Source organism: Lepidothrix coronata, unplaced genomic scaffold (assembly GCF_001604755.1).
Source record: "Lepidothrix coronata isolate B3197 unplaced genomic scaffold, Lepidothrix_coronata-1.0 Scaffold11, whole genome shotgun sequence".
NCBI classification, from domain to species: domain Eukaryota; kingdom Metazoa; phylum Chordata; class Aves; order Passeriformes; family Pipridae; genus Lepidothrix; species Lepidothrix coronata.
Window position 1 is genome coordinate 5,272,958 of NW_016690191.1, and position 72,089 is coordinate 5,345,046.

At 43.1% G+C, this 72,089-nt stretch overlaps 1 protein-coding gene and 1 non-coding gene across 2 annotated transcripts in view; one reads left to right on the plus strand and one right to left on the minus strand.

Annotated features, from left to right (window-relative positions):
- KIAA1024 (KIAA1024 ortholog) overlaps positions 1-12,095 on the plus strand; it is an 18,539-nt gene extending 6,444 nt beyond the window's left edge. The window contains exons 2-4 of the mRNA XM_017805279.1: positions 354-2,709; positions 4,127-4,381; positions 8,220-12,095. Of these exons, the coding sequence (XP_017660768.1) occupies positions 400-2,709; positions 4,127-4,381; positions 8,220-8,417 (2,763 nt within the window). The 5' untranslated portion in view covers positions 354-399 and the 3' untranslated portion in view covers positions 8,418-12,095. The remainder of the gene's footprint in view (positions 1-353; positions 2,710-4,126; positions 4,382-8,219) is intronic.
- A 30,212-nt stretch (positions 12,096-42,307) lies between these two features.
- Positions 42,308-42,380, minus strand: TRNAV-AAC. Its single transcript has one exon. It is a non-coding gene; the product is annotated as a tRNA-Val (tRNA).
- Positions 42,381-72,089: the final 29,709 nt, after the last annotated feature.

Here is a 72,089-nt window from a genome sequence, read left to right on the forward strand (position 1 = left end):
GTGCTTTGAACCTCTCACACATTGGTAAGAAATTCTGTGAAAGCCCCGTAGCAAGCAGGTTGGGATTGTCTATCTGCCCATAGTTCAGCCCCTCCAAAACTTCTGCTGTTTATTCACTTAGTTGCTTTAGTAAATATGGACATAAATGAGCCTCCTTGGATAAAACCCTGACTCCATTTGAGTATTGATTTCATTGATGCAAGGATTACAGCCTGGAGTTTGGAACAAGAGGATGGGTTATAAAAGCAAGCCCTGGACTGCATGGCTAGGGAGCCAGGCCCCATCTGGGGCTGAGTTACAAGGTCCTGGGTATTATCTGTGGGTGACTTACAATCTTTTTTGTGTTGCTGTAGAAGTGGAACGCAGTTTCCAGGCTAAACAACAAAATACGCGTAAGCCATGGAGTCCAACCAGGAATCCTCACTCTTCCTGGTGAAGATACTGGAGGAGCTGGACACAAAGCAGAATACTGTTTCTTACCAGGATCTCTGCAAGTCCCTGTGTGCAAGGTTTGATTTATCCCAGTTGGCCAAGCTCAGAAGCGTGCTGTTTTACACTGCTTGCCTGGATCCTAATTTCCCAGCGACTTTGTTCAAAGACAAAATGAGATGCACTGTAAACAATCAGCAATCAAAGAAAATCATGGTTGCAGCAGATATAGTAACAATATTCAACCTCATACAAATGAACGGGGGAGTGGCCAAGGAGAAGCTTCCAGTTGCAAGGCATAAAGTGAAGAAGAAAGAGTCCTTTGAGTCCTGTAGGTCTGACACAGAAATCTGCAATATGGCAGACTGCGTGCCCGACTGCATGCCCAACTGCGAGCTGAACGACCAGGAGTTCAGCCAGGGCTTTCCAGTCAGAAGGTCTTCAAAATGCAGAAAGATGGACTGCAAAGACTGCCAGCAGTTTGTCCCCTCATCAGAACCCAACTTTTTGCTTGGCGTTAGTAAGGACATGAAGGGCCGGGCTGCCTCTCTGGACAGGCTGCAGGCACTGGCGTCCTACTCCATCGCCACTTCCCCACCATGTGAGATGCAGAGTACATATTTCCCCATGAACATTGAAAATGAATCTATTTCAGACCAGGATTCCTTGCCTATAAGTGCAGGCATAAAGGAAACTTTCATTTCAAATGATGAGCCTTTCATGATGCAGTCGTGTGTCCAGAAAAGAAATATATTCAAAGAAGATTTTCATAATCTGATTACAATATCTCCCAACTTAATACCATCCAACAAAACGCCAGAAGATGGACACAGAGAGCCTCAAAACAGGAAAGAAAGCTCTAAGCAGACTTTCTTTAACCACAGCTTTGAAATGCCATACAGCAGCCAGTACCTGAATCCAGTTTATTCTCCTATGCCAGACAAAAGGCGAGTGAAGCATGAAAGTTTAGATGATCTTCAAGCTTCAACATATTTTGGCCCAACTACTGTTCTTGGACCCCAGGACACCAAAAAGTGGACTGGAAAGCCAACCAAGCAGACTGCCTGGCCAGCTAAAAGCTGGAGTTTAAATACTGAGGAGGTCCCTGACTTTGAACGATCATTTTTTAATAGGAAACAGTCTGAAGAGAAACCACGATACCAGGCTTCCAGCAACCCATCTCCAAACTTTCCTTCAGTTGACAGACATCAGTCCTACCTAAATGCGAAGGATCAGCAACCAATTATGCAGGCAAACTACGCTGTGAAACCCAATGGGCACAAACCCAAGGAGATTCCGTCCATTCTAGATGTGGAGAAACATGAGCCAGTCAAAAAGTTTAAGGATAAAAGCATTAATTGTACTTCTGTCCAGATCTTAAGCATTGACAGGACCATGAGTGTTGGGACACAAACGGAGCAGCAAGTTCTGGACCACAAGAAATGCAAGGATCTGTGTGCAGCTGGCCAAGCCAAGTACAGCGAACGGCACTCTCTTAAGCAGTCGGATGATGACTCTGAAATTGTGAGTGATGACATCAGTGACATTTTCCGGTTTTTGGATGACATGAGTATCAGCGGCTCCACGGGAGTGATGCAGTCTTCATGCTACAACAGCACTGGTTCCTTGTCTCAGGTGCATAAATCAGACTGTGAGAGCTCACCTGAGCACAATTTGACTAAGATCTCCAATGGGAGTGCCTGTAACAAATTGGATAAAGTGGTCCGGGCAGACATCAGTAACACAGATGATGAACTGAAAACGAGTGTCTGCAAATTGGTCTTGAGGATTGGCGAAATAGAGAAGAAACTGGAATCTCTCTCAGGTGTCCGAGAAGAAATCTCTCAAGTCCTGGGAAAATTAAGCAAGCTGGATCAAAAAATCCAGCAGCCAGAGAAGGTCAGTGTACAAATAGATCTCAATTCTTTGACAAGTGATGCCGCATCAGATGAGAGTAACTCCCCGCAGATATTTCAGTGCCACAATACTCCTCATGGAGGCAAACTGGAGAACAATCCAGAATGGTGCTGTTCAGATGCCAGTGGAAGTAATAGTGAGAGTCTTCGAGTAAAAGCCTTAAAAAAAAGTTTGTTTACTAGGAGGTCATCGAGATCCTTAACAGAAGAAAACAGTGCAACCGAATCCAAAATAGCAAGTATTTCCAACTCTCCCCGAGACTGGAGAGCTATTACTTACACCAACAAAGTTGGCATTACAGAGGAGGAAATGAAAGAGAGAGATGGAGGAGAAAATAAGGATTGGCACAGGAAACCTAAAGAGGTAATTTCAACTTTAACTCACATAATAAGCACTTAAAAAAAAATCTAGTTATGAATGTGTTCCATAGTCATCACAAGCCTAGGGGTGTGACAATACTTTGCCCTGCCATGTTATGTCTGTCTTTATTGTTACCATAACTGAGTGATTTTACACCTATATGTACTTGTTGGCAGCTGCAAAATGATCAAGTTGCTCCTTAAAAGCTTTGTTTTTTTGGAAAGGGAAGGGGGTAATGTGGGTGACATGTGTGGAGGATGATGGTATTCTTCATCATCAGTGGCAATATAAGAGGCCTGATAATTATCTTGGTGAAAAGGGTGTGGGGAAAATTGATGTTCTCTAGTGGTTGTTTTAGAAGGGATATTTTGAAATTGAATTGTGACGGCTTTTGTCAGAGGAGTATGTACATATTTAAAAGCCAACAAAATGGATTCGTGAATTCAAATCCCTCAAGAAAAGAATGCTTGTATGTGTGCTGTGAGATGCTCATTGTAGTTATGTTCTCTCTGTCTGACTTTGATGGCCATTTAAATGAATCTTAAGCCTTCCCTTGTGGAACTGCAGCATAGCTGTGGTTTTGGTTTTGTTGGTCAGAAAAACTCTGCCCATCCTCCCCACAGCTCCCCACTGCCCCTGTGCTTGTTCCTGTTTCATGAACAGTGAGGAGGGTTGGGGGTCCTGCAGCACCCTTGTCATCTGGGACCACACGATGGGAATACTGTACCTCCTTATGATGGAAAATGAGGGCAGAGAAGGGTTGAGGGTTGAGAAGGGAGAGGAAGAGGTTTGATGGAAATAAGTGCAGTGAGGTGAACAAGAAACCATAAACCATGGGCTCTTACTAGACTGCAGAAGGGGAAGGTTACCCTTAGTAAGCCCAAACCCTGGGTTTTCTGTACATTGCGCTTCTCAAGATGTCATTTGGTTTCGAAAGTCCCTTCCTCACTCCTGCAGTGGACTGTGGCTGACACTGGATGGTACCACGGATGGTGCAGTGTCAAGGGTGTGCTATCTAGGGCCCTCCCTAAGACTGCTTCATGTTAAGATTTGATCTGGAAACAGAAACCTGGAAGCCTGCATGTGTCTCACAGCCTTTGCAGATCAGCTTGGCTTCTCTGGATGTCAGGGCCATTTTCAGAATAGTTTTATGATCTGTAAACCGTATAAACCCTAAATTTCCTCTTCTGCATCAGCATTGTGTTCATATTATACCGAATGTGGAATTATGTCTGTAAAATACCACTTGGTCTGGTTGTGAGAAGAAGGTGGGCAAATGGATTAAGGCCATCCAAAACCTTTATCCTAGCTGGTAATTTTTTTATCATGTGGTGATTCTGAAAGGAATATCTCTGTCCTTTGTGTTTAACTCCCTCATAGTCCTATTTTTTCTCTCAAATTCTTTTGAACCCTATTGCAGGCAGACAGGCAATACGAAATCCCACAGCCACATAGACTCTCTAAACAACCAAAAGATGCTTTCTTGATTGAGCAAGTCTTTAGTCCTCATCCCTACCCTGCATCACTCAAGTCACACATGAAAAGCAACCCCCTGTACACAGACATGAGGCTGACGGAGCTGGCTGAAGTGAAACGCGCCCAGCCGTCATGGACCATAGAGGAATACACGAGGAATTCGGGGGATAAAGGCAAGATTGCAGCGTTGGATCTACAAGTGAGTCCCATTTGTTTGATTTGAATAGCTTGATTGCAAATGGATGTTGCCACAATATGCATCTAAGAAGGGATTTGGATAGCTCAGGAAGGAGCTGTGCAGTGTTGAGCCTCTAATCGTGCTGATCCCTATCCATCCTGGCCAGGGACAATGAAGAATGTGGGTGTTTCATTGCAGAATGGTGATCCTTGACAGGTTGATGCTCCCAGCTAAGTCTGCAGTGGAGAGATGTCTGCTAAGCCACTGTGGTTTTAGTAGGTCTAAAGAAGAGTTGGGGTATAAAGGACCGCGGAGGTGATTTGGCCCCTAACTGCAGCAAGGCAGAGTGGTGCAGAAACTGGAATCACTGCTTTTTCTTCTTTGTTCTGTCTGAATTATTCACAGAAAATTGAGGTGTTAGGGTTTTTTTCATTTTACTAGGAATATGAGATATAAAATGCTTGTAGAAGATGTTCAGTACTATGACTAGTTTTGAAACCCGTCACCATTGCAGCTTTGAAGTGGCTGTTGGAAACCAGCCAGTCAACTAAAGCATTGTTTGCATTTTGGTTCAGCTTGTAAGTGTGCAGAATCTTGTGCAACAAGCACAGCAGAGCAACTTACTGGGAGACAAACTCAAATTTTGGATTCAAAATTTCCCAAACTGTTTTGTATTTGAAATCATGAACCTGATATAAAATGAGCACCCACATTGGATACCCTGTCTAGCCTAATAAACACAAGACCTCTTCTAGGAAGGAAGGTATCTGAGCACAGGTTTAAAGAGGAAGCCTGAGGAATGACATCCAAATGTGTAAAGACCAAATAAATGTTGCATTATTTCGTCTTGAAACCCAAAATGCGTCACATAATGAAATCCACTCTGATGCACAGATCACTGTGTATCATTTTGACAGTAGAATGTAGAACCAGTGGGAATCTGGTGCTGACCTCAGACATTCTGGTCTCCTTGCACGTGTGTGCGTGTCCCAGAGCAGAGCAGGCTGCCCCAGTTAGCTACAGGCTTGGCAGCAGTTGGGGTGCACTGACCTACAGCTCAGGGTGTGTCAGCCCTGCAGTCGTTCTGTGTCCAGCAGTCTGTGGGGTGCAGCCACCCTCAGGGAGGGAGCCTGCTTGTCTCCACAGCTTGTCTGCCAGCGAAAGTGGCATGCAGGAGCCTTAGACTTGCTGCTTCATGCCAGCTCTCAATGGCTCAATGCTGAGGTACCTAACCCAGCTCCAAACCCATCAGACTAAGCCCTAGGAAAGCATCAGGATACTGTGAGAAAGACTTGGATAGACCAAGTCTCAGGACCCACGCCATGCCTCAGGACCTCTAGTTGGCTGGTTTGGAGTTAAAACCATTACCCACACAGTGCTGTAGTGCAACTCCTATGAGTGTTTGTGCAGAAATTTCTGCCCAAAAAATTCACCTTCTCGCTCAGCTCATGCAAACTTCCCTGTCCTCACCAGCCCCTGCTCCTTGCTGTGGTTAAAGTGCCCTTGGAGAGAAACCAAGCATCACAGGGACCAGGCTGCATCTTGCCTTAGCTGCCTGCTGCTTTTTGGGTCTTAAAAGCTTTAGAGGGCTTATTAAATTCCTAACCCTGGTATTGCACGCTGCTTGCTAGAGTAGGGGTAGGCTGGCAGAAGTTCCTCTGCAGCAGACAGTCACAAAGCATCCCTTACCTGCTGCATGAGGCAGTAAGGGAGGTGATATCTGGGAGCAAAGCTCCCTTGGGAGAAGTGTTTTCCATCTGCTCCTCGTAGGGCTGTTTCGTTCTGTGTGAGCAGCCCTGCGTGACTATGAGCAAACCAGAGAAAGCTGCTTATTGCCATCATTTATCTTTAGGATAAAGGTGATAGAACTTTACTGGTTTGATTCTCTCCCTCCAAAGAGACTGTCAGAATTGCATCTACCCCGCAAAGCCCATGTCTAGACTTTGTAATAGAGCTTACTGGCAAACTTAAAAAATAGACACAGACTGATGAGTGGGTTTTTTTCCCAGTGATTAAGTTTATTAGAACTGAAAGTAAATACATTATGCCTTAATGAACATTCCTACGTCTGGCAATGAAATGGGAAAGGAAGCTGATTAACAGTAATGGGCCTTTTTAATAATGCATCTTCCTTCTGAAGCAGTTAAAAGGTCAATGCCAAGGCAGAGGGGTCCAAAACTGCAATTTCCTTGAAGCATAGTATGGCTATTTTTGGGATTTTTCTACCTTTGTTTACTTAAAATTTCTCCTGGAGCTTGACAGTCTGCTGGGTTTTTCTCCTAAAAAAGAAACTGCAAAACTAGTCAGGCCAAAGCTTGTCCCAGGTGTGGGCTCTGTGTGAGATTCATTGCTTTGCTCTGTGTATGATGATCCACTGGGATGAAACAGTGTCAGGCTGTTTTCTGATGCCTTCAGAGATGAGATTGCTGATTTTTTTCAGAAGGCTGGAACAGGTCATTCAGACCCCAAATGGTGCAATCCCAGGTGTGGCTGATGGTCTCTGTTTCAGCATACTAACACTGTCATAGCGGCCTCCATTAAACGATAATAAAACCATTGCTCAGTTTTCGTTGTTTATTTCTGGGGTAGCTACAAAATCACTTCTTGTGGTAGTTCTGTACATAAAGCAAACACTGCTATCAGGCAAAGCAAAGTTTCAGCCAGTAGCTCATGGCCACAAAAATCTGAATTAGTCAATTAAAGGCTTACTCAAATCCCTCTCAAGTCAGCTGGAGTTTCTTTGCAGGGTCCAAAAAGCTTTGGATGAGGACTGTTACATGCACAGAAATGGTGTGTGTTAGGATATTCTCACTGTAACATTTTTATGTAGAATCTTTTTCATTTTTAAAAAAGAAATAGCCTTTTGGAACCCTAGACACAGGAGACAGCTTTGAGGAAATGCTGTCATTTTTCAGAATGTTCTTTTTGTTTTATTTCTTTCTTCTGGTAAGTGCAATATAATACCTAGTGTTTGAGTTTCCCCAATTTTCCCCCCATTTTCCTCTAACACAAAGGTTGGAGGGAAAAAACAAGCAAGGTGAAAATGCAAAGCTTGAAGAGCTCATAAATACTTAGGAATAAAAAACTAAAATAAATAAATAAATCATTCAGATGGAGATACTGATAAGTGCAGGCTGCCTTTCATTTTTGTGACCATTTGAGATTCCCTTCACTTTTTTTCTGTTTTTTTTGTCAGCTGCATGGAATGGGAGGGCAAAGTCTTTGTGGAAACTCCCTTGGAATCCCACTCTGTGAGGTGCTCAGCACCCACTGCCTGTGGTTGAAGGGCTGGAATGAAGGGCTGGTATCCCCAGGCATTGCCATTCCAGAGGGGGTTCTGCAAATTGCCCCTCCAGCAGGACTGGGTGCTGGATGGGGCTGGGCAGTCACACCCTGCAAGCAAGTCATGGTAGCAAAATTAGGATTATCTTTACAAAACATAGTGCATGAGGAACATATGTTAAGAACCCTTCCCATCAGCTGAGCTTTAATAATTTACAAATTATTAACAGTAACAGGCCGGTGCTTGCTGACATCTCTGGTGTCTAGCAGATTAAAGAGATTTTATTTAAATGCCATCTGAGATGACGAAGTTTCCAGCAAATCAGAGGTATGTGAGGGATTTTGCAGCAGAATCTTACTGTTGCAGGAGTTTATTTTTTGCAGTATTTTGTTACCACTTTTGTCAGCTTTGTGGAATTGGGACCAGGAGTTGAAGGGATGTGAGAAGTGGCAATAACCCACTTTATCCTGGCAGCAGATCCAGATGCAGTTGGGAGGCCTTCAGGAACATCTGCTTTGTTTATTTTATTAATGACAGATCCCAGACAATTAACAACTGTTTCCTTTTAATTTTTAGACTCAAGAATCTTTAAACCCAAACAACTTAGAATACTGGATGGAAGACATTTATACTCCTGGCTATGATTCCTTATTAAAACGGAAAGAAGCCGAGTTCAGAAGAGCAAAGGTTTGCAAGATCGCTGCCCTGATCACAGCAGCAGCTTGTACTGTTATTCTGGTCATCGTAGTTCCCATTTGCACAATGAAATCCTGAACCTGTGGACAGACCCGTGACTCCCAGCCACGTGTATCTCAGATAGCTCACGCTGTGTTTCAACTGGCTGATGGCAAAACTGTAAGGAATTTGCTAAGGAACAATGTTGTGAGGATATACTGATGGAGAGTGCTGTAAATGAAGGCAAACTACAAAACAGATAGAGAAACATTTTTGGAAAAGTCTTATTTTAAATAACAGACTGTGTGGTGAAGTTAATGGGAACTTGGTTCAATTTTTATGCATTTTTTAAAGTGCAATATTTTTTTTTCCTAAAGAAATGATATTATGTTTTACAGAATCAGAGACTGATGAGAATCCAGGCAAAAGAAGAAGGTTATCTGAGCTATGTTGCATTTAATGGAGGTGTGGGTACATGGAGGTAGCACTGTATAGAAGGGAATGTTCTATATGCATTACATCAGGGAGCTAGGAAAGTCTTAAAGCTCTCTACAATGTAGAAAACTCTGAATGTATTGTATTTATTTTATAGTATTTATGTATTTCATGGTCATTTGATTGAAAGCAGACTGTGTAGCTGTGAACAGAGTTCATTCCTATGTTCAGATTAAAAAGGGCTCTTTGTATTTGGTCTTGCCCTAAGACCCACTCTATCATCACTGAGTACTTAGATAAGTGCAATGTGCTGCAGACCAAAAAGATTATGTTTTAAAGCAATCACAAGAGGTTTCAGTTGCTTCTGTTGAAAAACATTTGCATAGAGCTGGCAAGCTTGCCTTGCCAAAAGGGTATTCTTTACCTCTGCAGACAGTGAAATTGTCTCAATTTCACTCCTGCCAGCAAGCAAAGCTGGCAAATCAAAGCAACACTCTGTTAAAGTTCTTGGAAATGTAATCTGAACAGTTATAATTTTTTTCTCAAAGTCTTTGTGCCTTTTTTTAGACTGTAGATTAAATAGTACTGTTTTATTTTTTACTATTTTAAGCCCATAACATAATTCACAGCATAATGGGTACTAATGGAGGTTCTTTTCCCACAAGCCTTCTATACAGTTCCGAGTGCTCCTCAAGCAGCAGGGCTGGTGGTTACTGAGCACTTATATTAAGGGCACAATTTTTCAGCATTAGTAGAAACTTGCTGTTGATGCAATGCATTTGGCATGGGGAGATCTTTTGCTTCCCTCTTGCTGATGTATTTAAGAATAATGGTTGACTCTACTGGACAGCAAGAAGTCTGTATCCCATTGGAAATGTCCATTTGATACTTTATCCCAAATGCAAATAGCAGGTTTGATGGAATTCTCAGGCTAGGACAGAAATTGCCTGTCATGGTTAGTGAAAGCAAATACCCAGACAGTATTACTCTTCTGTCAAGTATAGATGGGAGGGGAAAAAAAAAAGTATTTTCAGGAAATAATGTGATCTTGCTGGTCCTCTAAGGGAAAGGAAATTCTTTTAGTGAATGCTCTTTTTATGTAGGATAATTTGGTTTCTTCAGAAGCAGCCTCCCTACACGATGACACAGCAGGTAGGAGAGCTTCGGATGCTCCTTTCTCTGGCTCTCTGGGATGTGCTGCACTCACTGTTTGTTTCTGGCTGGTTTAAAAAAAGTATTGAGGAAAGGGTGTGTGGGAGGCGAAGGCTTTGTTGTGACTTTAGATGTGTGTCAGTTCTTTCCTGCAGCTGGAGAACTGTTTATGCGCTGCTCGCGTGCTGTTTTATTTCGGGATAGGTGATCCCTGGGACTGTTGATCTGTCAGAAAAGTAAGTGTAAGCACAGGGTCAGGTGTCCCATCAGCAAATAGAGAACAAGAGTAAGCCCCCAGACAACATCTGTGCCTGCCTGGCCTGAATCCTGACCCAAATTCTGTAGCTTTTGGCCCATTCTTATTACCAAGATAATTTCTCTTTTCTCCCAGATGCTGCAGGATAGAGTCACAGCAGGGAGGGAGCAATTCACACTGTCTATTTTAGGCTGCCTTTGGTTATGGTATGATTCAGAATACCTGAGTACAGGAGCTCAGGATCCATATGTAGTAAATATAGACAGGTAGAGAAACCCCTGGGGACAATTCAGAGCTGCCAGCAAGATATCTAATATTAGACATGTGAAAATGCTCTGGGGGACACTGCAGTTTACCTTATGCACAATTTAGGTTGATTGTATATATTAAAAAAACCTGTTCCTGGTTCCAGGTAATGTCATAAAGCCCTTTGACACCCCTCCTTGGCCAGTGACAGGAGCACGGGGTGCTGTTGGAAGGAGCAGCGTGGCCCCGGGGCGGATGGCAGTGTCAGTCCCCCTTCTGCCCACATGGGTGGTGAAAGCCCCTGGGAGGGGCAGGATGAGAAGGGATGGATGCTGGGCAGATCCCCTGCCTTCACCAACCCCTCTTGCACTAGGCACAAGTGGTCTGACCCTGCTGCCCCCAGCCCCAAATCAGCAGCACTTTCTCCAGGGCATCTCAGCAATCTGATTTTAGAAAATATCTGACTATCTAAGGGGAGATATGAGAAAGATGCAGAAGATGTTGCTGATCACAGGTTTTGTCTATGCAGGGATTTTTAATTTGTCTGTGCAACTCATCCAGCTGGCACCAGATGAGTGTTTGCATTAGAGATGCCCAGAATCCTGGGAAGGGTTTTGCAGGTTATGGAGCCATGGGTGACATGAAGCTGGCCCAACCCAAGCACTCAGCATCCCAAGCATCCATGCTGCTCCTAATTTACTGAGGTACTTTGCCCATCTTTACTTTGCACAAGCAGCCAGTGGCACCCACCTCCATTGGGGCAATGGTTTCCTTACACACCAGACCATGGTTTGTCATGGATTCCCTCTTGGGGTTTGATTCGGCTCCTGCAGCCTCTGGGAACATTTCCATGGTACCAGGAGCCTGAGGGAAGCTGGGGGAGCGCAGTTCCCTGCCTCCCTGCTCTGCTAATACCTCTGTGAGCTGTTCTCCTCCACTCCCTGGCTGCCTCTGCAGGCAGCTGCTTGGCACCGTGGGATGTGCATCCCTAGCCATTCCCAGTGGGGTTTGATCTGGCACAGAGCCCTTCTTAAAATAGGCATGGAGATGGAGTGATGGGATGCTGCTACTGGAGGAAAGCAGCTGGGGAAGGAGGGACCCTGTGGTTCTGAACAGAGTGTACAAACTGGGTGAAATCCTGACATATTAACCTGCAAGAATATTGTGATCAATCTTGTGAACCAGTTACCAACTAGAATACACTGTATACTATATGATAGACTTTTGTATAAAAAAAATTAAAGCTATAGGTACATTGTAATCCTTGGTGTGATTGAAAAAAGTGTCCTAGATTGTATTACTTAATTAAAATAATGATGAGCATATTGAACTGTTTTTCGTATTTATGCCTTATAAACTTGATATATTACACATGATAAAATGAAACTGCAAGAACTATAAGAAAAGATACTCCATTTTGGGGGCAAATCCCATTTGCTTTTTCTAAAAAAAGAGTCCTGCTTGAAATGAGCTTAATAAATCATGTGTGCAGAAGAGCAAGAGGAGGATATGTCCCCAAATGACTTTTTAGGATTTGTTTTTTTTAATGGGGCTTTGGTTAATGTACTATGTAATAATTTTATTTTATAATGTTACTGTACAATGTTGCCTTTTGGTTCATTTAAATATAACACCAAATAAACTTGAAAATTACAGCATCCTAAGTTTTAATGAAACAGTTATAATAATTTATTACTCCATTGCTTTTCCTCTTGTTTTTTTTTTCCAGGGACATCAAGATAGCCATGGGATGCAAGTGTCTCAGTGTTAGATAACTAAGCAGGCTATCTAGTTCTTGGCAGAATTGCTAATGGATTTCTCACTTGTGAAATAATAAGATGGCAGAAGATAATGAAAAACAAGTTTGTTGGGTTTCTTTTAAAAGCTCCTTTGCATCACATTGTCTGGGCTTCTGAGAGATTAGCTCCTGACACTAATCATAATACGTAATTTTATAGGTTATTTCACGACTGAGGTTTGCCATATCAACTGTTTTAACAAGGTCATGACTAATATTTTGGTATCTTTTTCACTTACATGTTTGTGCAACCACTGTCTCTTTTAAGTCAGTACCATGTGTAAGTATTTATAGTCACCTATGAACAGGCAACCAGTTTACTTAGGATGTCTGTATGAATTTAATTTGTTGCTTTTGACTTGTTAATTGCAAAATCTGGTTGTCTTAAAATACCAAGTGTTGAAACACAGGTAGAGCTGAGCCTACCACCAAAGGTAATCCAACATCAGAGGTTGCAGAGGGCAGCCGTGCAAGAGGACATATATAAACAATGAGCAATGACATGAAAACATAATAATGTGAGATCTTGATTTCCTCCTCTCTGCTGCATAAACACCTTCAATGTGTTGCTTTAGCAGTTTTGGTCAGGATGGGGAGTGCTGAGTGCTCTCTGCAGGGCCAGAACACCAGCTCCAACCTCAGGTGCTCACATGGTGTGAGTCAGGCTGCAAACCATCACAGGTCCCCTTGGGAGGGACTGTGAGTCACAATTTAGGATTGGTTTAAGTTTTGGAGATGGTAGCCTGGGTTTGCATTAATTTCAGGTTTTTCTCTTGTACCCATCAAATGCAGAAGCTTACAGGTAGAAGTGCTCTTTCGATTTTTACGTTACAGCATGAATCCAGGAACAGGAACATTCATAAAAATGCTAAGTGGGATCAGGCTCATGCCAAAAAATGCTAAGCACTCTGGCACAGCATTCCTCAGTCATGAAGCTGCCTATATCAGATATATAGATCTCATCTGGGTCATCACTGTGCTAGAAGCTGGAGCAGCTGCCAGGTTTCTGTCTGCTGAATAAGTCACTGAGTCTCAAGGTAGAAGAAAGCTCCTACACTCCATGCTGTATTGGTGACCCAAGACCCAGCCTCATGAGCTCTGCTGCTTTGAATGTATCTCTCACAGCTATCAATTGTACTGCTTGAATAAATTCTTTATTTCAGATCTAGATCTGGTGAATGACTCTGCGTGTTGCACAAATGAGTCACAAGCCAAATACTGGATTTTGGGGCTCTATACTGCCCTTTAAGGTGCTCCTGTGTCTCCATCCCATTGAATCTGCACATGGAAGAAGAGAAAGGAGGCAGTACCCTGAGCATAGCAGAGTGCTCCTGTTGAAAGGAAAGGTCAGTTGTGTTTGTGTGCACTTTGGAATAAGGCAAGCACTTGTAGAAGTAATTATGAAGATGAGGTACTTCCTTTAATTTTATTTTTTCTTTGCTGTCTTTTCAGGAAAGAGCACTGTATCCTGTGAAGTGCTGCTCTGTTAGTTCTACAACAAACATGGCTACTTTGGATGTCTTCTGAGACCATGGACCACTCAGTATGTTACATAAATCTGTGATGTTCACTTAGACACTGGAGCAAAATGTTCAAACAAGGCAGAAGTGGGCTGTCAGCAGCCAAACTCCTCCCATCAGTAAGTTTCCTTTGGTTTTATTTACGTTCTTCAATATAGTACCCACCATGTGTAGGAGAGCCATGAAGCTCTTCCAAAAGCAACAGTAGATCTAAACCTTCCCAATAGCAGTAAACTGAGATTTTCAAGGAAGACCAGGTCATGGTCCTGGATGAGCCCAGCACAAGAAAGCAACTGTGGTTGGCTTGTGTGTGGCACACAAAGCACTGCTGGTCCTGTTGGATGTGAGGAGATGTGAAAAGCTCTCTTCTGGACCAGGGAAGTTTTCTACAAGCCTTAATACAGTATAAGGTAGAGGAAATGGTGGGTGTCTGGAGACATAGTTTCTGCTGAGGCTGGAGGCTTTTGAAGTTAAGAGCTTTGTGGCAGCAATTTCCCATCCCCAATGCTGCTTCTCCCTGCCCTCCTGCACCCTGGGTCTGTGGATTTTGGGATATTCCTCTGAGGCACTAAGCAGCTCTCTAGACATACAGTGCAGACTCATATTTTGCCTTTTCTCGAAGTTAACCAGGTTTCCTTAGTAAAAAGAGGGAATTTTCTGCCAGACATTGATGCTTTGGCCTCAGCTAAAAAAAAAAAGCCCCTGGGGTCTGAGTTCTCCTTGTCCCACTGGAAAGGCTGACAGCACTTAAGGAAATGTGACCTGGCCTTTCCTTTCATCACCCCCAAAGCATCCTGAGACCACCCTGGATATGGCAGGGTTATGAAGACAAGCCCCATTTGCTTTCACATTGGGCTTTGTAGAAGTCACACTTGCCTGCCAATCTCTACAATCGGGGGATTGAAAACTGGTTTCATTTATTAAGGATGAAAATAAATGGGTGAACTCCTCGGGTGGGAACATGCAGTTCTGTTTGCTGGTACTTTAAGAAAAATGTCAAATCCTGCTATTCATGACAAAATTGCTCTCTTTTCCCTGCTTATTTTGAGCTTGTATACAGTGTGCTGTGTTGTCCCCTAGCACGTAGTGAGGCTCCAGCCTGTGTCCACAACAGCAGGTGTCCCCCTGGAAGGGTTGGGGGGGGGAGGGAATTATGTACGATGAAAAGAGTGACTAGAGAAATGCCAGCTATTCTCTCTGTCTCTGGAAATAATGGGGAATATGGTCCCTGTTGAAAAGCTTTGCTGTAAATTCTGCTTTAGTGACAAACGAATCTCTGCTTGTGTTGAAAAATCCTCCTGATCTGCCGTCCTGCCAGGCTGCCACGCTTCCAGCAATAACACAGATCTGCGTTGTGCTGTGTGTTTTTCCTCATGTGACGGCGAGGGAAGAGGAGAGAACCAAGGAGGCTGAGTCATTTATCTTCTTTCCTTGTCTCGGTAATGAAATATTGCTGTTGAACTTTACCCTGCTTTTCCTGTTACTAATTTTATTTTATTTTTTGGTCTTTTTTTTTTTTTTGCAATGGTTACCATTTAACAGGCTCATAAAGTTGCAGTAGTAAAATTTATTACTGCATAGCAAATGTGTGCATATGCATTAATACTGTTCAAGGCCAGTATCTTGTGGCTGCAAAATTAATATTAAGGTGTAGTTTCTAGTTTGGCTAATGGCTGTTCAACAAAGCAGGGCTCATGCTTTGCTCACCTTATCGCTCTTAATCCCTTGAAACAGACCTCCATGGAAGAATTTGCCAGGTAAACATTAAAAAAAGGGTACATGTACAACACAAAAATATGTATTTTTATATATATTTTGTTTATGCAATTAGAGCCTTCAGAATTTTGTCCCTGTGAATTGGTTCAGCTGGGTTTCAGCATAGCACATAGTTCCAAGGTTCAAAAGCAAATATCTCTGAATGCAGTGGATTAAAAATGTGCCTCTTGACTGTGACACTGCTCTGAAGAGGCTGAACTGGATGTTGGTGTTGCCCCCTGAGTTACACCCTGCGTTGTTTTGGAGTCAGTGAACAATAACTGTTCAGTAAACAATAAATTAATTGACATTATCTACCTTTAGACTTTCATTTTCTTACTATGCAAAAAAAATCACTTTCTGTGAGAAGGATAGATTAGTTTTTGTAGCCTTTTTACCAACTTAAAGAGAATTGCTGATCTGGTATTCCAGGTTGAAGACCTAATAACATAATGGCATAAGACAACTGATGATGAGGACTTGCTCAGGTGCTGGTTGAAGAGAAGAGGTTAGAGGAATATTTTTAGGGTGCTGAGACAGGAATTGAGATGGTATCTGTCAGCACTTGTTTTCTTCTTCAAAGCTTTGTCTGACAGCCAGAAGAAAGCTCAGTGCTTGTGATCCTGATGTTTGGGATCTGGTAGTGCAATACCATATCCATATGGTAGTGTTAGGGGTAAAACCCAATCCCTTGGGGCTCAAAAGGAAAGTATGAAGTGTTGAGCAGCTGAGATGTACCTGAGATGTGCCTGCCTAGAGCTGAGCTCTAGGGCAAGCAAATGTCTGGTCAGCTCCAAGTCACACTGGTGAGCCCACTGGTCCCACAAAGTGGGCTCCCACTACAGCAGACCCTGGGCTCATGTCCAGCAGTCACTTGGCAAAGTGATCAGTGACAGCAGCCTCAAAGATCTGATGGAAGATAAAAATATCCATTTGTGGATGGGAGCATCTGCACTGTCTTCTGTCTTAGCCTTTAGAAGCAAGAGCCTTTTGGGGGAGGCTATGACACTTTTTTCTCTCTGCTGGAAGAGGTGAGCTGACAAAAGTAAGCCATCCCTGGGCTGGAAAAAGCAGTGCAGTGGGAAAGATAATCTCATGTGAAAGCTCTCAAGGCAGTGCCGTATGTCTTCCATGTTTTGGGACTAGTCACTTGATCTCTGCAGGCTTTAGTTTTGTGCCAGTTATTCACTGCATCTCTCTTCAGGTGTTTTCTTGGAACAGAGCTTGTCCCTTGCTGTGGGGTCATGAGATGCCCAGGAAAAGAGGGGTCAGACATAGGCTCAGAAATCTTACAAGCATCATCTTGTTGCTCATGATGGCATTACCAGTATCATAAATAGTTATAGGCAGATCAGTCATCACATTTGTAACTGGTGGTAATCAGTGATACAACACCAGGGAGATGTTTGGCTCAGCTTGTCAAAAGTGTTTCGATATTGTGAGAATTATGAATGTCACTGGGAAAGCTTTTTGGGGAAGATAACAGGAGAGAGAAAAGCAGGGGAAGCACGATGCCCTGCTTAGAGCATGGGGAGTGTGGGGAAAGTGGGATTAGTGCTGCAGAAGATGGGCAGACAGCGAGCATCTGCTCTGGACCACCAGGATCAGAGCACAGCAGGACTGAGAAATTCTTGGACTAGTTATCAAGGAATTGGGAAACTCCAGGATACTGTACTCATGGGGGATTTTTACTACCCAGACATCTGCTGGGTAACAAATGCAGCTAATCACAGTGATAATGTACAACCCTAATTCACTATAAATTCTCTCCCATATGTTTAGAATTGTACTTACAGTAGGAAAGGACGGATAGTTATTCATGAATCAAGGTGAACTGAGTTGCTGGTGCAGAGTCAGCCAGATATTGTGAAAAATAATGTATGTCAGACTTTAACAGAATCCTTCTGAAAGCATGGCTGTATTTCAGGTATTTTAAGAAAGAAAACCAAGTTCTCGTAATTACTGATTGCTTTTAAATGTGCCAATTGAACTACTCCTTTCTTCATAACCTTTTTTGACCTTGAAGCACGAGTTCACAAGTGGGGTTGATGAAGAATTATCCTCCAGATGAAATACAAATTCAATTCTGCTCATAAGGAGGTGAAAAAGGGTTAAGAAAAAAGTAAGAAAGGAACCATGATAATGGTTGCTTAGCTCAGTGGTAGCACATGAAAGAATGGTGTTTTATTGATATACTTCTATGGCCTTTCTTCTGTTGCAGGCAATAATTTTGCCCTCTAACTCACCATGGACCCAGAAGAGCACTGTGAGCTCAAATATATCTAATATTGAGGGGGAAAGGAGGTGGCTTGGCCACCGGAGTTCAGGGCTGAGCACAGTTAGTTACTGATGAATTATAGTGCCTTTTCCTCCTGTTAGCAATCCCTGCTCCCTGGCTGTGCTTGCCCCCGTGCTGCCTCACCGGCGGGTTTATTTTGGTAAGGAAGCCGTGTGCTGAGCTCTGGCTTTGGCCACGCAGGGCTTGGGGATTTGCATAATGGCATTACTGCTTATTCCTCAATTACAGTCTTTGAATATGCAAATCTGTTGATGCTGGTTACTGTAATCCCCCTGCTCTGGCTGGTCCCCAGCTCGGGAGGTCTTTGAGCCATTTACTGGCAATGAGGGCTTTCCTCCTTGGTTTCTTATTTCCAGCTGTGGGTAAAGGGGAAAACTCCTCAACCAGCTACCTGAAATAGAGGGAGAGCAAAATTCAGAAAAAGGAAATATCTTTTTTAAAAATGAGCTTGAATGCCTTATCCCCTGTCATTTTCCCTGCAGGAGCTTATGTTCATGCTGCTGGTGAGAGATGGGATGGGTCAGCTTGCTCCATCCCACAGACTGCAGCAGGGTTTGTCTTTGCAGCAACTGTCCCCCACTCCTCTCTGCCCTAGCTGCTTCCCACTTGAAATTTGGTTTCAAAGCAAAAGAACTGAGATGACAAACAGCAGTTCTGAAGGTTGTCTGTCTGCTTGCTTCTCTTTGTGGTCTGCTGGCTCCAGTGGAGCTGGGTCAGTGTAAAGCCGAAGAGGAATTCAGCAGAGGACTTGCTTAGGTGGAGAGATGGGGAAACCTCAGCTCACAGCACCTGAGCACCTCTCCCAAAAGAAGGTTTGGTGAATTGCAGTGATTAACTATCTGCTGATCTGTACATCCATGTCCAGAGCTGGAGCTCTTCTGACTAAAACATTACTTGAGTAACCTTCCCCATTTCTACTTCCAATTTTTTTTTTCTAACGGTATTTTCAACAATTCTTGGGTTTTTTCCCCTGTATCTTTTTAAATAAGGGGGAGAGTTTTTTTCAAAATTTTATTTTCAAATAAGAGAGAGCGCAACTGCTTTATTTTCAGGAAGAAATAGGTTAAACAGGAAAATCAATGCCTTTTCAGTGGCAAGGGTGAAATCCCGGAGCCATTAAAGTCCTACTTCCCAGGACTTGTGAAGAGACAGTATTTTACCCAAAACATCCTGCAGTTCATCCTCACTCAGTCAGCAGAGACTGTCCTCAGATCCAGCCACCAGGAATTGTACTTTCCTTACAGCTTCAGTGCTCTCTGCTATCACCACGTGACCTTTTAGCATTCACAACAGCTCATATTCTTCTTTCCTCAGCCATGGACCTGCCAGCTCCATCTCCACAGGCAGCATTTGTTGAGAAAACCGGTTATTTTGTGTCTGAGTTGATCATGATGCTGTGAGAACGTCACTGTCACATAAGTCAAAATGTCCTGGGAGCGGGGTATCTAGACAGATTTGAGAGAAACACTTTTGCCTATGCATGGGAATGTGTCCCATGCCATTATGTGTTAAGGGATATGATTTATTTAAAAAAAAAAAAAAAAGAGAAAAAGAAAACCCAGGCAAATATAGAACCAATGATTTACAGGAAACAAGACTGTCTGGAACATAAATACAGACAAGCAGCATATTTGTTGCTGATGGTGCTATGTTCCCTGGGAGAATAAAGCCATTTTGTAACTATTTGTCTGTGTCTTGAGCTTGCACACATTTTGTCTCAGAGTTTTTAATTTCTAATGAGGTTTCCTGTGCTGAATATTTTTCTCAAATCAACAAAAATGGTTTGACATCCATTTGTAAAAGGCTTCATTGTAATGTATTGTTACATCCTGTACCCAAATCAGTTTCTTCTGTTCCCTGGATTTCTCCAGTATTTCTTTATCAGCCAGATGTGGGGGAAGACACCTGCAAATAAAGATGTATGTTGTATTAGGGCCTGCTGCTGAAAATGCCCTGAGTGTTCCTGAACTCTGACTTGCTCGTTGTGCTCCTTTCCTGGAAGATTAGTACAATCTGAAACACTTGGAAAGAAATTGTTCTTCACATGTTTTTGACCCTTTAAGTGACTAATACTTTTGGAGGTATTCGTCTTGTTTTCACTGCAGGTATTTCTGCTGTACCATAAAAGTAATGAAAAAATAGCCAGAGAAAGGAATTTTAATCTTATTCTATGATAAACTAGTATATGAGAATTATTTTTCACTATGTACAAATGAACTGTATCTTTTTTAGGTAAATTAGAATCATGGAAGGGAAAGAACCTCCTGGGAACTGAAGAGCTATGTTTAGGGCAAGTAAAGGACAGCATTGCATTTATTATTTTGTCATCATGTGTCTCTACTCTGGAAGAATTTCTCTACAAACCTTTAGGAATAAGAGCGTAATCTAGTGCCTGGACTTATTCAGTATTTAGCTTGTATGATGAAATCAATGGGAAGAGATGTGTTTATTATGCTGATGTTTGCAGGAAGCTGAGATGATACTGCTAAAACTCTTCAAGCACGTAAAGTGCCACAGCTAAAGAACTATTTATATTTCAGAAAAGGTGCAGATAAAATATAACCATTCAGAAACACTGCAAAGAAGGAACATACAACAATTTTTGTGTTGTGGTGCAATATTGTGTTGTAGAGCAAGAACCAGTCCAGCAAAGAACAGGACTTGAGAGATGTCACTCCATGGCCAAAGTGTCCCACCTCTCTTCTTGTCCTGACCCAGCTTTCTTGTAGTAAAAACCAGTAGTCACTGTGATACTTAAAATTCAAGGATTTCCCTACACATTGTCAGCCTATGAAGCTGTCCAGCCTTTCTGCCTGAATGTTGTTTTATTCAAGTTTACCCCAGTAACAGTGGGTTATCTTTCCTACTCTTATCAGTTTGCCATACGTTGTAACTGGTGGAACAGAATAAAATTCTTCAAGCATAAGTTCTGCCGCAGTGATCTGACTTACTTAAATATGTGATCAAACGAAAATGCAGCTTCTGAAGAACACTTTAGAGCAAGAGCAGAATCTGGCAACTTGTTAGATGCCCTCAATGACTATAGTCTTACCAGGGACTTTGATCACAGCTTCCTTCACCTCTTTTCATGCTGCTTACAAAGTTACTCTATGTAAAAATGTAGTGTGTGATTTACTTCAACCAAATTCATTCTGAAGGCAGGAAATGGTCAGTCTCTGAGCTTTAGTCATGTGTAGATCTTGAATGATTGTGCAGCAGTTCATGTGGAGAGGATGTCCCAGGTGCCTGACAGTAGGGCCACACCACCGACTATAATGAAGTCGAAAGGTGACCTTCTGCATTCAGGTTTCATTATTTCAGAATTGGAGATGAATTTTCCCCAAAATTGTATGGTATAGGGAGTACCTCGGCGCTAACCTTCCCACCAGCCCTGTCTGCACACCTACATTTTGAGCCATTTGGAAGTCTCATGGGCCAGGAGCCATACCCTGAAGCAGGAAAATCTTCTCCAGGGGAGCTGTGGTGGTTACTGAAGCAATTCAGCCTTCATTTGGTCCATAAGAGGCTGTTCCCACCGCTGCTGAAATGCAGATACTGCTCAGTTGCTGCTCTGCGACTGCTGTGTTACATTGCAGTATTTCAAGAGGAAAAGTGGAGAATGACTTTTCTGTTTGAAGCCATATGAGGGGATTCAGCCAGACAGCATGTAATTACCCTAGCTGGAGCCAGGCCAAGGCAGAGGATCTGTGTCTCTCCATCTGCAGGCTTATTTTCAGCTCTTCAGATGAGAGATTGGGATGGAATATGTCGAAATTAATGAAACAAAGTTAGTTTCTCTCTGGACATCTCCTCCATCATGCCCACATTAGACACAAATAACTCACTGATATGGTCTGCCCTGGACTGCCCTTCAAAGGCTCAGTTTACAAGCCCAAATGAAAGAGCAGCTGGAAACAAGGAGCCTTTCCTATTCATTCAGGTGAGTTGTGAAGTGGGTAATGAAAATGCTATTGTTTTCCAGTGTGACCAAAACAGGTCATTTGGGAAAATAGATTCTGCCCATGACTCTTCCTCTTACAATAGAATCTGTGGCCCTAATCCAGTAAAGCACTTTAGTATGTGCTTAACTGGAAATTTGTGAGCGGCCCTGCGAGGGATCAGCTCTCGTGCTGACGTTAAATGTGAGGAGTGGGAGTTGGCAGGTGGGCAGTGTGATTGCCCAGGGGCCCTGCCTTATTATCTGTGATTATACGGGCTTAGCGCTTGGCTGGACCCGGGCCCGTTTGAACAAAGGAGTGGGATTAGCAGGCGTGCAAACAGGGAGCAAAGCCAGGGGGTTCCAGCAGTGCTGAACACAACTTTGTTACTCTGACAGAATGTATAAAAGTGAATGAAAGGGCTATATGATTGCTGTTGCCATTCTGTTAATTAGGCTGAACTCATGCTTCATTAGTGCTACAATATGCTTCCTTCTTAACAAAGCCCTATTGGGTGTATGGAGCCACTTTACTATTAGTAAAATGAAGCCTTATCAGAAAGCCCTGTAATTCATTTTGTAAGACAAGTCGTGACATATATTGTGTTGAAATTGCACTGAAGAGATAGATTACTTGATTAACACTTGCTTTTCCTAATGAACAGGAAAAGATGTTTCCAAAACTAAGTTATTTATTGTAATGGGAGCTCTTCTGACCGCATACCTAATTACATCACATACTCCCTTAGCAGTGTTTCAAGTAGTTCCTAAATAATACAAATTGAACTAATCTGCTTTTGCTCTTGCACATTCTCCCAGTGACACTGTGAAAATACCATCAGGCATTTAGATCCTTGTTTCTTGCTGTCATTGTGGTGAAGATTTTTGTGTGTAACCAGTACAGTATCCCTGCAGCAGGAATGCAGCAAAAGCACTAGCACAACCCACATTCCCTGCTTGCAGCAGTATAAAGCAGTACTGATTAAGCAACACAGTGAAAACTGCTGTACCTTGGGCAGAACATGGTGTTCGTAGTAGTGTTATGACAGATGCTGCCCTGGTGGTGATTTTTCCATGGATTCACTGTGCTGGGAAGGGAGTTTGGATTAAACCAGGGCACAGATCCATATTGGTCTCAGGTGGAGAGCTGACTGAAGTCAGTCCTGCCTACCAGACATCTCCAATTTCTTAGTCATGTTGGTGCTTTATGTGGCTCCCTTCAGCACATTAGAATATGTTACAACTAACACACCAAAAAAAAAAAATTCCCAAAGAGTTTTTGCTCACCTTAGTATGACTCATCCATCTAGTGTGGCATATGGAAGCTTTCCAGAGGTCAGTCAGCACCAGAGGAGTGTTCGGTCATGGGTGGAGAGGGAAAGAGCAAATGGGTGAGAAAGTGGGTGTAGGGAGGAGTGACTTAAGCGGATCTACCACCAAGAGCACAAAACTTAGTTGTGTTCACAAAGGTGTGAATTTGAATAATTTCACAACCTGGGTAACTAATTGCTAGTGACTGTTGTGGATGCAGGGGCAGACTGTGTTACGTGCTCAAGTGATTGTTTCTCACAATGACTCTCTTCCACAGGCTGAAGTCAAATGGCAAATGTTGGCTGCATTTCAGTACAGAGGACAAATATGGTCCCCCAGAAGGTCCTTGTTTGATGGATCCCTTCTGGGACTCCCAGTGGCAGCACCGCTCTCTGCCATGGCTAAAAGCATCTGTGTCTGGGACAGCAGGTCGTGCGTGGTAGAGTTAGATTCAACTCCACCCGAGCTCCCAGATCTTCCTGCCTAAATTATCTGAATTTGCTATTACTGGTAAGCTCAGGGAAGGGTGATGTGCAGCAACATTTTTTATTTTCGTATTTCCTCCTTGTACCATTCTTTAGCTTTACTGTAAACTTCCATGCTTACTCATGTCTTCCTACAGTAAACGTAAAATAGTCCCCTCTCTCCATTTCCAATGCTATACCCTGCAGACCCGGAATGACCCTATATGAGAGAGTCATAACAGCACAGTCTAATGGAGAAGAAAAATGGCAATGAGGTAATGTACCAAAAACAATTGTCTGAAAGAGCATCTCTGAAATGCTTGACAATTCTGTTTGCTTTTGCAGCTCAGGCTACTTGTATTGTCATCCAACTCCAGGGCTAAGGGCATTTCTTGGTGTAACCCCATGAAACCCATGGATTTTATCCCAGGGTGGCTGCAGTCACAGGTGAGTGCCATGGATGATGGGCACAGCCTCACGCTCACGTGCCAGCTGCTGTGTGATTGCACATCCCCAATGAAATCAGCACCAGCCCTGAGATTCCGGGGGAGCTGTGTAGCTAAATCAGATTTGCCACAGAGCTCTGAAATCAGCACTGTGGTATGAAATTTAGAACAATGACAATTGGGAACCAGAACTGGTTTTGCAGAAGGATTAGTATTTACAGCTAGAATAGAAATATCTTATTCTTACAGGCATGGAAAATTCTGTACTATGATAAATTTGGAAAGACCGTGTAAGATTTTGTTCCAAGATGGAATAATGCCTTTCTTAATGGCTTAGAGCCACCATCACCATGAGACAAAGTTGTTGGTTTTCATCAGTTTAGTTTGAACCTGGATCAGATCCCTTGCTCTGCTTTGCCATGGTGCTGTAGAGATGCTGGACTGAAAAGCAGTGATGGGACAGGATGAAGCAGAGCAGGACAGGTATGGCTGTTCTGGTGGCAGAAACAGCTTACATGGATTTAAAGTGATCACAGAGCTGTCATTCAAGGTAGGTGATTGCTCATGTTCTCGTCTGCTTGTGGTCAAGGACAAACAACTATGTGGTTGCTTCACCAAGTGGTTTCCTAAGCTCATTTTTGTGTAAGTTACATATATAACCAAAAGTGAACAAAGAAAACTGATGTGTCAAATAACAAGAAATTGTGGGGTTAAGCATATATAGGCCATAAGAACATCTAATTTTCCTTTCTTCTCACTGCATTTTTAAATGTGAATATGAAATAAATGGCCCACTGTCAGTGGTCTCCCACAGAATGACTTCAACAACAGTACAAGATGCAATCCACTTGCAAATGTCTAATCAGGTGATTCTGTGGGGGTTTTTTAAACAGCCTTTCTGAAGTGAGATTAACATTTTTAAAAAGTAGTTGATCAAAATTTAACGTTGTGGAGCACAGACTCCCCTTCCACTTCCCTGTGCTTGTGAACTGAGTTTGCAGGGATGGTGGGTGTCATGCAGTACTGGATATATTTTGTTTCACCTGTCATATGCCTTAACTCATCACAGTGTTTTGCATCTGGGTCAGCTGTATTTTTATCAAGCATTAACATGCATAAGGGTTTGCCAGTACTTAATGAAAATGCTACTGAAAACTGCATTCTTCCACCTCTTCATTGAAGCAGATTTTATTGTGTTTGAACTGTGTTTGAACTGAAGGTACACTCATCTGAAAATTGTTATATTCATAACCCACACCCAAGCAATAACAAAGAGCTCAGCTAATGAAAATCACTCAAAGGAAATCACTGCCCACCCGTTCTAAGAACAATTAGAAAGATTATTCCAGCATCCCTAATGCTGCCACACTGCTGTTGTACTGTTAAGCACCTCTTCCCTTTGGAAGACTAAGGTAAGGAATCTGACATATTGTGTAATAAACGGTGCTGGGAAAAAAGCATTTATGGTGCTATTACCACCATAAATTCCTACAGCAGAGGACAACACTTGGACAGCGTAAATATATAAGATTTCCCTGTGAGTATCCCATTCAAATGAGCACAAGAGGAGAAAATTTGGGGCCAGTCAAAACTGGATTGGAGAAATCAAACCATCTTTTCAGATAAAGGCTGGCAAAACACTTTCCCAGTGGGTCTCTCTCCAGAGGACATCTCAGTGTGGCTTCCTAATGCTCTGTAGGTCAAGGATCATCTGGAAGCTGTTTCTCCAGAGAGAGAAGAAAACATCCTTTCTGGCAGTACACCAGGAAATTCAGATGCTGTAACACCACAACAGATGGAGTCACTGCCAGAGAAGAAATACTGTGTTGCTGTGTGGCATAAGCATGGCAGTGTGGGCAAATCCTGTGCTGCTGGGACACCATGATGTTCCACTGGCTTTGGAGATGTACAGCAAATTATACCAGCTGGGAGTCTGGCTTTGTTGTGGATATTTCAGCTTTTAAATGTGTTTGTTCTTCCCTTTTTTCTCTCCTCTAGTGTGTCTGTTGACAGAAACAGGTTTCTCTTGGGATTTATTTTTCCCACTTTATTAGAAAGTGGGCCTGAGCTTTAATGTGATACAGAGCTGTGTGCTTGAGTTTCTTAGTAAGTGGCAAAGGTGTTAAAAACTGAGGCTCTAGTATTTATTGATAATGAGAAACCATCAGAACTGATCTGAATATTTGTCTGATACTAGTTTTCTGCTAAAAATAGCCAACTTTTTAACTATATGAAAAATTAGTTTTACCAAAGCATTGCTTCTCATTGCAAAAAATACACCAATCCCTCAAACAGCATTAGAGATATAATTCAATGACTTCTGCAAATGAAAAATGTTCATAATCATTTTGGTAAATATTTCATCTAAATACAAATCCATTTTAAACTGCAAACATATGCAAAGGTAGGTGAGGTTTATTTCTATCAGTTCACCACACAAAGAGCTGCTGCATTTTTCAAGTGAATCTTTCTTCTGCCCACATCTGGGGGCTAAAAGGGAGGAGAGAGAAGAGGGTGAACTTTTTTCTCCAATAGTCACGACTAAATCATTGAACAATTACTTTTTTGCTCTTTACAGCAGGGTTTTATTATGCAGTGTGATTCACATGCTGAACTATGAGGGGAAAAGTGCCCCAACCCAAATAGCTAGGAACAGAAAATAGAAGTACTAATCTTAACTACCCCTGTGTTTAAACAAGAGGATTTGTGGAGCACAGCAGGACAAACTGAGGCACTGGTTCCCTTTGAGCTAAACCCCCATTCTTTGCTCTCCAGCCATACATACAATTTGTTCTCCTAACACATTCTGAAGCGTTTGTTTGGCCATGTTAATTCCTTTGAAATATATTTCAACCCACTATACTTCCAAAATCACAAAACAGTTGATTTATGTTTACATGCTCATGTGTTTTTGGAAAGAGAGGCTGTTTCCCCTTTTGGCTTTGCAGCATTCACTAATCACATACTTCAGATTTCTTGTCTGAGTCGCTAATAAAAGCTTATGAACCTCTGACTTGTGTGATTGCAGTCAGGAAACATCTTTCTTAAACACGAGTGGTGTTTGCTTTTGTCAAGCCAAAAAACAGAGAAACTCCCTCTTATTCCCTCCATTGATAATTTTTATCTTTCAGAGAATGTTGCACAAATCCCTGTGCTTGCAGGACACTGCTGAGCGCTTGGTTCTGTAAGTGGCTGTTAAAAACATCTCTGAACAGCTTTGTCCCTGCTCTTCTAAGAGGTATCTCGTTATCCCAAGTCCTGCATAAAGCCAGGAAGAAGCCAGTATCCCCCGTGTTCTCCCTTGCAGGGCAGAGTGGGAGAGTGGTATGGACTTCCTCTCAGACAGAAGTTGCTGTGCAACACAGCAGTAGGACCAACAGCCTGGCTTGTTAGCATGAAACTCCCAGCAAAGCTTGGAAAGTGAAATCCTGGTCGCCAGGGACTTTTTACCAATAACTTCAGCAGACTCAGGATATCATCTCCCACCCTCTCCAGCAGTGCGAGACACAGGGTCCTGCTGACCTGGTGCTTTGCTCAGCACCTTCAGTTCAGGGTTGAAATCAATCATTTAGCTTTAAATTCGGCTTTAGTCCTTCCTTGAGATTTCCTGGAAAACCTTAGACAAGCAGATAGTGTCTACATGATTTGTGATCCAGAAGAGGAACAGACACACCTTTCCCATGGGAGTGGGAGAACATCGCTGCTGCAGGGGACACCTCCTTCCATCTCCCTGTGGGTGTGGGAATCTGGGAAGCACGGCCACCGAGGGGCAGCTTCAGTTTGCAAAATATAAATAATACCCAGCCTGCAGGCCCTTGCTTGGATCTGCTTCTTGTCACTAGTGAGGCACTGCAGGCTCTGCAGAGCCGGTGCTGTCTTCACAACTCCCAGATCCAATCTGCTGCTTTTCCCTTTGGCACTTCACACCATTACAGCTGGACTCCAGATGTACTCTAAGATCTTGCTTTAAGTATTCCCTGAAGATGTATACAGCTTTTCCATTTCTTAAATATTAATGAGAAGATTAGCATCATTATTTATTTGGTTGATATTCTCTCCCTGATATGCACGTGCCTGAGCAGACACACATATATGAGCCAGATTTTTTTTTTCTCTTCTGAGCAGGGCAGCATCATTAATGTTCTCACCCCCTGATCCTACAAGGGGTTTACATAAGAAATCACTCATATAACTGAAGTTTTGTTTAAGATATAAACTTCAAAACAGTTTCTACTACCTTAATGTGGTAGTGCTTTTCTGATGATTGGACCAGGATGAGGGAGACCAAGTGGAATAGGAGGATTTAAAAGGGATATCACATTCATTAAGAGGGGATGGTCAAAGAGGAAGGTGTGTAGCATGAAATGCGTCATTGAGGCATTGGGAAGGTTGGGGTTGGAAGAGATTTTGGTACAGAGAGTTACAGGCTGCTCTGGGCTGGAGCAGAGCACTGGTTTGGGCAGGACACACAAGTCAAGGTGGTGTTTCATAAATGAAAACACATGCAGGGCTGTCCCCCAGCACACAGCACTGAGCTGTGCCCTCTGTGTTGTGTTGATCTGCAGCAGCTGAGGCTGCTTGACCCAGCATGGTGGAAGAAGGATGGGAGCACTGCTCCTGGGAAGAGGAGCTCCTTGGGATCTCTCCTGCTGCAGCTGCGGGGTAAGTCCCTGCTTTGGCCAGGGTTTTAGTTTTTTTCTCTTCTTGTCCAGAAAGATAAAGATGTGAGCAGATTCCTCATTCCTATTTGTGTAGATTTATCCAGAGGTTGCAGCAATCTTGCTGCCCCTCCAGGGATGAGACAGTTGTCTGGCCAAGGAACTCAGTATGGCTGATGATAAGAATCAAAGCCTCAGTGATCATCGGTGATGGTGCAGTCTTTACTGTGAGGAAAAGCATTTCTGCATTTCCCACCTTGGTGAATGTCAAAATGTTTGCAGATCAGAAAAAAGCTGATGAGAGCATGAATCTCTCTGCTGCTCTTCCCCCTAGTTAAAAGGAGAGGCAGCTTGTATCCTCAGTTGTTCCTCTGATCGTACCAAGTCAGCCAACTACTGCAATAACAAAAAATGTCATTTCTTGCATGATAAATAGGGATGTTTTATCCTAGAAAGGATGCCCAAGTGAAAACTTGCCGGTAAGATGACCCAGGCTCGCTACCTATCAAAGTCAGACTTGCTGGCAGGCCTCTCATGGATTGCAGAAATAATCTAAAAGCAGAGCAAAAGCTCAGCCTGTACCTGAGATTGTCAAACCTGATGTTAACAGCAAAGCTGACAACTCGCTTATCTTAGAAAATCACTTGTGAGGGTTTTGCATTTTGTCGGAGTCTCCTCAGTGGTTTAGAAAAATAAATATAGCTGTACTGAAGAGGAGAGGTTTGCTTAGGCAGCATCCTACGCTGTGTGGAGCCTCAGCATAAGATGATTCTTTTTGAGGTTTATGGACTTCTCCTGTGCACATAATGATGGCTGCAATGAAAGGAGAGTGCCTGGAAAGAGAGCAATAATAATCCAGTGCCTGGGAAAGGTGGTCCAATAAGCAAGGTTAGTCTCACAAAGTGAATCTTGGCAAGGTCACAGTGTTATATTTCAGATGCAGAGGGTGTGTGGGGGATAAATTGAGAGGGAAAGTAATGAGCAGAAGGAAAAAATTTCCCCCCAGAAAGGCTTGCGGTGTCCTTGCTCACCTATGAATGGATAACTCATCTTTCTCTGCTAAATCCTGGGTGTCTAAATGGCATGGTCAGTGCATGGTTCATTCTCAATAACCACACACAGGGAATTCCAGCTGGAACAAAAGCAGCCAAGAATCACAGGGCAGCAGTGCTGGTGATAACCATTGAGCTAGCAGACTTCACCAGGTGTGAGGCCGTGTTTGCATAAACCCAGCTGGACCCAGACTCCAAAGAGATGCAGAAGTGTCTCCTGCAAAACTAGATGGGTAATGGGAGGTACCAGAAAGATGCTAAAGTACTCAGAGATGTTAAGACACTTAAAATAATATTAAAATAATTTTTAAAAAAGTTGACAATTTGTAAGAGTAGCTCAAAACTTCTCTCTGCAGTGTCAGAAATATTGTGAAACCTGAAATTGCAGGAAACTCTCTCAGGTTTGCTCACTTTTATAAATTCTGACCTTTGACTCAGCTGCCCAGACACTGTTTGGATTTTACACTGGTTTACCTCATAATTGGATGAAGCTCAGCAGTTACAGCTGAGTTTATGGGTTCAATCAAATCATCATTTATATGAACTCAGAAACTTACCATGAAAAACTTACTGCCAGTTCACATGGCAGTCCAAAACCCAGTAAAAAAATTCTCAGGAGAATTGCTGAAGTGGCATCTTGTACAGCTGCCCACAGGAAAGTGTTAAATATCTATGGTACTTTTGACATGATCCAGCTATTGCATCCCTTGTCCCTGTCCCTGCCTCTGGCTTCCAGCAGTCCACATCACAGCAGTAATCACTTCCTGCTCCAAACTGCTCTCTGAATTTCCTTAGCTTGCACTAAGCTTGATCTATTTTTTCCCAGGCAGTGCAATAATTTAGTCTCCTGGGGAAAGGCTGCATGAGTAGCCTTGTGTTCATGTATAAAACTTACTTTTCCTTGAAAACTTGTTTCTCTGCTCTCATCTGTGCAAGTAGCACAGCAGGATGTTTAACTCCCAAAAGCCTCCTGCCTCCAGTTTTCCATAGCAAGCCTGCCTCAGCTCTCCCTTGTCTTTGATTTCTGCCTGGCTTACTTAGGTGTGCAGGTTATCTGAAGACTCGAGGGAAAGGGAAAATGTGAAAATACAGTAAATGGCCCCAACTTGTGATTAAGTTTTTGATTATCATGTCTCACTGGCTGTAGTTTGTCCGTAAGCAGTTGCTATTTAAATTGTACTGTTTGCTATTTGGATGTACATACAGAAGACTTTAGTCACCTGTTTTTTTTTTTCTAAATTTAAATAATTTGAAAGATATCTCTGGGTCAAATATGGCTTTTGCGTTTGTACTCTGTATGGTGATAAAGCCTTTCAGTATTTGCATTGCTTGCTTGCACCTAATGCTATGCCCCCGGAGGTTCTCTTAGCAGAAAGAGCATTTTCTGTAGAAGTGCCATATGTGTAGAAAAGATAAGATTTGCAATTGCATATTTAAAAAAAAAATAAAATACACAGGTCAAACAAACAGTTGGTCTAACTCCTGTTCTCAGTGAGCTCTGAGCCTGTGGCCAGGCTCAGCTCAGAGCATTTATGGAAGCATGGCACCCATTACAGCACTGGTGGCTGAGCTGTTATTAAGCAATTAGTAGGAAATAGCCCAGGTGAGAGACAAGGATCATAGGAAAATCTTTGGAAGCTTATTCTGTACAGTGAGTTTTTCCAAGTTAACCTTTTCACTGGGTTACTGTGCCTGAAGGAACAGACTTTGTGGCTGGTGCAAGTTTCTCTGTGGCTGGTGCAAGTTTTAAATGAGCTGGTGAATTTTATGTTGGAAAAGTGCATTAAAAAGTTGCTGTTGCTCTGTTCTCATCCTTATTTTTCGTGCTTGGGGCCAGGCAGTTAGGGAGGTGAGTGGTGGGTTACGACCCATACGGGGACTCTGGCATCACACGTAGCAACACATGTGCCAGCCACCTTGGGAGTGGGATGTGGGGCTGGGGTGGCCTCAGACAGCTCAGTGCAGTGCCCTGGGGGTCTGCAGCGTCTCCCACCTGAGCACAGGAGATGTCACAGGGCTGTGACCTTGGGAAGGTCGAGGAGAGATCTGCTGGCAGCCTGGATCTGGTATAACTGTGTCTGCCATTTGGATTGCCCTGTCTTAAAATTACTGTTCCACGTGTCACTGGTCAGAGGGCTTAATAGACTTACAGAGATTTTCTTCATAGTAACTTACGGACTTGTAAATCACCTGAGCATCTCTGAGCTGAGCTCCAAGGCCAGAGATGGCTCAGCTGCCCATGGACACACCAGTTAGCGTGAGGATTCATAATGCAAAAGCCGTATGAATTTTTGAGATGGCGAGGTGATAAAAGTTTGGCTGAAGTTTTCAGTCCACTTCATGAATTTGAATTACCCGTGAAAAAGAACTGGAAACCAGAGGTCCAGCCCTCTTAGAGGGTGTCTGGAAATTGTGACATCAAGGTTGCTGGAGGACGGATTTATGTGTTTTCGTCATATGCCCCATTTCTCTTGTGCTGTTCTTTAGCCAGCTCATTTGCTGAGATCCTTCTGATTTAGGATATAGATTGTGCATTCTCCTCCCAGTCACTCCCCTGCTGACAGTGACATGTTTTTACAGAGAATACCTGGGAACACAAATCCATCAGGAATTTCAATGAGAGTGGCTTGTTTGGAAAACAGTAGCTCTAAGTTTTGTACATCTGGTTCCTTATAAATGCACATTTTTCTGTGTTACAAAAGACAATGCTTCTCTGGAGAGGTATTCTTGTATCCTCTGTCTGAGCTCTGTGCTCTGAAAGAGGCAGGATGAAATCTAAGCCCCTCTCAAGTGAGGCGAGTCTTGCTGTTAATTGTTACTATTTAATTTCCACTCCTCTCTCCAGGCCAGTAAGATGGTAATGTGTTTATGGCCCCTTCCCTATGATCTGTTTTCTCTGCTCTTTTCCATCTCAGGACATTAAATTCAGCGATGCTGCTGCTCATTTTCTCAGATGAGAGGTGATAGCTGTATATTGATTTATTTATTTTTTTTTATAAACTCAGGAAATGAGTGGTACGAATTAATTGAGCTATGCAGTGATCAAGGAATGTTAAATACTCCAGGCACTGTGTACAAGTGGTTTCTTGGCAAAGAGCTGGTCAAATTTAGCCTTAATTGCTGGGTTAATAAGGTTGCTGTTGACAGCCTGGGATCCTTGGTGCTCTGTGCAGCTCCTCTGATCCATGGATGAGGAGGGATTCCCTTGAGAGTGGTCCACAGACTGCCACAGACCTGCCTGGGTGATCCAATAGGAAATGCTGGAGAGGGATGTTTCTGTAGCCTCTTTGTTTGCTGGTGCCTTAAGCTCCTAATCTAGGGTACTTATCTTGCTCTGTTTGGGGTCTCCTTCCAGCCCCAGGTCCTGAACAATGGAACTGGCTGGTGCCAAAGGAGGCAGAGGTGCTCCTCTTGGTTACACTTAGTGCTGTGTCTGAACCTCAGCCTGGGATGGCAAAGACCAAGGGACAAGTCCCCACGTGATTGCGGAGGTTCGAACTCCCCTCTCCCAGCACACTTTTTGGGTGACAGAGAGACCTCTGGGCTCACCTTTTAGTAACTGTTGTGTGCTCTGGTGTAGGTGTCTTGGGACTGCTGGTGTTCCCCTCCATGGCACAGGGCTGGGGGGCTGTGGGTGAGACTGCCCAGGCTGAGCCTCTCCGATGGGAGGAAGGCTCTGAGCTGCCCTGCCAGGATGCCATCAGCCTGCAACCAACACAGGGGCAAAACATAGGGTAGGAAAGAGTTTGGTGTGTTTATTGAGGGCAGCTTTGAGAACAATCACTCTGAATTCAAGCACCCAAACTGTCCCCACCTACTGCTTGGGCTGTCAACCCCTTTCACAGGTCTAACAAGGGAAGAGGTGTGTGCTGAGACAACTGCCAGACACCATGCTCATCCCTCATGCTGATTTGAGGGAAAAAAGTATGTTAGGGAGAGCTTCTTCCCTAATTCATTTTCAGTTAATGGGTAAAAATAGCTGGCACAGCTTGAATAGTGCAGTGTGTGTAGTTCGGGAAAGTCTCAAGTCACAGTGGGGAGAGTTAAACTGCACTTAGTTAGTCTTGTTAATCTGATTTATTATAAGCAAAGGCACTCCAAGCAAAACAACAACCCCTTAGATTTTTTTAAGATATCTGACAACTGTTTTGCAGAGGCAGATTATAACATTTAAGAATATTAAAAAAGCATATATAATTGCCTCTTAGGAGAGGCATTGTGCAGTGGAAGTCAAGAGAGTAGAAAATGGCAGATTTGATGAATAACAGTAAAGAAAAGCTGAACTCTCAGAAACAATATTAGGGAAGTGTGATGTCTCAAGAATATTTTCACACTGGCAAAACTTTACACAAATATTTAGGGAGTAAATCACTTGTTTTCAAACTCAGACAGAATTTATCCAACAAGAATCTTCTCACTTTCTTGAGCAGTAAATATTGGACCTTGCCCCCCAAGTTTTGTATTTTAGAGTTCAATGGACAGGTAAATATGTCAGATTTTAATATGAAAGATAGGGGAGAGGATTTGGCCACTGGAAATTATTTTATTTTATTATTTTATTTTTAAAAGTCCACTTGATCCTGAAATTTGGCAGAAATTTAATTTAACATTAAAGAATGTAATCAGGATACTAAAAAAAAATAAATTTATGTATCTTAGAAGTACAATACATAGAAAATTAGTCTGAGATGGGAAGAAACATAACTCTCTGAGTGTGTATGTGTGGGATGCAGCTATTGTGCTCTGCTCTGCTGCAGCCTCATCCTGGGGCTTTACTTTTGACCTGATGGCAGCAGGAGTCCTTGGGACACTACTGCAGGGGGAGCACAACTATTAATGGGATTAAAAAGATCCACTGCATATGAAATGGGAGATGCCCGAGGTCTTTCCTTCTAGCTGTTTGCCCAAAGAGAGGGTCTGTGGAAAAATTTCCTTCGCCTGACATCAAATCAATTTCCCCAGCACTTAATATATGCAGTTTTTCACCCATTAACTTTCAGAGAGTCTGTTTAACGCCGTGGGTTTGGCACTTGCTAATTCTTCAAAGGCCTTGAAACTAAATAGGCTACTCTGTCAGTGACATGTGGAACTGTTAGAAAGATGGATGTGTTAAAGCCCTATAGCATCCACACGCTGTAGCTGTGGCTGCCAAGTAGCTCTTTGAGAAGTCAGCAGAGCTGTGTGGGTGGAAAGCCCTTTTCTGTGCAAGCATGGTGCCCTGTGGGGCTTCTGCAGACCTTCAGGGGCTGCCAGCCTCATGCTGGAGAAGGATTTCTCCTAGAAACCCTTTCCCAGCTTTAGCTGTGAGGCTTTCAGGTAGAACACCCTCCTGGCTGGCAGGATGAGGACTGGGAGATGCCAAGCCTGACGCAAAAGCCCCCTTGCACGGGGCAGTGTGGGGACCTCAGACCCCCCGTCCAGCTCCGGCTCTTTCACATGTGGTGGGTGAAGTGACCAGTCCCAGGGTGATGATTTTCATTTTCACCTTGAGAAAGCTGTTACTAAGGGTTGAGATGGCATGTGGGTTTTGGTTTTGTGGTTTCCCTTTGTTTGTTTGTTTGTTTAAAATATGAACTTCTCTTCCTTCCATTCTTAGATTAACTTCGCAACCTTTTTCTGAGGCTGAGGGAGCTGGACCTTATGGACACCAGTTGTACTTGATAATGCTTTGAATATCTTGAGGTTAAGAAACACATAAAAGTGAGATTTGTGTATTCCTTTAAAGCTCTGTAAGAAAAAAAAAGGTGGTGAAGAAAAGTTTTTAGATTGGATTCTATGACTTGATAACACCACTAACCCCTGTGACTTTTCTCATGGGTTAATATTTTTATACCAAGTTAAAACTATGCAGTTCAGACAGTATAATCCAAAAGTCATTATAGAAGAGGATAAATCTAACTTCCAACCTTTAATTTAAAAGGAAAAAAAAAATGTCCTACAGGGAGTTTAATCGTGCTGTGCTAATCACTTTCATTATCACTGGTACAAGCACAAGACTTTGCAAAGTTCTCTAAAGAGCGAATTAGGGATGTGGTGCCATCAGCTTTTACAGTTTCAGGTTGCTTGTTGCAGCCCCTGTGAATATGCTCCATGTGTATCTTGGCTCTTTGGGGACGCAACTCACTCTTTATTTCTTCCTCCCTCTAAAAGCAGAGCACTCTTCCAGGAATTGCCTTAATGACAAAACGTCGGAGGATTCACCAGAGTGGGAATTTTAAGGATTCTATAAAAATTTAACAGGGTTCCACGGAAAAGGTTTGAAAACCCCCAGATAATTGGACTCTGTCTGTGGGGGGTTTAGCCATCCAAAATAGGTCTCTTGTGGGAACATAAATCTCTTAAACTCTACCTAATGTTTTCCTGTAAAGTGTAGCTTTTCCTGTTGAGATCCTGAAACACTGCACTGTTCCACATAAAAGGAAACACAAGTACTTATTTCATGATCTCTTTGGCCCTTTCAGACTCAGGATGCTCTGAACACTGGACTCAGCAGCAGAAGGGTCTTTTCAGAGGGTATTTTGTTCTATTTCCCTAAATGAGACAACTCCAAGAGCTGCTGTACCAGAAACACTGCACAGAGCCCCAGGACATGCTGGAGATGAGGCTGCCTTCCAACACCTAGTACTCAGTACCACATTACAAGTGGTGTTCAAATTCTCTTTTCTGCTGAAGCCTGGAGAATTAAGACTTTCAGAAATGGTTAATCTCACGTCAGTGGGGATTCACATTCCCATACAGCCAAGGAATCTAAGGCAGGAGACAGGGATGCTCAGCTCTGCAAGACTTGGGTGCTGAGGCTGCATCCTCACCAGGTACCAGCAAGGTTAGCCCTGCCAGGCAGGGATGATATCTAAAATCAGACCTTTGTAAATTTTAGCACTATGTAGAGCATCACTCAGAGGAGCAACACTAGAAATATGTAAATGTTCTGCAAAAGCTGAATTTTAGTACTGCGCTATTGTGGGTTTTGGTGGTTTTTTTTTTATTAAACCCCATTTGGGGCCAGTCTCCTCACTGGTGTGCATCTCTCTGACTTTGTGAAGCTGCGTTAATTGAGAGCAGCAGAGGATCTGTCTCTCTTGTGTTACGTTTAAAATATTCATACAATTAAACAGCGCTTTGAAGTGCTCTGGAGCTAGATGCACTCTGCTTTACTTTGGGTGGTCAGGAGATGAAAATGGAAATGTTTTAATTGGATTTGGTCCTAAGAAACTGTGCCATGTCCTTGTTGGAATTTCCTTGCTAAGCAATACTACACCTCCTCGCAGCTCAGAGCAGTTGGCCCTGTGCAGAGGGGACCATGATAAATGGTTAATTTTAATCATCTCTACTTTGGAGTGAATTAGGAAGGAGGGGCATTCACTGAGCTGTATTACTCCACAGAGAAGGTTTTGAATCAAGAAAAGGACTCAAATACATCTTGGCTGTAGGACAGGTTTGGATTTGTTTGTTTGTTTTGGGAGTTTTATTTTTGTTCTGTTTTTTACAGTGGAAAAAGCCCATTTACTCCAACTTCTTGCAGCTACTGCATAATGAGGTGCCATTTTCTGATATGAACTATCTAAAGGTCAGAGAAAGCCTTGCTGCTATAAAGTAATGGCTTTTATGCACTTACAGAGCGTGTGTGCACAAGAATTTCCTCTCTCCACCCCGAGCTCCAGCCCAGGTGCAGGCAGGAGCTGTGTGCAGGGAACTGTGGCTACAGCACATTCCCCCTGCCACTGTGCCTCTCAAGAAACTGCCATCACTGGTGACAGCACTGAATTTTAAAATTCGTTGTGCTTGTGGACGGGTCTTTTTGACATACTTGTCTCATTTCAGATTAATTTACAAATTGTTCAGTCTGTTTTTGCAAAGCTTTCAGTCAGTTGTCACATTCCCAAGCTTTGTTGGGTAACATTTGTTGGCGATACACCTCCAGCAGGGCTAGGAAAAAACAGCAGATGAAACGTATGTAGCTTTCCCTCTTTGACAACAGCAAACATTGATGCTTTTCACAAAGAGCCTTTTTTTCCTTCTGGAGTCCTAAAAAATAACATCTCTGTGTGTATATATTAAAATAGTATATGCATGTGTGTGTGTGTATACATAATAAAATCACATATTATGTGTGTATATATGCATTAACCACTTGGTGATGTTTCTGGGAGGTTAGATGACACTGTAATCACTCAGAAGTTTATTTCCTTGAAAGTTTAAGCTGAAAATCTGCAGGCAACATTAAATCCACTGACTGTAGTCACCGAATGAACTTGCCCCTCTAATGTCTGTGACACCCTCCTTCCACTGCAGGTCTGTTTTCTGATTTTATTTTTGTCTTCCATCTTTCAGCTGCTTATCTGTCCTTCCAGATTCATTACCTCTCCTTTCCTTTCTCCTTACTTCCTTTCTTCTCCCGCTGTGTTCCCATTTTTAATGATTTATTTTATGCTTTATTTTATAATGTTTATATCTGCAGAATGAACTGGTTTTATAACCCCCCAAAATGAATACTATAATTTATTTTCCTCGCAAAGTTAATGCTCAGTGCTGCTGAGCAGCCTCTCGCTGGTAGTGATGCACACCCTGATACTGGTGCCAGGTGACTCCACTGCAGTTCAGACCACAGGTTTGGGCTCTGTCAGAGTCAGGACTGGATGTTGCCTGGGGGAAGGTGACCAGGCTAGGGGAGGAATTTAGATAATAGCTATTCTGGATCAGACCAGTCATCCCTCCATCCCCAACTCCTCCCTTAAACAAGATGCTTAAAGAAGAGTATGAGCTGGGGAGTGTGCACACCAGCGCTTCCCTAAGCATCCAGCTCTCTTTTCCTTCTTGCTGTAGTTTACAGCAATCAGAATTTGGTGACTTCCTAAGCAGAAATTGCACTTGATCATCCCACTTAATGGCCATTACTTGGTCCTGTCTTCTATAAATTTGTCTAATCTGTCCATGAATTTATTTATCTGTCCATCTCCATAATCCCATGGCAGAGAGTCACTCAGTTATGCATGGCAGGGGAAAAAAATATTTCCTTCTGTTTGTTGTAAACCTATGGCCTGATCCTTTTGCTGGGTACCCTGTAGTTCTCAAAGTGTGGAAGGAGGCCAGGAACATGCGGACCTGGGTTTATAGTGGTTACAAGCCCCAGTTCAATGTCAGGAATCTTTTTTTCTCCTCCTCAAAGCAGAAACACCTCGCTGAAAACTGAAGTCCATAAATGCATAAGCATTAGTGAGGGGGTGCATGAGGGCTGCAGAAGGTGCATAAATCATTCAGGGTATTTTTAAATAATACCATGTCTCACTACATTTATCTCCCCTGCATTTATACTTCAACCCCTCAGTACATTTTGACATTCATACCTTCCAGTCAAAACACGCAGCACAGAATCGTCTTGGAAGAGAGCTGCAGCTCCCTCAAGCCCAGATTGTGGATCATAGGGGCCAGGCAGAGCCAAGGCTGGGCTGATGTTGTAGATTATGGCACTTAAATGGTACCAGCTTCACAGAATCCCCTGGAAATCCCAGTGGCAATCTACACAGCTGCTTCCCTGGTTTTCCCTGCACCTGATGGGAGCAGCTTGGTGCTGGGCTGTGTGTTTCTGCTTTTCTCTCCCTCTGTTTTAGCACAGTTACTCTGGTCACTGAGCAGAGGATGGGAATAAGTGGGTGCACACGATGGTCCAGTGGATTGGAGCGACCACCCAACGGGGGTCCTAGTTCTTGTCCTGCATCCCTGACCACTGGCCTGAGATTTTTGGGATTGCTTTCTTAACTGGATGTGTGCAATGAGAACTGTTTTATTGAAATGCAAGCATAGAAACATTTAGAAGCCATAAGGAAGGGAAACTTGGATCCAGATACTGCCTTCAGGAGCAAGATGTGATTCCCGGTGGTCTTCACCTGGGCTTTATCAGAGGACAGGTTTGCCCTCTATGACCACCCAGCTCCCAGCCACTCTGACATGGTTTGATGGCAGAAGCATAATGTGCATCTCCCATTTGATTATCCATCAACACTGAGCTCTGCTGCCAGTGGCTTAAAAGAGAGACAGTGGGAAGAGCAGCAGGAGGCAAACAGTGCACTCGTTTTCAATTTAGCCATAAAGAAGGAACAGAAAGAGAGGGATGATGAGGGGGCCTGCAGTGCTTTGTGGAAGGGAACATCTTTTTCAATTATCCATGTCTGCTTTGTGTAAAGTGTCAGGAGTCCCAGTATGTACTCCCCAATATCCCACTTATGTCAACATAGATCAGCTTAATGCACAGAAATGTTATGTGATAGGAACAGCTTATTCAGCACAGAAGATAATTTCTGGGTGCTCCATCCAACCCACAAACCAAACTCTGGGAAGCCTTAATACTTTGGCTGTGACCCTTGGGATTTTAAAACTCAAAATCTCCTTTATCTCCTCCTACAGTTTAGGAATAAGAATTATTTTCAGGAATGATTCAGGCTAAAGATCTACTCTGTGAAGAGACTTGCAAGGAAAGCACCAAAGATGGGGGACCGCCTCAGAAATCTGGGATGACAAAAGGAAAAGCCCTGTGTGTGTGACAGCATGTAAAAACATTTTAATTAGAATTGCTCTCTGCCCTCTATAGTCCTGGTCTGACACAACCTGCAGGTCTCAGGCTAAGACAGACAATTTCCTGCTGGTAAAGCCCTGCAGAGAAGACCATCCTCAAAGCTTCATAATACAGCAGTCTCTGGCAGAGACCAACCTTTCCCCAGTGTTGCCTCTTGATTATATTGGTATATACTGCAAAATAAGATAAAAAGTCCTCTTAGCACCAAGGACACTATCTCCCTAGCAATTCAGTACTTACCAGCCTGAGAAGCAAGACCAGATGTGCTTTGTTGCTCTCAAAGTACCAAAAAAAGCACTGACTGCAGGGCTATTAACTTAGGAAAGTTGTCCATCCACTGAGAACCATCAATAATTCACGACAGCCTCTCTGCCTGACTCCACATCCTATCTCCCCTCCTTATGCTGATTCTCAGCCAGATGAGATTCTCCTCCTCACAGCTGTCCACCAGGTTATTTTGGGCAAAGATGAGATGAACTCAGCTGGAACCACCTGCTGCATGTTTGGTTCTTGTTAGCTCCGTACAGCTCTTGGAGCAAGTAAGGCTGGAGGGACCCGATTATGGTCAGAGAGTACTACCATCTTCCTGAGGATGGCAGCCTCAGATGTGGGCACTGATTCATGTGGGTAGGAGAGCTCAGCATTGCACCAGTGTGGGTACAGGCTGGCTGTGGCTGTGAATGTGCAGCAAATGGGCTAGATATCCCTAGGTAAATGCACTTTGGTAATCTGGGAGAAGTTTCTGCCAGCTGATGGCTCAGGGTTTGGGTGCATCTCCAGTCTGGTTTCTGGGTGCTGGGAATAACTTACTGAACACTGTTTTCAAAGAGGTGAATGATGAAGAAGGGGAGGGGAAGGAAATATCACGGTTTGATAAGATGATGTACCCACTTGAATTTCTGCTCATCTCTGGTGAAATTATGACACTAGAAACAGCCTGATTGTTTCTGTCTAAATTTCAATTCTTTTTTCATGCCTGATGCTCAGACATGGCCTTTTCTTGCCTACATACATATGCATCTGTTCAGATGGCACAAAGCCTACTTGCATGTTAGCAACATGCCTGTTGCACTGGGAGAAAGAACCTCTTTACACTTAATTACCTTCAATGAGGAGAACTGCCAAAATGGGCAGAAACATCTTCAGCCTTTGCTGTGTCTCCCTGATCTTCTGCTTAATGTGAGAGACTTATAAAAGTTGCTGTGAAAAGGAAGAAAATAATCTTTTCTTCTCTCCAGGATAAAGAAATGGCTTAAACTTCAGCAAGGAAGATTCAGACTAAATAGGAAGTAAAACCTTCTAATGGCAAGGATGAGGGCTTCCTGGGGAGGCTGTAGGGATTCCACAGCTGGAGGTCTTCAAACAGAGGCTGGATAAATATTTATCAAAAGTAAAAGTGTCATAGCCATGGTTGAGCTTTCACAGGGGAAAGGACTAGTAAATTGCTGAGATGCTGAGGTTCTTTCCAGCCTTTTGATTCCATGAAGCAGACAAGAAAAATTTCATTCCAAATAAATAAAGAGAATCTTCCACTTCCATGCTGCTGCTGTAGGGCACAGAGTCAGGATAGGAATTCCTGTGCCAGGAAATGTGAACTGAGCAGAACAGAACAGGACAGAATATGCTTTCCCAGCCTGTACAAGTCACAGCTGTGATGTTACACGTTGGATCAGCTGCAGTTTCTGAATGTATTTACTGTCAGTCCTAAACCCAGCAATAGGACACTAAAAGGGAACAGAAGTTCCAATCTTTGTGCTCATGCATATCTTTTTCTGATGTTATCTTAACTTTTGGAGATAGTTAAAGCCATCCTTAGGAAACACAATTGATAGTTGTTTGCTGAATTCACTTTTGCTTCTCTTTGCATTTTAAAACTCCTGCTTTGCTTATTATTAAGTCCTATATGCACCCCCTTGGTCTGGTCACACTGTACTTGTCACAGCTTCCCCATTTTGTATTTTGCAGGACAGTTCATGTGCTTTGCCTGGCCAAAAAGTCTGAGGCTGACGACAGTATCAAAGCTCTTCATCACTCTTCATGGCTGGGCTTTGCGAATGAAGATTTGGGAAAGGCTCAGAGAAAAAACATGGTGTTTCCGCCCGGTTTCGAACCGGGGACCTTTCGCGTGTTAGGCGAATGTGATAACCACTACACTACGGAAACAAAGCTACAAGGTGTATTTCTGTCATTGCCATGGAGAAACGGCTACTAGCTGGACAACAAGAGAGGGGAATCCATTGGGCTGCCTTAGGAGCAACCAGAGATGTAGCCTTGGCATCTCAGTCTGTCTCCCTGCTCTGGGAGGGCAGAGCCTGCAGCTGGCCCAGCACATGTTCCCTCAGCTCTCTGGGGCAGATGGACCATCTGCTGCCTGTGGGAGAAGGAGATAAACCTCTGCCACTTGCAGGGAGAGCAATCACCCGAGCAGGGGGGAGATGGATAATTCCCTCCACAACCTGGTATACGAGGTGTGGGTGGCAGGATAACAATGCACCCCACAGTACAGGCAGCCCAAATTCCATGCTTTCTGAGCACTCCTACCCATGAATGTATGAGGTGTTTTATTTTCAGAGAGCTGGCAAAAAAGGAGCCTGTGGAAATTACTTAGCAATCAGCACTTGTTTTTGGCCATGGCTGTTACCATAGCAGATGAGGCTTCTGTGACCCCAAGACCATCCATCTTCCTAAAAAGAGAAGATGCTGTGAGCACAGGGTGAGGTAACCATTATTTTGCCATGGTCTCAGCTGCTCACCAACGGCTGTCTCTTGTCTCAGTTGGTTTGGAGCCAACTGCTTCTCATCCGGATCTTATTTTACCTGAAGAATGGCACTTTCTGGGTAAATTTGTGTTACTCTCAGGTCTGAGGAGAAGACAGGAGCACTTTGCGGTCAGCAGAGTGCTGGAAACCTGTAAGGCTTTGCAAATTTTTCTTTAAACTGGCAGGCCACTCATGTGGATGTTGTCATTGCTGTAGGTCATGAATGTATCAAATGCTGGGTTAGGTGTCAGCCTGCCAGGGATACTGATTTGGGACTGAAGTAAGGGTCATTTTCTGGCCATTGGGTTTGTTGTGTACCTGTATCTGGGGTCCATGAACAGGGGAAAATGGGTAGTGCAGAATAATTGAGGGTAATGAACTGCTGCTTTCTGAGGGGAGACTCCCCATAGAGAGAGGAGGGAGCATGGGGGATACAACTGACTAAACAAAATCACAGATCCAGCTGCTGAAGTGAACTCAGGACTATGATTCCCCACATCCCACAGCACAAGGGAGGAGCTGGTAGGAGATGGGTTCCAGGGAGGTGTTCTCATGCTTTTGTGACCAGGAGTGGCAGTGCTGTGCTTGGCTGCATGGTGGCAGCCACTGAAGCTTTGCTGGGAGAAGGAAAGAAATTGCCTGCTTTGTCAGCCAAACAGGAAAATCCTAAACTGCATAGTAGTGGCCCAGGTGGGAATACTGGGCCAGCAACTGAAAAACCAGCATGGTTTGCATTGTGTGGATGCGGAAAAAAACAAAATAAAGAGAACAAAAATTTCTAGGAGAGGAGCCTCCAGACTTTGTTGTGTTCATCTGAAAGTCAGTGCTGGAGGCCAAACATGTATAAACATAACTCAATTAACAAGGTGGGTTGATAGGATATGTGATGGGAATGCAAGCTGAAACCTTTCACTGCCTGTGTATGGTAGGTCTATGCCAACATAGCCAGTGATCAGTGTTCATACAGCCAGTTTTGAATCTGTTCTTAATGTCATATTGTAGACAGACAAGGAGACTTTGCTCAGTGCTTTGCTTGAGCATTCATCGAATTGATGTGCCACTAGGACCAAGTTGCTGCCAGTGGATGAGTTCCATGCAGGCAGCAGCACTGCTACTTCACTGGAAAAACCTACAGCTTCAGGGTGAAGCTGGTGTGTTGCACAGCTCTCCTGCTTTAATATTCACTCCCTGAATTGCTCTCTTGGATGTGTTAATTCCACAAGCCTTTGTCTGCTGTTCTGCTTTCCTCTCACAAAGACAAGAAAGAATAAATAGCAGTGTAATGCAACTGCGACAGTATAAATGCCCTCCAAAGAACAACTGCTGAGACTGTTGACATGAGAGTTTGTAAGAGAAACAAAGGAAAATATGCTGATTCTGCTGGTTTGCTGCCTAACTCGTGCTGTGCCTGACTAAATGTTATGTCAGAGCTCCATTGCTCATGGTTTTTCAATGTTTCACTGAGGAATAAGTGTCATTGTTTAACTTATGCTGTTAAATCTCAGGTTGCAGGGTAGGAGGACTCACCCTCTTCTATCAACCATCTGTCTAAACACACTTTTATGAAGTACAGGCATTAGGTGAGAAATCTTATTTTGTTTCACAATATTCTGTAATTATTAAGAGGAGGAGAGAGGTACACAAACCACCCCTGACTGCAGCACAGGGGCACCACCACCCACCTGCCTGTCAGTTCTGCTCAGTCTCACCCCGGAGTGGGGACTGGGAGGAGCTGCCTGCTGGAGGCACCAGGGAAGCTGGACTGCCACTTGGTCAGAATTGGCCTGGGAGCACTGAGAGCTGGTTCACAGCCATGTGATATGACATACTTGACATGTATGGGGCACTGAATGAGGGAGTTCTGTATCATCCCCACCATCATCATCAAATGGAAGAAGTGGAGGCACAGGAAAGGGTTTAATTCAAGGTGACGGGGTAGGCTGATACCGAGAATAAACTTGGAGCCCAGGTCTGAGAACAGCTTGCTAAGACGAAGGATGCTCCCCAATTCCTCAAATACATAGTGTTACAGGGGCCCCTTCTTGTCTGCCCCACTCACAAGGACTTGTTCCCCCAGACTGTTGTATTTCTCATTCATGTTGCCCTGGAAAAATAGCAGTGCCCTGAGTGTAAAATCCCAGGTGACAGCTGTTTAAAAGATGGGCTGTGGAAGGGTTAATTTATTAATCCACTTTAGAAGTGCACTTTCATGACAGCCATGAGACCCCTGCCTCGTCTTTACTCTGAAACAGTTTATGTCTGGAGAGTTGGTGATATTGGATAAGTGTATTGCAGCAGAAGAAATTCCCTTGCAATTAATGACAGAAGATTAATAAAGGCAAGAAGCTTAAGGTGGTCGGCCATCCATGTTTTCAGCTCTGGTGACAGCCAGTGCCATCATATCCGCGGGTCTCAGTGGAAACTTGACCCCTGACGGACTGCAAGGAACAGAAGATGTTCCTAAGGGAATCCACGGAGAGGATGAGTCACCCCCACACTGAGCAGCAAAGAGCAATTCAAGGTTAGTGACCAAGTCCTGGAGCCACCTTTCCCGTTTCAGCCAGGTGTTTGCTTAAGACCCAGGGTCTCTCTTTCTCATTACACATTTTTATCTTCCCACCTCATTATCTAAGGCTTTAAAAAGTGGAGCAAGGCTCAACTCCAGAGACAGTGATGATAATAATAACTTAGCATTTATCCGGTAATGTCCCGTGGTGGGAAGTGCTGTGCTGATCCTTAGTGCTTATTGATACTGGTTTCCCTCCTGTATCAATCTGGGAATTTATCAGGCTGAGAAAGCATTTGGTCAATAATCTCCATTTAAAACTACCGTGGAGCAGCACATTAATTGGATGCAGGCAGGCAGACCAAGGGAGGTTGGCAGAGCTAAACAGGGGGTCTGGGCTGGCAATCTGTTTCCAAAGCAGAGGGACACAAAGCAGCAGAAACTTCAGGAGAGCCAAACTGGCTCTGAAGATTTACTGCAGAAAGGTTTTGGGTACTTGGCACAGGGTAGAGGCTGAGATTTAGCTTGGTTGGTTAGAGCCTGGTGCTAATAACACCAAGGTCGTGGGTTTGATCCCTGTATGGGCCATTCACTTAAGAGTTGGACTTGATGATCCTTGTGGGTCCCTTCCAACTCAGAATATTCTGTGATTTTGTAGTCTGGCTGCCCAGTGAGGTGTATCCAGTGGCATCTTTGCACACCTGGATGCCTTTCTTCAAGTGGGATCTGCAGAAGTTTCATGTTAGGTGAGATGAATCCAGAGCAAAATGCCTGATGATGATGTGTTGTAAACTTCAAGTAACTCTCCAAGTAAGGCTGAGCATTACTGCCCCGGGGCAGTTTTATCCTAGCCTCTGACTAGGAAGGGAAATTCTTCCAATCCTTGAAGCAGCTGCTTTCCTTCTCTCAAACTGGTTGTTCTGGCCACAGTGCTTGGGGAAGAAAGGGAGAAGTCCCTGTGCTTGGAAGTGGGCTAGGATTTAATGTCTATATAGTCAATCTAGGGATTACCTTTGGCTGGGGAGGATTCTTGATCAGGCCTAAAATAAACCAATACAATCTGATCCACAACAGGCTTCCAAAGTCTCTGTGACAGCTGAATTAATTGCACAAAGCTGCTCCCAACAGCAACACCTGCACATGTAAAACTGACTGGCAACTCCAGTTAACAGCATCTGGCAGTTTCAATAGAAGTGTCAACAATCCATGCAAAGGTTATTGGAATTAAAGGGAATTACAGAGTTGGTTTAAAAAACTTAATAAGCTCATGAACTCAGAAGATAGGATACACAGGCCCTGGTTTTCAAAGCTGTTCTAGTGCATCCTTCTGGCAGAAGTTATTTCTTTGACCATCTGTGAATGTCAAGAACAGAAATAAGGCTCTTGGCAAACTTTCCTTTCATACTTTCCTGGAGCAACATTGTTCACAAGCTTCATAGGAAGAGAAGCAAGTATGGGTGATGCAATCACTTCATATCATAGGAATTTTTTCATGAATTTCAGAGACTTGACAAGCACTTCATTTGTGTAGTCTCCTTACAAACAAAGTGCAGCACAGCATAAAAAAAAAAAAGACATTTTCAATAGTTTTTGTTGGACTTTGGTTCAGGGCCTGGACAAGAAGCCTAAAACCCCTGAAATAAATGGAATTTTTACTGATGATATTAGTAGGATTTCATCTACTAACCTCTGCCTGGCTCTGAACTGGATTCTGCAAACTTTTTATCAGGCAAGCTGGTTTTAGTGACAAAGGGACTGTCCTTCCTTCAGAGGCTGTTTTCCTTCAGGGAGACAACAGAGATGACTAAGGGCTACTCACCGATAGAGAAATTCTCTGAATCTTCCTGTGTACCTCCAAGCCAGGTTTCATCATTCCTATCCCTGCTACATTAAATACTCACCATGCACAAGGCAATACCTGCAGATGAAGTGTTGATGATTCCGTGTAAATCAAGCTACTGGAGATTCACCAGCAGGATGAATATGAAAAGCCTCCTTTCTAATGCAATGACAACAATGCAGCCTCATACCTGTGCATCTCACTTCTGAGTCAACATCCCTGCTCCTGCTGAAAGCCCTCCTGACTACTGCAAAACCAGAGTGAACTACCTACCAGTATTCATAGGCTCAATGCATGTGGATATGAGAAACAATGTTGTACTCCAAAATCCTTAAAACTCTGCAAACCTTTCTCACTTAGAGGCAGAAGACATGCCAGTTGCTCAGTGAGTTACTCCCTGGCAGTGAAGGAGTGCATGCTCAGCTGCCTGCCCATCAGCTCATCAATCTCTCATATCTAAAGCTGCCATCCCAAGTGTTTCTATTTTTTATGTTAAACAAAGAACAGATTTATGGGTAAACAGGCAAAAATAAGAAAAAGGAATGGAAATGAATTGCCGTCCTTCATTAAGCCACTCCCTGGGTCCTTCATGCAGACATGACATATGCCAGTGTAAAGTCTTTGTTGCTTTGCATGCTTGCTTCAGGAAATGGCTTGAAAACATTCCCTTTAGTGTTTCTGTTCATAAACTGAATAACTGAAACTTCAATTAATATTTCTAACAGAGGCTGCAGACAAGGAAATGCCAGCTTTCCTGGCCTGGGGAAGCAATGGGCAACAGTGTTAAGTGAAGGAAGGGGACCACGAGCTGATAGTTTCAACCTACACTTCGACACTCCCGTGCTGTGTAGCCTTGGGCATGTCATTTAAACTTCCCTTCCTTGTTTCTTCTTTTGTAAAGCTGAAGGATGAATACCTGCCTTCCCTGCCTCTCTCTGCTGTCAGGGGTTTTATACAGCATAATAGAAATGGGTTCAATTTTATAGAAAAATGAGTTAAATACCCAGGCAGTATCACTCTCCTTTTAGCACTGAGTTATGTGTCCATCAAGCACAGCTTTGGGCAACAAGGTGAATAAAGTAGCAATGTCATATTGCTTAGACACCTGGTAACTGCACCATTTGTAAAGTTTGCCCAATAGTAGCAGAGAGAGAGAGAGAGAGAAAGAGAGAAAGGCAAAAACTTTGGTATATCTGCAATTCATGCTTCAGCTGCGTTCATTGCAAATTCTTCCTAAAGCAGCTGAAGGTCTAGCTGGCCTTGAATATTATGGGAAAAAGGGATATCTGCTTCCCTTTGAAAAAGTGCAGGGACAAGACAAACATTTGGAATATGCCTGTAATCTGTGCCCTTCCTCTCACCAACTGGTAATCACAGGCAGCAGAAAAACTATATACACAACTGACAGTATTTAAATGAGTTTTTGAATTTTCAGAGTTGGAATAATGTCATCACTGTGTAACATTGCCAGATTCTCTGATCTCCACAAAAAACATAAACTGTATCCATAATGTTAGAGAACATTTCTCATTTGCAAAAATTTGCATCCCTAAGATGTGCATTAGAAAGGCAGAACTCATTGCAGAAGCTGGTGTTCAGAGTGTGCTGCCCAATGCAAGCACATGCTCACAAATGCTAAATTCCTAAAGGAGCAGGGAACAAATAACGGGAGAAAATAGCTTCCAGAGTCCCTTGGAGAAAATTTCAAGGACTGTCAGTGTTCAAGAGTGGGGAGGTTGTAGAGTAGGTGCTGGGGCCTCTGGAGGATGTCAGTGTGGAGCCATGACCTGCAGCAGGGCTTTGTTGCCTGCTGGGTAACTTTGGGGGCTGCTGTGTGATCTGGAGCCCAGGCTGTCTAAGGAAATAATCCCACCAGGACCAGGTCACCCAGGCTCAGCAGTGACAGGGGGAGCCTTAGGAGTCATTGTCATCTTCTGCCATGAGTGATCCTCAGAAATCCTGTGACTCTACTGGCCCCAGAGCAGAGGGAGGAGGCTGTTGTGGCTGAATGAAGAAGAATTAGGCTTTTGCTGTGGTTACCTTGGTGGGAGCTGCTTGTCTCTGCTTTGGTATGTACGGGTTGAGGGACAGCTCCCCTGGGCTGGGTCAGTGTCTTCATTCTGTACTCACGTTTTGAAGCTGTTACGACACTGGGGCACTTATCTGGATTCCAATTTGACGTATCTCTAACAAAAAATTAGTTTTCCAGCTGCACTGCTGCAAAATGTGTGTCTGTTCTTTAAAGTCAAGGCTAATAAATGCAAAGCAGATGGGGAGGTGTCCTCTTCACTCCAGAGAGGCAATTCCACCAACTGCTGGCACACACAGCAGGTCACAGCTTGAGCAGAAACACTGATGTCCTCTCACACTTTTTGGGCTAGTGGGCAAGGACAAACATCTTCTTTACTTAATTTATTTGTGGATAACAATTTAGGGATGAAGAAGTGCAAAGCAGTATCCGAAATGAACTTTGGCTATTCCATTCCCAGGGAAGAAACAAACTAATTTTGCTTTCTGGCTCAGACTGTTTCTAGCACAGACAACAATTTTTAAGGAAGCTTCTTGAAGCGAAGATTTTAATGAGTTCTCAACACCATACCGCATCCCTTGGATTTGCATCATTTGAACCATATTTCCAGAGGTAATTTTTCAAAGTGTGGTACAGCACTTTATCTGCACGAATGCCTCTGCATGAGTGATTCATACTTCTAAACTGTGGATGTACAAAAGGGGTCCAGGCATTTGAACAAAAAAGTATGGCAATTTTCTTCTGGTTCCAGCGGCTTATCCGAGGAAGGCCAGTTTATCATTTGTTCAGGAGAAAATTACACAACTGTTTTCATCCTCCCCTGGGGCAAAGACTGTCTTGACTGCAGAGTGTTGTGCCTGGCAGAACAGGCAGGCTGGGGAGGCTGCACCCCACGTCTCTTGTCTGTGCTCTGGAGAGAGATGCTCTGGGACTGCGTGGCATACATGCAGTGCACTGACTTGCCTGATTAATCCATGGCTAGTCAGATTCCCAGCTTGCAGGCTGCCCAGGGACAGTGGAGCTGCCTTGGAGGCATTCATTAAATTATTGCTTGGTAGGAGGTTATCAGAGAGGCTGTGGATCAAGATCTGATCTTCCCTGTGCCTTCGTCTCCCTTGTCTCTGGGGTATATCCATAAAATGGAGTTTGCTCTGACAGGTCCAAATAAAAGGGAAACCAAGGAGAGTACGGGAAAGTTTCATTCACTGATGTAATCACATCCTAGAAGAAAATAGCCCTCTTGTCCTGGAAATGGATCCATTAAATAACTCTCCAATGTTCTCAGCTCAGTGTTCAGCCTGAGCATTTAAACCCTTTAAAACAACTAGGAAAGCCATCTGATTTCACTGTGTCAGTAATGATGCCGCAGCTTTGAGAAATTAATTTCTTCCCCACTGCATGCTCTGTTTGAGAAATGATATCACATTGTGAGATACTGCACCAAGCTTCACTGATCACATTGCATAACAGGATGCTGGCTAATGATCCAGGATAATAGAAGGCGAAAGCTGAATACATTTTTAAAAATCATCACATGATACAAAATAATGCCAGTATTTGGTACTGTGCAGGAGAAGAGAAACTCTTCTAAATGTGCTGCCCAGATGCTCCATCAGAAAGAACACATTTTCATAATCTAAACTGGGATGATTCCATGATTTATTTTTTTTTAATGGTGGAATAAATGAAACACCTTAGGCTGGATGCTCAGCAGGTGTAAATCAGCAGTGCTCCACTGGAGTTGATGGATCGTTATTTTCTGCTGTGCTGGAAGAGGAAACTAAGAATAGACACATTCAGCAGTTAAAAGTTCTCTAATCCCAAGCAAGTGCCTGCAACGTTGGTATCATTAACATCAAGCAAAAACCTTCCTTCATTGTAGATTAATAGCAATATTCCCATCAAAGCTTTGGAATACCTGCAGCAGGGACCCCGGGTGGAATCCAGCCGGCATCACTTAGCGTTGGTGAAGTCAAACTGCTGGTGCTTATTAAGAAGGTTAAACTTTGCCACAAGGACACTGCAGCTTATGCAAGTGATGACTCGCCTCGCCTGACCTTGCCTTGCGGCGGGTGCTGCACGTTTCTCACCAACATCACTGACAAACTCCGGTGCAAATCCAAAACTACATGGAAACCACGGAATCTCCCACTTTCCAGAACGTGGATCTCATTTTTACAAGGCTGAACATGTGAAAAATCGAGAGTAGAGGACAAAGAGAGGAGTGGAGCTGAATTGTTCTTCCCAGTAAAGCAGCTCAGTCTGTTTTTGGCCCCTTGCAGTTCGTTACTCACAGCTCCTTGGGTGAATGGATTTTTTTTTTCCTATTCAGAATAATTCTTAGAACTTCTATCAAAAAAATCCAATCAAACAAAAGTAAGCTTGTTCGGTTTTCCCCTGGAAAAATTTCAGAGTAATTAGGAAGGAGAAAGAATACATATGGCCAGCCATATAGCTGGAATAATAATCAAGAACAGCATGGGGTGGGGGGAAAGAGTCAGACAGCGCTGCCTGTGAGACAGCCCAGGCTGTTTGGAAACTGTGTGCCCAAACAGCATCTGGTCAATTACAAGAAATGCATCAAATGAAATTCAAGCTCATTCAGAAATGAATTAAGATGAGATGAAAAGGGAAACATTTGCAAAGTATCTAATTGGGATGAATAATTCAGTCCTACCTTACCTCTTCAAACTACTGTGCAAATATTTACTCATTTCCCAGGCACAGGACTGTGGTGGTGCCCACCTCTCTGCTGGGTTATCCTTACAGCCTGATGCACTGTGTGCAGCAAAGTCCCTCACTCAGAGTTACTAGTTTGAGTATTATGCCAAAGGAGGGAAAGTTGCCTTGGGATCCTATGCAGGAAAAAAATATCCTGTGGTAATGACAATCAGTGCTGGAGGGTCTCATTGGGAGTGTGTCCTCTGTGTGCCTGGGCTGGGATCACTGCCTGAGCCCAGGCACCCCTCCTGCTCGCTTTGGAAAGCCTCTCTCCATGAAAGCCTGCAGGTGTTCGTCACCTGCAATACCCATTAGATGTGATGGGTGGCATTTGGGTACCAAGTGAGGTACTTGAGGTCAACAAAGAAGGAAAAGCCTGGACAGAGGTACTCTTTATGAGATTCTGACTCATATAACATACGTGATTCTCTTTCTCTTACCCCTCTTGCAGTGTATTGTTATTCAGGATGGTGCTTCTGTATGTATTTGAACCCCTGCAAAAACATTAATTTTAAACACATGCTTAAGCACTATTCTGAAGCAGTTCTGTGCTGAGCAAGCATGGAATAATGTGACATCCCATTATCAAAGAGTGGTTAAAGAACAGAGGCACTCTGCAAATAAGTGTTTAGTTATATTTCCTCTAGTGCCTATTTCTCTGTCCCTCCAGGATCAGGCACAAAAACACATTTCCTGCACCGCAAGCTCATTAGACTTGTTTCATCTATTGAAGGGGTGGACATGGATTCTGACATTTACCATGGAAAAGCAGAACTTCAGCACCAATCTTGAGATTAATTGTTGACATTACTCTCCCTTTCCTCCTTTGATGTGCGTGGAAAAAAAATAAATATATATGTAGATTTAAAAAGAGGTGAGTGGGAGAAAAGCAGCCCAGTGAGAGGACAGCTTGGTGCTGCAGAGCAAAGGCCACCGTGCTCCCCTGAGGTATGAACAGTCTGGTGATTGCTTCTAATGAGAGAGCAACAGCAGTGATGAGAGAGGTGAGATTCACAGAGCCTCACTGAAAGGAGGAGGTGTCAGAAAAATCATTCAGCTTGCATTTCCCACCGCTTCTCTCCAGCATATGGCTCAGCCACGAAGAGCTTCCTTGCACCAGCATTTCACACAGGGAGCCAGCACAAACAAGTGCTGCAAGTACAGCCCTCCAAAATATTATTTTTTTCTTGCCTGCAGCAGAGCTCTTTAGGCTGTTTTTGATGTTTGCAGCAGGCTAGATGAGTATTTGTGTGGTTTGGCAACAACAGATCACAGCAAATTGCAGTTCAAAAAACAAAGAACAACTAAAATGGTCTCATCACTTCAGTCACCTGCACCTTACTCAGGCAAGTAAAGGCAAGAGAAATTAATGAGCAAACGTAGCTTGAAAGCCTGACCTGCTGAAATCAGTATCAAACAACCTACCTTCAGTAGGTGCAGGATTTTCAAGGAAATAAGTTCCATCTACATTCTCAGTGGCAGCCCCAGGGTTGAAAGCCCTGCCTTTGAAGGCTGGGATGGGCAGCACTCCTTCAGACCTGGGCCCAAGTGCTAAGGCTGGTTCCTGACACATAACAGCTTTAAAGTCCTAGCTTGGTGCAATGAATGAAAGCCTGAACCGGGGCTCCAAAAATTTTCACTATTTTGGACCTTCCCCAAGGCAGCAGAAAGTGAAAATGTATTGCTTTTTTGTAGGTGCATAACTAAGATTTTTTTCTTGCTGCACATCCTGCTGGTTTTCTGCCAGCACAGCAATGTCAGAGCTTCTCATTGCCTCTAACCATGACTTCTTTCAGTACTGGAGCTGAACCTTTCCCAGGAAACAGCAGATGTTTGCCGACTGCGTCCTCCCAGAGCATCCCTGATCTGCCCATGGGTTGCTGCCACGTGGCACTGACAGCATGGAAGTCAACTGGTGCCTTCAAACACAGAATCACTCCCAGGCAAAACCTGCCTCGTGCAGTAGAATAGTGCCAGGTGTGATCTTTCCCTGATAAAACACTGTGAGTAAGGATTTGATCTTCCCAAGAACAGGAAAATTCAAAAAGTTGCTAGAGAGACTAAGTACCTAAATCTTTTAATGAGGAAAAAATTTATCATTACTGTTACTGTAGCAGACAGGAAGACATCGCCAGACAGTAAATCTGTTGTGGTGGTTATTGCCATTTAATATTGAGTCAATATAAGTAATGTCTTGGAGTCTTTCCACATAAACTGATAAAGCAGCCAGGACATGGGCTGCTCTCCAAGTAGCAAGTAGTTTGAACTTGAGATTTCTGTAATAATTTTTCTCCCTCTGTCTTGAGAAGGAAAGGGTAGACTTAAAGGCTAAGGCATTTGCTGAAGAACTGGATCGAAATCTTGGCTTTGGCTTCCTGCGTGACCTTGGGCAAGTCATTTAATCTCTCTGAATTGCTGTACAAGAGAGATTCCACTTCTGCCACCCTGGGTAACTTATTAAGAGTATCTCAGATACAAGTAATTTCTTATTATAGTTTGTAGTATCTCAGACTGATCCAAGATCTGGTGCATTCTTGGATTTGGAACACAGGAAACATCTGTGAAAAACTATATATTCCATAACATTCAGTTCACAAGAATCTTTTAACAGAGACCTTAAATCTTCAACTAATTCAGAAAAATCTGGTAGTGAGCCTGGTAATGTCATCATTCTATTTAGTTGTGCACACAGTCTTGTGAAACTCATCAGCGTGCCTTGTCTTGGTGTTGGGTTCAAACTGTGCAGCTCATCACTACTGAAAAGCATCATTCATGCTGCAGCTGTTGAAAGGACTTTTTTTTGTAAATAGTATTCCAAAGTAATTCCCAAGAAAAGACTGTATGCAGAGAGCACTTTGCCACGGACTGTCCCAAGAGAATTAAATACGAGTACGTCTTCAAAGCATGAGGATGGAAGAGAAATGCCCGATGCCCACAGAGTCACTGTGTCTCCACCTTGTTCTCCAGGTCCAGTCACAAACCTGTGCTGGAGAATGGGCCCAGGGCTTGGTCCAGAGCAGATAGGGAAGGGCAAAGGGAGGTTTGGCAGCCAGGGGAGTGTCTCATGCAATGCACGGGTGCAGCTGTGACAGTCAGTGGCACAGGCAAACAAACCCTCCTGCACTGCTCCTCACAGCTCCTCCTCCCTTCTCTTCACATTCTCCACCCCCCTCAATAAACTGAGCCCAGTTACAGTCGACCTGACACAGCCTTGTAGATCCTGGGGAACAACTTTCTGTACTAATACAGAATTAAAAGGGAGAGGGAAGCACCAGTGAGATGTAGGGTATTTGAACTGTGGGTGAGTCTGAGTATGGGTGTCAGACACAAGGTCTAAGGTTAGAAAATAAACCAAGGGACCAACTGAGGCAGAGAGTCAATGGAGACAAACAGGGCTTAAATACTCTAGCATGTGGTAATCCACATCCCCATGTCCACTCCATTCCAGCAAAACCCACCTTGATGTTCCAAAGCCCCTGCAGCCACATTGATGTGGGGTAGAGTCACCCTTCCTCCACTCTCCATATGTATATTTAGTTGATTTCTTCATTGTTTTTCCTTCTCCTTTCCCAGCCATCTGCACCACTGTGGTTCCCTGTTTACCTGGAGGGAGGGCAGACATAGCTTGTTGCTAAAGCCACTTGCTTTAGCTGCTTGGCAGCTGCCAAACTGCCCTCCTGCTCCCAGCTCATGCCTGTGGCTGGTGGTCACTGAGCTGGGATGCTGCATTCGGGCCCAGCCACCTCCTGCAGCTCAGGCAGAGCAGTAATGGGGGCATGATTAGACTAAGATTTGTCTCTGTTGCCTTAAGAAATCTTTGCACTTCCCTTTGTTCAACACGTACATGAGCTCGACTCAGCAAAGAGCTCTAATGTGGTAAACTTGGCACTACACTTAGATAAAACTGTCCCAAAGGGAAAACAGCCTAAATCTTGCTGGTTTGAAAAAGCCTCAGTTAAAGGTTTTTGTCAAGATATTGAATTGATGTAGCAGTTTAACCGCTATTTAATATTTATATATTCATGTCTAGCATCCAAATAGGTCAGGAACCTATTGTGCTCCATAAGGCACAGACACATTCACATGCACCAAGTCTCCAGCATATTTCAAAAGCATCACTGATACCTCCAGGCTGTTGCTGCATCCTCACTACTTGTCTCATGGGAAAAATGGGTTTTAAAGGTGTTTCTTAATGCAATGAAAACCCTTCGTGGAAGCATTCAGATTACACAGACAATTGAGTTTTCTCCCTAATTCTGTTTTTGAAAGCTTAATTTCAGACAAGGAAGTCTTCTAAATTGGCAGCTTTTAATTCTGATCCCAGTGAGAGGAAGTTCTGTGTTGATTCAGGATCCAGCCATTCTGTAGTCAGGGCTCTGGTTCAGGGTTGCTCCAGGATCCATGCAATGGAGCTTGGCAGAGTTTGCATTTCTGTTTTCCCTTCCTTCTGCCTCTCTCTGCCCCCAAACACGTGCTCAGGTTGTTTACATGCTCTTGTACAAGACTGCATGCAGGCACTCATGTTTCTGTACAATGGATATATATACACATATATGATATAAACATACACAGGATGATGCTGGGCTCTGACTAGTTTGATGTTAACATGCATGTTTCTGCATGTTAATTTAGCAGCCCAGACCCTTGTGGCCCTTGAATTGGTGCAGGCAGGAGAGGCCCAAAAAGGGCTGTGAGCATGCAAAATCCTGGCAGAGGGGAAAGGAAAAAAGAAGGAAGATGAACCATCTCTGGCCATGGCTCCTCTCTGACAGCAGCACGGCAGATGGCAGAGGGTTGCTAGACAGCGGTTTCTTGAGGCTTAGCATAAGCCAAGAAACAATAAAAGAAAGGGGGAAAAAAGAAAATAGAAAAAGGAATTTAAACAGATTGTCATGTCACTGTTCTATTCCTGCCACCTCAGCGGGAAATTAATCACATAATGTCACATAAAAAAGCTAACCCTGAAGGTCCAGTGTGAAAATGGCTTTGCCTGAGGGCAGTAGTGAATCAAACCTCAGGGGAGGACAAGGGAAAATGGGGATGTGGGGCAGGGCAGCACTGGCTGTGCTGGGAGGGGGTAGCAACTCATGCAGCCAAAACTCAGGCTCAGATCTGTACCATCGACGTGTCTGATGACTCTGAGAAGTGAGAGAAAAGAGCTGCAAAGTCAGCCTGGGGAGATGCAGCTCCCCTGTGAAAGGATTTTTTTGCCCTTGGTGGGTGTGGCAGACTGTGGGGTTGCAGCAGGGCAGGGGCTTGTTTGGCTGGAGGAACCAGCCACAGTTTAGCAGCACCTCGGCATCACAGAGAAGTAAATGGACCGTTCTCTTAATTGCAGATTTACAGCCAAGATGGGTACTGAGGAGTCCATATTTCTTCAGGGGAGTTGGATGGCCGTGGAGAGAAGGCTCCCTGGAGAGATATCTAGGATATGGATGGACGTTACCCATAAATACATTGAAATAAGTTTCCCATTAGACTTAAATCCAGCGAGGCAGCATGAATCACCTTAAACATGCATATAACTCTCCTTTATATATCACCTCTGTTGAAGCATTAATTAACCCATAACACCCATTCCTAGACACTTAAGAGATCTCATTCTTCGTTCTATCCCAGCACAATGGCTGGTTTCAACAAATGATGGTTTCCGGGTCAGACCACAACCTGTGTGTTTGGCATTGCAAAAAGCTGCAGTGAGTCCTCCACTCTTCATCTGGGAGGTACCTAAGGACCCATGGGACTACATAGCCCAGGTAAAGGTGTGGATTTGAAGGATCTTCTTGGTTCTTTAAGGTATTCATATGCTCAAGAGCTTTGCCTGGATGATGCTACTTCTGACAGCAGAACCCAGTAAGTCTAGGAGACGTGCCTGGAATATGGTTATTTTCCTTTTTCATTTACTGGCTTTATACAACTCTACCATAAAAAATCGTGTTGGCTTGCATTAGGCTGCACAGATTGGTTTGAACTGGGCTTCCTATGACAGAGAGGCAGCGGAAAGAGCACAGCAAGGCAAATAAAGAAAAGGTACTAAAAAAATAAAAGGGCTGTTTAAGGTGGCTGCATCCCCAACTGTAGCTCCTAGTATTTGTGTTGGTGCCAGGGGAACCAGAAGCCAAAAACAGAGAAAGAAAGGGAACTAAGTGGAAAAGAGAAATTAATCCTCAAGTAACTGAGAACAGGTGCTTCATTTGGGCTCTTGGATGTGAATGTGCTGCAGTTGGTTGCTCTATCGACAGGGGAATTCAATAAGTGAGGCTGGTGCACTGATGAAAGAGCTCAGAGAATGAAAACCCATGTAAATTAACTCCCCTCCACCAGACTGTGCTTTATTAAAAAGCACAAGTTGTCAAGGCAATACCTTGAAGGTCACAGCTCCAGCAGCTTGGGCAAAAACCCCTCAAACCTCAACCTCTTAAATACCTTGTGTAACTAAAGGGAGTTGAGTTGCAACCCTTTATTTTTCCTTCTGCTGACAGGAGGCTGGTGCCTGCCTGACTTCTGTGATGACAATGTGCTTGCTCAGATCCCCAGGCCACGAGAAAGGAAGACGGAAAGGTCTGTACAGCTTCTTGCACCACTGGGAGGACAGCAGAGGAAAGCAAGCCCTTGCTTGGTGTGGCTCAGCTGCAGAGGCATCTTGCTCGGGCCAGGATGGCTGAACCACTGCTGGAAGTGTTGTAAGGAGCTGCTAGACTGGGCCAACAACAAATTGCTTCCTCTGCGCCCAGTGCATGGAAGAAGCAGGATGGGAATCACACCTCTCAGAGGGGTCTCCAAGCAGCAATCCTAAGCAGCATGCCTTTATTTAAGTTCGCAGCTAAAAGTGTACTCTCACCCAGGTGGGTTATTTCAGTTGAGTTGGGGCCTCTGTGTGTCACCCAGAGGGAGCTGGGAAGAGCAGCAATCACAATACCCCCATGGCATGCTGTGGTTGATGTTGCTGCTGCAGACAAAGTTATGGCATCCTGATTCCATTTGATGCAGGATGCTGTTTCAGAAAAGAGTTAAGAGCATCATGTCAAATATAATTATGAGACAATAACAGCCTATTAGTTCCAGTGCCTAATTTTAAACCTCAGACTGTCTAAACCCCCTCAGTCTGCTTTTAGAAGAACTGTCAGCTCCTCAAGTTATAAATAAGAAGCATAGAGAATGGATAATCTCCATCTATCTTAGGGCCAAATACCATCTTACACAAAAGGTAAAATTGCTGTTTCTTCATTTACTCATTGAAATTTTTATTTCTGGCTAAATGTGACCAATTTCCCCTGGGATGAGCAGGGTAACACATGGACTTTATATGCTTTGAGCCATTGCACTTTCTGGAAAAGGCAAAGGCGTAGGCATCATCCTCTGAGCAGCTCAGTAACCACTCCTCAGTTATCCCAAATCTGACCAGTTCTTCCTTCCTTTGAAGCATCCCCTCTCTCCTCTCACCCCTCTGTGCACTCCTGCAGCCTGGATGCTGCACTCACCCTGTCTCGTGTTCTCTGGGTTCAGGCACACATGAGACTGTTTGCTCTGGAACAACCTGGGTGATTTTCAGGTCAAGTTATCTACGGAAAAAAAGCTAATTGGACATATGGGCATGAGCTGATAGCAAGGTTTTTATTGTTTGAAAGTTAATGTTACACATTTATGTAAATAAAACCTTTTAATTTTAAAGCACTGTTTGGGTAACTATAATAAATTGCTACACAAAATACACCCTCAACAGCCCTATGATGTAGAGTTGAATATTGTATGTATGAATGATGCATCAAAAGTAGCCCATATACTGAGTCAGGATATCTTCCACTAATGAAGTCCCTAAAGAAATGCACCACAGACCTTCTGAGCTGAGATATTATGATGGCTTGGATATATCAAGAGATAGCTAAAATAGCATTAGATATAAGATCTTTCTAGTAAGATTCACCAAAGAAGCACATAAACATCAAAGAGTCTTAACTCATAACTGCTATAAAATATTCTTATGTTTGGACTGATAAGAAAGTAGGATAGTGCCCTAGATGCATAGCTATGAGGAGTAGTGTGGCCTTAAACTGTTGTGACTTTGTCTTATTGAATTGCAAACATTTTGAAATTAATTAATTTTTGCCTTACAAAAATATCTCATTTTTTAATTCGCAAATCTACAGCGTGTGGTCATAATATACTTGATTTTTCACTCTTGACCAAATACAAACACTAATAATGCTCAAAGGTTGCACATTAAATTGATCTAAAAAGTGTCTGATGTTTGCTCTCAAAATACTCCTGCTCATGTAAGTGAAACAAGCTAATTCTTTATCAGATCAGACCTTATCATTTGAAAATAGACTCTGTCACAGACCATTCCACATGATGAAATCCTAAGTTCCTATCTTAATTTCTTATCATGAAATAATTAGAATATTTCATTTCTGCACACTGAGTCACAAATAATGATAAAAAGCCAGTAATTCAATTAGAAATCAGATTATTTTTTTTAACGAGCAACTATTCATCGTGATATCAGTATTCAAGCATAGTGTCAAAAAGTAAATGTTTGCAGGCTTGCTAGCAACTTCCCTGAGCTCTCTGGAAAATATTGACTCTTTGGTGCTCATCCTGGAATGTCCCTGTTGAGGCTGTGGGCCCCTGCTCTGCAGGGCGCTCAAGGTTACATATGCAGGTCACATTTAGTAACTGAAAATTAGGTGATTATGGAAACACATTTCAGTAGCAACACTCTCTCTCTCCCTCTCTCTGTGTGCTTTCCAAAACCCTTCTCCATGCTGAGGGTGGTGAGAGCACTGAGCACCTCCATCCCTGCTCATGGGGAAGCCACCTGCCACCGCACAGCGAGGAGTCGAGCCTTGCCTTCTGCCTGCCCTGTGCCCCTTCCCCCCGAGGAGCAACGCAACCTGTGCTCTTACATTGCTGCTCTGAGTATGTCTTCTCCCCAAAAACATCCCCACACCTGCTGGGTGAACTGCTGCAGGGAGGGTTTTGCTGTCTCACTGCCGCAGAGACCCCGTCGCTGTGCTCTAGCACATGGCACTTGAAAACAAAGTTATCAGAACGAAGCTTTTAGCTATAAATTGCAGGTATTAAAGATCCATGTGATAATTGTCTTATCTGGCTCCAAATGTGCTTATGATGCTGAGAGAGAACAAATTGGATTACGCCTGAAACAGGCTCTTCCATTTTCATAAATTACCCGGCAAAGCAGTGAGGGCTCAGAAATGAAAGCGCCTTGCTTTTGACAGGCTGTGATTTTGTTGAAGGATCTTGCAGAAGGGAACAAGCAAACAAACAAACAAACTGAGAAAGGTCTTTCTAGGAGGCAGGGATGGAGAGTTAAAAACCATGAACCAGTGCCAAAAAGTTAAATAAAAGTAGCAAAGCTAAACCAGAAGAACATGGGGAATATTATATGAAATATCCCCAAACTAGGACAATTTCTGGAGGTATGGTTACCAAAGGAGAACCAATCTGTGTCCCCCAACTCCCATCATCTGCAGCCTTTAGACACAGCTATTTTTCTCTCCCCATTCCTCTGCATTTTGTTGTTTGCTCTTGGAATGTGCAGCAAGAGGCAGCAGTTTGTTCTGGCCTCCTGCCGGGTGGGACCAGTGGGGACTGTTGCTTTTGCTCCCAGTCCCCTGAAAGCCACAGGAAACCAAATATTTCACTGAGTTTCTTTAGCCTGGAGTGAGTTGCTTCCTTTGCCCTGATAACGCTGGCTAAGTGATAACTGACAGAAGCCAACATCCAGTAGCAGCACCATTTGCATTATTAATAATATTGGACCTGGTCTGTGCCTTGGTGGCACTAAGGAATTGTAGTGGGTATATGTTATTTTGTGTATATTATTCCAGCTAGTCAGAGGCAAATGGGAACAAAAGTGACAGAAGATCTGAATAGTGTTTTAAACTAGGGAAGTTCTTTCAAAATACAGTAGGGAATGCAAAATAGCTGTAATAAATATGAAAGCTTTTAGGGCTCTGGTATACATTAAATCTTGAAAGTGTTTGGTTAGTGATCTGCCATATCCCCGACACAGATGATTTTTTCATTTCTCCATCTTACTTACACTTTCAATCCCTCTTTTTAGAGAAGAAAGGCTAAAATATTTATCTCAGAACAGGCTTCTGAATTCATAAAATATATTTTAAGTTATTTCTCCACTTTTGTCAGCTCTTTGTAAAAATTGCTTGGTAAGCTCTTTGGAGATTCTAAGTGGATTTTCCTCTGCTGGTTTGCTCACAGTGCTCATTGTTGAAAATTATTGGTGTTAGAAAAGAAAAACAAACAACAAAACCAAACAAAAAACCCCATAAGCTTTTAGAAAGAGAAACTCAGAAAGTAAACCCATACAGAACCAGGACAGGGTTAGCATTAAGAAATATACTGAAAATGTAACAAGGCTCCAACAGCAACAAGGCTGGATCTTCAAATGGGAAAACAGCTTTTTCAAGCTCACAGCAGCTCTGGGACAGATCCACCCTCAGGATTCCCCAGGGGGACCAGGGATGACCGGGTTGATGCCTTTTTCTTCTGCTCACACTCCCACTTGTGCAAAGGGAAGCCAGGCTAATACATGATACTGAAATTTTACTGTCTTCAAGGCTGTTCCTTCTAAAGCCAACTGCTTTCATTTTTAGGGCAGTAAATTGCTGGCAGCAGAGAATAAAAAGACTCAACTTTCTTTATTAGCCTGAATTTTCTTTATGGGTCTGCCAAAGAGCTGGGTTTTTTCCATTCAGTTCTGGCTCTCTTCATGATCCCTCCCTACTTTCTGCTGATTTTTTTTTTCCTGCAAACATAAATAAAATCCTCAAAAATTAGTTGGGGCTTGTTTCTCCCTGTCACCTACCTTCTTACTCCAGACAAAGTCATTGGCACCTGGCAGCAACATAACAGCCACTGAGCAGCTGAGCAAATACACAATTTATTGTTGGTTGTTTCCAGTTGGGAGAGAATTGAACATCAGAGCCTCACACCTTCAGAGTAATCCTGCTTATGTATTAGGAATTTATATGAAAAATACTAGTTTCACAGCCAAGGAAAGCAAAGTAAGAAGTGCTGTTGCTATGCCCAGCACCCAAACTGACCCAGAAGTGGCCTCTGAAAGCTTCATTCCAGGGTGTCCTGCAGCCTTGCTTGGGCCACCATCTTTGTAATGCATCTCTGCTCCTCTTTTTCTCTTTCTCACACACTTAAATCACCCCTTTTTCATCACAATGCAAACAATATTAGTGAAACTCCTTTTCCCACATCATTCATGTTCTCAAGTGCCTTGACATGTGTCCTTGTGTATCTGCCTTGGCAGTATCTAAGTGTATTTTGAGGAGGGCTCCACATTGACCAGTTGCTCCCGTCTAGTGTGAGAACAAGACCAAAGGAAATAGGCCATGGAGCTGAAGTGCAGTTGGAGACAAAACCAGCAAGGAGAGGGTGCACTGGTTAAATCTTTGCACGCTTCCCTCATTCATTCCCCCTGAGGCAACATCTTTATTGTGGTCTTTGCTCCTACACAAGCCCACACATCATTATAGTTGTTTACATACCATCACTAGCAATAATAATAATAACTAAGTAATAATTCTTCATTTGAATGTGATGAACGGCTGCATCTCTCAGTAAAAATAAATACATGGGGAAGGGGAATATACATCATTGTTACTGGCAAATGAGGCATAGTGTAAGAAATTAAAATATCTGGCTTATGGAAAAGCAGGGAAAAACAACTTTGTAAGGAAGTCTTAAACCAACAGGCATAAGGATCATTTATTGAACATAAGAGAAATTAATAGGGAAAAGGGATAATTAAGAGAGATATAAATGTTTACTGAAGTTCTGAATAAGTGAGTACCAGCAGGCATAAAATTAGAGCTCAAATAAGAACACAGATTACAGTTTTATACTTCAGCTAACACATTCAATTCATGCAGGTTTTTTTTTTTTTTTAAAGTTTTCTACATTTTTAAAGGTTAAAACACATGCCATTGGGAGAGACTCCATAAGTTCCTAAAGACCCAAATTTCTAGCTCCATAATATAGCAAGTGAAGTTAAAATTCCCCTTTCTGAGCAGCAGGAAGACTTAGACAGCTCTCTGCTCCGAGCACTGCAGCAGTCTCAGTCCTACCAAGCTCTGAGGGCTGGGTCAGCACCCTCCAAGCCCCTGCAAACATGCTCCATAGGGCACCAGTCTTCCTCTGCCAGCAATTTCTCTACCATTTGTGGAGCAAGCAAAGGGAGAAGACAGAGGAAAGCATCCCAGCCCAGGAGTGCTCTGTGCTCTCTCTGTGTGCCTGGTATTTGCAGCACCCCACCTGCTGACCAGGCTTCCCCATCTCACTCACAGTGTCCTTTGACAACCCTGCTGAGCCAGGCAAAGCCACAGATTTCAGGGGTTAATACCCTGCTCAAGGTTCAAAGGCAGTTCAGGGAAATGCTACCAGCTGAGAGCTTATAAGACAAAGCTGAGCCTGCTCAAGCTCAAGGCTTTAGAAGAAAAGGCAGGAGAGGTAAACAGGCTTCCAACACTTTGCTTTGGCACTTTCAGGCTTGTCAGGTCCACACAGCAGGTACTATGGCCAGACTGGTCCTTCTCTGCTTTGGGCAGAGCTGTCTTTGCTCAGACCCTGCTGTAGGGTTGGTGGCTCCTGCTCTCACCTCCCTGGGCTCTGCTGGTCTCCCCCTTTTCCTCCTGCAGAAGCAGTTGTGCTCTACTGGGGATGAGATGGGTGCTGGGCAAGGGGGAATTGAACCATTAGGGCTCTTCAGTGCTCTAGGAATCTAGAAAATCAAATTATTCTCTGGTGGGATCAGGCTCTAGTTTGCAGTCCTTGTAGGTTTGGGTTTTATTTGGTGATGTGCCAGTGAGAATTTAGCTCTCCCTCTGAAGCTGGAGTAGCTGGATTCATGACTTTGATACAGCTTTCTGTACCAGCAAGGGGGGAAAGCAAATAGATTGGAAATATTCATTTAATAGCTCTCTGAAGCAGCTTGTCCACAAACTGCTGCACATCCAGAATATGTAGCGGCAAGATGGCATAATGTTTCAACCTTTTTTTTTAATAAATTGCTTACAAGCTCATGTTGAAAAACTCTCATGCTTGTACTCTCTAGTATAAATATGTCAATATTAAAATCATGCTGTTATTATACTTCTAAGTATTTTTCTATAAAGAGGCTGCAGGATAACTCTGCCAGCATCTGTCTTGAATAGCTGAGTTTTAGCACAGCAGAAATCAAGGACCTAAGACCTGTTTCATCAAAGGGACTCTATATTTCTGTTTAATGTTTTTCTTCCTCTCCTGAACTGTTTACAAATGGCAATTTAGCCTCTGGTCTTTGTCAACATGTTCCAGCCACTAAGTCTTCAAAGATGGCCAGAAGTGCTGCTTTCCTTTTGCTATAAGCACTACAGATGAACTATATTGTTTAAGAACAAAAATTAAGGAATAAGTCAGAGGCATGAAAGCAAGTGATAACAATTAGGAATTGCTGCTCATCTTTGATGTTCAGTGAATTGTTTGGTATTTCTGGGACTACCCCAAGCCCTGTTTGTCCTGCGTGTGGGGTTGGTCTGGAGCGAAGGCAGAGTACCAACCTGTCTCAATTTGCAGCAACATGGAAATATAAATTCAAGGGCTACTGAAGTGAATTTTACATTAAAGTTACAATAAAGTTACAATAAACAAACTTGTACAGACATATGTATTTATGTAAGAAAGACAGAGAGTGAGCTGTGTCCCGGGAGCGTGTCATTAATTGTTTTGCTATTGCTATTATCACATAGGTGAGTATATATGAAGGAAAAAGGTTGAGATTTCTGCATTGTGGTTAACAGTGGCAGAGTAGAAGAATCAACATCTATATTTAATGAAGCTACATCATATCTTTATAACACTTTTTTCTGAATTAAACTGCTTTAGCTTTAGTTTTCCTTCATCTAAGTGGACAAGAAGTCTCTTGGTGTGTCCATAATTAATCATGAGCCCAGGGTACACTATTTCAGTTTGGCAGAGATCTAAACTGTGCATATTCACTAAAACTTAGTTCAGCCTTTACTTTTATTTCCTAATGATGGCACAGAGAACTGTGTAAAGGTCTCATTACCCTTGTAGTATGGAAAGGCTGGATCAGGCTGGGATCTTGCTCTGTTGGCATCTTGTGTCATGCACCAGTTTCTGACTGAAAAAGATTTTACTAGAACAACACATGAGAAAATGGGTACTGTGATTTTTTTTTTTTTAAGAAAGTGAAGGCATCAGAGAAAAATAAAGACTTCTTAGTTTAACTGTGAGAGGAAATATGGGGTACAGGGAGGCTGAGCTCTGCAATGGAAGTGGAGGAGCAAAAAGTTCAGCGATTTGATTAAACACAAATAAAAATACAGACTGGGACCTTCAACTTTCAGGGAGCAGAAAAGACTTGTGCTAGGGGTGAATTTGCCACAGGTGTCTTGTAAAAGGAGATGGGACAAACTACCAGGTGGGAAAACAGCATGTTGGCTCCAGTCTCTCACATGCTGCGACACCAGCTGTCCCATGCAATGGGATTTCCTGTAGTACATTCACAAATCTTGCACCCCTTGTTAAAATGGTGTTACTTGGACAAAGGTTTCAGCAGAAGCAATGTGCAGAGCTAGTCCCAGTCTGTTACATGTGGTGGCAGTAGGTAATGTTACTCTCTAAAAGCCTCACTGGACTGTAGGACTCATCATCCTCCCCTCTGCGTCTCCTCAGCCTGTCTGCCCTCCTGCCTGGGTCTCTCACCTCCTTCCTGGCTCTTGTGGTATAATGTTTATCAGTGGTCTATCTCACATTTTAAGGGCTTTCAATCTGGCAATCCTATGTTTACTGCAGTCAGAGGAGACAGAGAAACCCATCATTTCTACCACATCTTCCTTCAGTCACTGTACCTCAAAAATATCCCATAATTTCCTCTCCAGCATCACATAGCAGAAATTGCTGTGAGATTAATGAAGACATTCAGCCTTAGTAAATAAGATGGTTGGGCCACCTTAATTTTCTCCAAGGACTTTATAACCTCAAATTTAAATCTGACTTAGAAAAGGTCACAGAAGAGAGAAAACCTAGGAGAGAAATGGGGTGGCAATTAGGAGCATGTAACTGGAATAATTCTTCAATTTCCATGCATAATGAAGTGAATCTGTCCTGGCAGAGTTAGCATGAAGAGAGGATATGTTGCAGTATGTGTTCGTGAAATGTTTATATCATCCAGGAGGAAAGACAAAACTGTTTGCGTAGCAGCATGTTGGCAATACTTCCACATTTGATCTATTCCCTAAAAGTGGTTGGGTGTGTGGTTGTGCCAAGCTCCAGATGGTGGATTCACATCCGTATTAGGAAAAATTAGGTTTAGACCCTGATGAGGTGTTAATTTTTAAGCAAGTTTAAAACAGCTCAGAGCTAAGAATAGTCTGCAGCGGACAGTCTTGCAGTAATCTAAGGTGAAAATATACAGAAACTTCCATAAAACTGCTGCTCCGTGACTGTGAGCCCTGTTTCAACACTGAGTAAGTGCAGGAGACATCCCCTGGTTTGGATCCAGTTGAAAAGATGGAAAAGAAAATCAGCTAAGAATGTGTGACCATACAGGACGGAAAAAAGGTCCTTCAGGAATGACGTAAGCGAAGTTGGTCCCACCTTGGAGACAGATGAGAACCTCCAAGATATTCCCATTCCTACTTTGTTAAGGTGCACAAAGATGCTTAGAAATGGTACCTATTTGACCATTAGGTCCAAAGAACATTCAAGGGAAACATTTGCCCCTTTCCAATGCCCACAGGCACAGAAACTCACATGGCTCAGAGCTTGAGAGGCTGATGGCAGCCAGAATGAATTGTCTTAAATAATTATCTTTTCTAGAACATGATCCACTGAGTTAAGGGAGTCTGGGCCCTCCTTTGAGTGGTTGGCAGCTGTGGGCTTCCCAGAGCTCTTTGGTACTCAGCAGTGTTAGAAAAAGTACATTGGAGTTCCTTGCTGTTCCACGGTGATGACATATGACCAGAGTTGGGTTATTTGGTTTTGTCCTTTTTGTAGTTTTTTTTTTGTCTTATATATTGTTGTTTATTAGTTTTTAATTTGAACCCTTTTTGAATTTAACTTCTGAAATATGAACCTTTTCTGCTCATTGAGTCCAGGCTGTACCTGCTTTTATCATCTCTGAGAGCTCATTTGTACTCTTATAAGGTATTGTATCCCATTCTTATCAGTTGAAAGATTAGCTCTGGGAAATATTTGCCTTTTGCCAGTGGATCCTAAGGCATATGATCCATTCAGTCATGATCAAAAAGCTGTAAAAAAGGGGCACTTCTTTCACTGACCCACTCTATCCTATTGATGTAGCACTCTTGCAGGTTTGCTAAAGTGCTTGGAGATTAATGTGGGCAGAAGGAAACACGGTGCAGGGACTCTGGCTTAACCACTCATTTTGATGTAAATTATGTAGGAACAGTAGTTAGGGTGATAATCTGAGATCTGGGAAAGCTCTGTTCAATTCCCTGCGTTGCACCTCTGTCCCACAGCTCCAAGTCTATAAAATGGGACAACTGTACTTTCTTACTTCATGTGGCTCTTGGGAGAATGAATGTCTTTAAATCTGTAAAGTGTTCAGTTAACCTGACAATGAGATCATATAAGCATACTGCATAGAGATGGCAGAATCCAATGAAGGTGGCTTTAAAATAATATTAACATCTATCTTCTTGAGTTTGATCCAATGAGGAGAAAATGTTCTTAATCTGTATTTCAGGCCATTCATCATCTTGCTGATCCATCCATCGTTCAAAATGTTCCCTGTCCCTGAATACCCAAAAGAGCTTTATGATGAACTGCATATTAGAAAAAATGTTTCCTCCATTTGACAAAACTTCTGGAGCTGACATTTTCTTAAGTATCTTCTTATATTTTCTCCTAAACTAACAGCAGTTAATAGAATACAGTGATGATTTTTACAAGGTGTCCTGTAACTCAGAGGAATACTTTGCAGATGTGAACTTTGCTCGTCTTTCTAGATGCCTTTCCTGGGCTCTAGAGAGAGGCCAATTCCAATGATTAAGAAGTTCTGTTAGTATCAGCACTATTCAGAGTTTTGGCTGCTTTATCTCTGTGTTGCTTTTAGTCCCAGCTGAAATCAGGAAGTAGAAAGGCATATTGAACAAGAGTGGTTGTTATTAATTAAAAGAGAAAGTTAAAAAGTTATTCAAATTTTTCTGTGTCTCAAAAAAACCCTCTTTCAGGTACGTGATGTCTCAAGCTTCTTGAACAAGTGGATATCTATTCCTTCTTTATCTGAGTCCATTCAAGCATAGCACACAGTTGATATGGGCACCATGTAGCTTTATCTGAATCAGTTCTCCCAAAGTCTTAAACTATATAATTAAGCTCTTTTTAGTGACTGGAAAACTGCCACTAAATTTGAAACCTGTCATGGTAATTTCAAGGCTAAAGGAATTAAATTTAACAAGAGATGTTATTCCTAATTATTACCCTATCTCCAGCCTTTTGCACTTGCCTAAATTCTTTAAAAGTTTTGTCCCTTTCATAGCCACCTGATCATCAGAATTTTAATTAAGGCTAATCAGGATGTCTGAACCGTGACTGCCCATAGATTACTCTCTTTGGCTTAATAGTAGGTGTTCATCTCAAAGCCTCATTGTGTTTGTTACTTGGGGTGACACAGCTGTCATGGTTTCCAGTTTTGATATAGCTTTTCCTGAAGTTAGTTGAATTGCATGAACTGAACTTAATTTGTAATTTCAGAGTAGATTACCACTGATCTGTATTATGGCAGTCTTGCTGGCTAAATCCTTTTTGAAACATTTACTGTGGCCACTGATACCATATTTAGATGTAGGGTCTAATTTTTATCCTAAGAGAAGTATAGATGAACTGCTTATACTGGCTACTTTTTTTGTCATTAATTTAGGTTATTGACTTCAGCAAATATCCTCATTGATTCCCTATAATTGCTGGTGTCATGTTTTTCAGTGGTATATAATAAACTCCTCTGGAGTTCTTAACAGTATGAGTATTATTACAAAGGATAAATTCACACATGTGAAGAAGAGAGGGGGATCTATGCATGTCCTTCAAGGAGTGGATGTACATTAAAGAACAGTGGTATTCCCATTTACAACATTGTTGTCTATCTTTAGTTTTTCTGTGGCAAATGTTTTACTTTAGAGCCATTGTTTTCTCTTTATTTCATTTTCAGTGGAAACACACTGTACTGGTCTTCAACAGCCTAAAATATATTTTCTTACCTTGTCCAGATGGGTTGTTGCAAGAGATCTTCATCCTGAAAAGTGTTGGCTCATAAAGATTTTTGAAGGCAGCATTGAACGTGGGTGTGTTTTTGCAAAAGAGGGGTGTGCTGAGACTGTGTAGTAGGACAGAATGGCAGGTCCCTGTGATACATCCTGGGTGACATTCTCCAGAGGTTCTAATGAGCAGCTCAGTACTGTGACTGCTCTTTGTTAGTGATACTCAGGGAAATACTAAACTTATCACCAACACAATATATTATCTGAAGTTGAACAAGAAAGCAATTATGGTACCAGATTGCCATTAACAGGTAGAAAAAAAAACAAGCCCAAGGCTTCTTCTGCATCTCAGCTTGTGGGCTGACATTCAGATAAGATGAAAACATCATAACTTACAGTGATTAACTGTGAAACACTGGAAATGAGTGTTCACAAGTGAATTTGTCCTCGAATATAGTCTTAAATACTTTCATCTGGGCACTTCTTTTTGAATAGCACAGCCTTCTGTAACACCATGGAGCATTTTTATGTGCAGACTTAATTGAAAACGTCTTATTTATAGCAGTGAATATTCATTCTTGTTAAAGGTGATTCTGAGGGAGGCTAATAAATGTTCTCACTTTCCTTTGCATTAGCTAACGATCTGGAAAACAAATAAACTGCCGTTCCCTGGGAACCCAATCTTGCTGTGCTGGATTATACTGGACAAACGTTGTATTTCACCTTCCCTTTATTTATTATTCGCATCTCTCCAACACCTGAAGTTCCTGCCGTGATGCATCAGGCACAGCCCCCCTGTCCATGTCCCAGAGCTGGCAGTTTAACTCTGAGGCAAGAGACGACAGATGGAGCCAGAGAGACAAACTAGTACAAGGAGATAATTAGACTAAATCCATCAATGCAACTGGCTGTGACCTTTGTGCACTAACGTAGTGGCAAAGGATTGTGGCAGAAAAGTGTTAAAGACGAGTCTCATGAGATGCATGTGACATACTATGATATAATATTACCTTTGATACTAAGGAAGATAATTTTAATCAGTGAGTAATTTTTATCACTGATCAGTAATTGTTCTTTACTGTTACTCAGTTTAGCTGTCCATAGTTTGTCAGGCTAAAGATTGGCTTATCACATGTCAAAGGAGCCATTAACCCTTTGTGCAGCTACAACACAACGTGGAGCTGCAGCTTTCCAAAGGATGAGGTATCACAGCACGGATATAGGAGCTGTCCAAGGCTAAAAGCTGACTGTGCCTGGTCATGTAAATTTTTCCTCCTGCAGTGATGATGTTTCCTCATTTAAATTGCCAGAAACAACCAGGACACATGGCAGTATCCTTTAACTCAGTTCTTTTATGTAACTGAATGCAACATTGCACTGCAGTGAGGGATTTGGGGAATCTGAGCCTATCCTTGGCACTTACTCCCTCCTTTCTCAGCCAAGGAGAGAGGAGATATACTGGCATAGGGAGTTGATGAATTCTGATATTTCATGGACCAATGCTCTTGTGAGCTGCCTGAAGACTTAAACTGTGTTCCCTGGAAAAGTTTTGCACTGGGGCTACCCCTGCATGGGGGTCCCCAGCTCCTGCTTAGGGAAGTCCCTGGGTAAAATGAGTAATAAAGGATGAAGAATGATACCAGTCAGCACTTTCCTCTAATGGCTCTTGGCAACTGATCTCAGCTGCCTCACAGGCGTGTACTGAACCCAGTCTCCCTTCTCAACAAAAGTCTTTTAAT